Source organism: Lactuca serriola, chromosome 6, assembly GCF_051521515.1.
Source record: "Lactuca serriola cultivar US96UC23 chromosome 6, Lser_US96UC23_V15, whole genome shotgun sequence".
In the NCBI taxonomy this organism is placed as follows: domain Eukaryota; kingdom Viridiplantae; phylum Streptophyta; class Magnoliopsida; order Asterales; family Asteraceae; genus Lactuca; species Lactuca serriola.
In genome coordinates, this window is record NC_136413.1 from 90820434 (window position 1) to 90892522 (window position 72089).

Genomic DNA, 72089 nt, shown 5'->3' on the forward strand with positions numbered 1-72089 from the left:
AAAATAGAATGATATGAATGATTTTAACACGAAAGTAAAATGTTATAACTCACATTAAATTAAAAATGCTACAATTAACATACAAATACTATAATTATCATTGAGATGAAATTAAATGTTATAATCGATATTAACACAAGAGTTACATGTTATATTTCAAAAAGAAAATAAAAGCAAAATGTTATAATCAACATTAACATGAAAGTTGAATGTTAAAATTGAAAAAAAATACCGATATAATTGACATTAAAATAAAAATTGAATGCTATAGTTTTTAAAAAGAAAATGAAAGCAATGCTATAATCAATACTGAAATTAAAGGCCAATGAAAGTTGGATGTGAAAATTGAAAAAAAAAATATGATATAATTTACATTAAAATAAAAGTTGAATGCTAGAATTGACAAAAAAAAAATGAAAGAAATGCTATAATAAACATTGATATTAAAAGCTAATGCTATAACGAAAAAAAAATGAAACTAAAAGGATACAATTAACATTAAAATAAAAGTATAGGGATATAATTTTAAAATATAAACGACAATAGAAATGAAAAAAAATATATTTTCTATTTTTTGCAAATACCCTTAAGTTCTAGACTCCCTCACGTTTCTTCAATAATGACAAGACCTTGATAGAAGCCAAAGCTTAAAAAATGTATTAAAGATAAATAAATATAAGATAATTTACATATATGTCACAATAAATAAAATACAACATATAAGCATATTCAACAAATATATATATATATATATATATATATATATATATATATATATATATATATATATATATATATATATATATATATTCCCTACTATATGAAACATCTAGTAAAGAATAAAATCAAAATCAATTAGACTATTTAGATATTGTACACACCTTATGACAACCGATTAAAAGTACACTTGATAACAAATCAAGAATGAACCACCATAATATATCAATTAAATGCAACCTTATGATAAATAAAGAATGAACTTGTAGTGGCGTTTGAGTTCGACTGCAAATCCAATCTTACTAAGTGACACGATTTATGAAATGTGACATTTATATAAAATCAAGGATCGGACTCAAACGAACAAATATAATCCTATGATTGACCGAATTCAAGAAACATGGCCAACATGTACAATCCTATTAAATGACCAAATTCAAAATAACCATATATCAGTTTAAAAATGACAATTGTTTAACATATTTAGAGACTACTTCATCATATTTTTAACAAAATGACCATATGACAACATGGTTTTATCTTGGAAATAATTGAGACCACATTGTCATATGAATATGATGATAGTTTAAAAATGCAAATATTGACCATTTTTACCTTATTCTTTTGAGCAAAATGACATTCTTCATCCAATGTAGGTCCTACCACCAAATTTTGGATGTAGCATTTTGAATCTTATTCCTTCCAAGTCCTTTAGGGAGTAATTTATCATATTTAGCTTGTTCAGAGATTCATATCGTCATGGGTGTCTATGTGCCAATGTTATGAAACTGATTTTGTTTGAGAGTAGGAGTGACCTCTATAACTTGCAAAACCAAATTGAATGCAATAAAATAAATGACTTCCAGTTGCATCATAGCTAACACAATGCAAATGTTGGTTAAGATCTTGCCAAGACGCTCCATCACCATTGTCATTAGTCATTAACCTCAACCTGCTACACCCATCACTATAATTCTGACTTTTGGGCACACTCCTTGTCTTAGCCTTTCCTACACTTGAAGAAAAAACAAATAATCAAGTACTTTATTCCTTTTACTAATAGGCAATGTAATTCACTTTATACTCATAATAACAATCTACTATCATTTCCTTACCGATACTATACGGGTTGATTAAAAATAATTAAATATGAAAGTGTGAATATGAAACGTTTTTTAAAATAAAATTTCAAAATAAATACGATTGTAATGATGGATAAGTATTTTAACATATACTAATAAAAAAAACTATTGATATAATAATAAACATAAGTAAAAATATGAATTTTTTAGAATTACTTGTTAAACTAATTGATGACCATGTCGTGTTACGTGTGTGACTATATTTCTAAATAACTTGATGTTCAATGCAATGAGATGCTAACACTTATTTGAATAAAAGAAATAATCATAAAAATTCAAACCATAAATCGATAACCCACAGTGTCAAACCGAAAAAACCAATAACCAAACCCAAATAGTAGTATGCAATTACGTAATATCAACATAGTTATATTTTTTTACTAATAATAACAATATACTTTAATTTTTATTTATAATATCTAGCATTGTTGCTTTTTACCTACGTATCATATTCTCACAACAAATTATCCATATAAACATATCCATTCAGGAACAATGTCTCAAAACTATGTTTCTTTTTGCAATTTGAGTTGTTAAACTTAGAAAACATTAAAATTTCATTTGTTTTCATACCATCTGCAATTTTTACATAATACATAAATAATGTTTGTTTATTTAAATGATCTACTATACTTTCCCTGTATAGTCCCATTTCCTAAGTACCAATTGTCGAGCTGGAATACACTCGTGGGATGAATTAAGTCCTATTGTCGAACATATTGTAAAGGAACAAAACAATTATCACATGGAAAAAATGAAAATCTAAAATTCCAATAAGCACTAAAACCGAAAAACAATATTATTTTTGGACTTTATTAAATGCTAAACACAAATGCCAAATTTGTAATTTTGTCTAAATAATACCCAATATTATGCTAAAAGACTAAAAAATACAATGTTATTATAAGGATAAATGAAAGCTACACAGCACCACCATTTCAAAAAAAAAAGAATTAAGACTCATAACATGAATTTGTTAATAGTAGCACCAGACAATGTTATTATAAGAATGTGATAAATCCAATTATACACATATGTAATTTGATAGCAAACATGTTATAGGTGGCCTTATGAACATATATTTTTGCATCGAAACAATGTTCATCACCTCAGAAACATATATAATTGAGTCAAATATAAACAAAACCGTTGAAACATCAAGTTGAATGTACACCAAAAAAAACAGCTATTTCTAGGAAAAAAATTGTAAAATGTTTCATTCCAAAACTCACCAGAATGTTAATTGGCCTTTCCGACCCTTGCAGTGAATCCATGGAATGCGATATTATCCATTTTATGTGCTATTCAATTAAAAATTCCTATAAATTGATCATAAATAATAGATCAGGAGGCAAAAAAGGGAAAAGATATAAAGTGACAAATATGAAAATCTTCAATAAATTAGATCAATTATCGACCCCAGATTGTTTAAAATCAATGGAGTCTGATATTGTCCCCTTCTCGACCATTTAAGAGCAAATCCCCACGACAAAAACTTTTTTTTACATTTAACATGCAACACCCCTAATGAGAGAAATTGCTACTACTAAATCTATGTCTGACATTGTGAAAATAATGTCATCCTTTTCTTACATCTGTAGACTTAACCCGATTAAGATACCACATACATAGCTCTGAATCAGATTTACAGTCATCATCATAATTCTTATAGTTTCCATTTTATGTGCTGCAATCAACTTCTTTGTTTGTTATCAAGCCAAAAGGTCAAATAAAGAAACTATGTTCATATTGTTTTAGTAGATAGGGAAAGTGGAATGTATAATTGGTTATTCGAAGTAGTAAAATTGTAGAATAGCGCTGTTCAAAGTCGTTGAAATTGTGCCACTATAATATAGAAATACAGAAAAAGTTCCTCTATAATAAACATACAATATATGGTTCGAATATAAACAAAATTACAGATTTAGTTTTGCATAATGGTTAAAGTAAAGAAATGGTAAAATAAACAATTTTTTAATGTTATACCATCCAACTTTCCATCATATAGTTTTGTACTTTCAAACTATTTCCAAGAGGGGATTGTAATTTGAGTAGATTATTCAAAGTAGTAAAAAGACATATTAGTTCATGTGCATTATGCAAATGATGTACAAACTGAGGAAAATGTAGGAAAATAAGAATGAGTTCAATGAAACGTTGAGTGACATTTTAGTCTTCAATACTGATGGTTATTTCTGTTCCATTTTTTGAAAAAAATGCAAGCCCATTCAATATTATCAATTCCAAAATTCCAGAAACAAGCTTTATCTATTTTAACCAATACTGATGTATATTACCAATACAAAAACATCAGTCATATACATAGTATTGAATACATAACTTTGTTTGACTACTCCACTACTTAAAATAATCAAATTGATCAACATGATTTTGAAGCCAGTTTTGAATTTCATTTTGAAGACAAGAATTAGGAGGTTAAATTAAACGAACCTAAATAAGAAAATTTGTCCGATGTTGGGCGATTTGAAGCTATGAAGTCCTGGAGATAGATAAAACGGTTTAAATAGTCAAGAATCCCCTGATGTTGTGTGTGTTTGTGATATAAGAAAAATAAAATTGTAAGGGTCAATTTAGGGGTGTTTGGTGATTCTCAATATGCGTATGTGTGTGTTTGCAAAGGGTAAGCTAACAATATGTGCAACATCCCGTTATTTTACTGCTTGAAAAGTCAACCCTAGTTAACCAAAGTCAAACTTGAGTCAACTAAAGTCTTCTTTATTGTTTTCAGTTTTTATTAAGGTTAAAATAATAACCTTGTTTGTTAAAAATCCTAAAATAATTGTGGTTGAAATAAGAAGGAAAAGGCTTAAAACCGAGAACACTTGCACCTTCTTCTCTTCCTTCGATTCGGACCGCAAACGAGGATCGTGAATGCCTTTGGTCAAGAACTAAGGCCGTGAACAGTCCACCGCCTTCGGCCATGAACCGAGGCTGTGAACTTCTCGGGCCGAGAACCCTCGCACATATATACTTCTCAGCTGATTTTTACTTCATTTTCTCACTTTAAAACAAGATTTCAACCCTTTTCTCTCAAGTATCATCCACCAAGAACAACCTCTCTCCTCAAGAACATGCTATACTCATCCCTTCTCATCATATTCAAGTAATAATCACTAATTCTTCACAAGATATAACAGGCATCATTTCTTGATCTTGTTATTATTTCAAGAACACCCTTCAATCTTCTTATACTAGGCTGAAAATCATTTGATTTCACTAGTCTTCATGAAGAACACACGAAGAAAACGAAGAACAGCCACCTGAAAACCTTTGAATTTTATTAGAAACTAGCCTAGGATCATCAAGTGTTCTTCATTTCTTCAAGAACATTGGGTCGTGACCACCGAGGGTCGTGAACAACTCTTGGCTGTGAACACCTATCAGATTCCATTTTAGCTTCTAACACTCCAATTTGTAAGTTATACTTACAAATTAGTCCAGTTTCCAATTATTCCTATGATTGCTTTAGTTAATTTAATGCATATATGTTATACAAATTGCTATATAGGACTTGTTTTGCTACGGGATTTCACTTTTGGAACTAAACATCATATACCAAATCATCATTTGAATCACCTTTCAAAAGGTGGGTTCATACCCCCCGTATTTTCATAGTTTTTACAGTTTTAAGGGAATGGGAGGGGGGTGAATACAAGTCTAACATAATTATTTTGTGTTATTAACAAATGGTTTCAAAACGTCATACAAAATGGATTCCAGTGATTTTCAAATCAAAAGGTTTCAAATTGTGTTAAAATGACATCAAGTCATAGAGAGTATTTCAAAATGTTAAACTCTTAAAAATCTTTTAGAAACTTATATTTTTCCCCAAAAATCATATATATATATATATATATATATATATATATATATATATATATATATATATATATATATATATATATATATGTATATATATATATATATATATATATATATATATATATATATAAGAATTAAAAGGCTTATGACTGATAAGTCGCTTTATTTCCTTTTCCTTGTTTGGATGTGGATTTAGGGTATCGGTTATTTGTTCGAATGTCGTTTAAATTTTAGTTATATATGTTTGTATATGTATATAAATATAATGGTTATTTCATTCAGTTTCAATACCCTTTGTAAGATGTCAAGGAAGGGGTTGCATTCATGAACAATTAGTATCTATACAGAAAGTACATATAAAGTATAATAGGTATAATTTATGATTCAAGAACACTAACTTAAAATTCAAGTATACTAGAGTACACTGTTTTACAAGAACATGGGTTTGCATTGTTTTACAAGAACATGGGTTTTATTCAAAACTAAACAAGGTTATACAACTTACAACTACATTTCAAGTATACTAAACAAGGAACATACTATCAATCATTTATTTTAGAATGATTGGGTTTTCATTACTATTAAACACGTAACGTCTATATGCTTTTTATGAGTCAACATATTCAGGTTGTTTATTTATTTAAGCAACATAATTAAAGCCCTGATATTATAACCAGAATCTCCAGTCGAGGATCAAAACAAGTGTGTATAGATCTATACTGGGATTGACAACCCCACACTCGGGTTGCTAGCTACAGTTGGGCATACATACCTATGAGTGACAATTGTTATCAACAGTTTAAACGCCTTCAAAGCATTTGTTTCCGGCCATCTAGTCATAGTATGGTTATAATAACTATTAAAAAGATATTAACAAGACAGTTAGTGTATAATTAACTAAAACATGAGTACATTTTCAAAGTACTAGTTTTACAACCATACAGTTTACAATAGTATATTACAATTTACAATAACAATTGGTGGAGCCAGGCACACTCACTTTTACAAGTTTTACAAGGGAATACAAATAAAGAACATTGGTTTACAAATAGAACAATTTTATGAGATTAAAACTACTTTTCATATACAGCAGAAAATACATGATTTTCTGGAAACGGTTTCAAATATTCAAAGAACAGAAACATGCTTTCAAAACATACATACTTATGCGCTCACTCAAATTTATGTTGATACTCTCTTTTCAAATTACTTGTATTCTTAGGATCAGTAATAGGTACTCCCCAAGCTTTTGAGAAGACGGAGCTATTTTGAGTCGAGTCTTATATGTTTTGCTATAACTCTTTTGGTGTCAATATACTATGAATGAACACATGTATAAACTTATAACTTTTAATACAATGGTTGTTTGTACTTTGTTTGCTATAATGCATGTGTTGTGATACTACAAATGAAGTCATCTACCCCCGGACGTTTTCGCCGTCTGGTTTGGGGTGTGACAATATGTCATTGCAAAATTAAATCTCATAACTAACAAAAACATCAAAATATTATGTTGATCACTAAAAACCAAAGCCATTGGAACAAAATCTTACAGTGAATAGAAATAAAACCATTTCCAACCTTGAAATCAAGATCAAGAGTGATGATAATGTCTTCAAATCTTGGCATGTTTTAAAATCATAGTACACGATGTCTGGTGCTTGAGGTCTGAAGGCAAAGAACTGAAGATTAAGGTCGACTTGGGCTGTAAGAAGACATAATAGAGAAGAAGCAATCATACATAAAAAAAAAATCAAATACATCATGGAACAAAAACAACAACAACAATAAATGCCAAAAAAACAAAGTTGAATTGTAACATGGGAGAGAAGCTATCAGACCTGAACATGGTGACGAGTCTGAAGATTTCAATCACTCTCTCTATTTTCTTTTCAATTGAACACCTATATGGAGGTGGTGGAGCAGTCGATTCATTCTTGTAACGCCTAAATACAGAGAATGTTTCTTACGATTAGGGTTTACATCAAAAGATATGGAGTGATCACTTCCTGATTTAATGAGATTACGCTTGATGAACGGTTGAAAGTTATATGATTTCCTGATTTTACAGGATTGATTTCAATGTGAATTGAAGAATACACAGAGTTCTAAAACATTTGAGCGGGATCGACTGCATGAGAGCAGTACAGAAATTTCACATAGATGATTTGAGCGGGAAAATTAGATGGGAGAGTGCTTAGCTATTACCATGTGGTAAAAATGGTTTTATTTATTAGATTAGGGGATATGAAATTATGTCATATATTTCCAAATGGAAAGTAGATGTCGATACTTCACAAATCACTTCATAAAAAATATTACGAATCACAAAAAAGATCCATAAACCAAGAAACAGATGTACGAAACTTAGAACCCCACGACCTTTCACTTGTGAAGACCAACATAGACTTTTATTTGTAGCTTAGTGATCAATGTATCTAGCTCCCATGGTCCTCATATATGCAATACCCATTTAGTACTAAATAATAAATTTGTACCATTTAAATAAAAATCCTAAGATTTTGTGTCTTAGGAATCGCCTTGGATTCTAATTAGTATATAGATAAAGAAAATCAATGAAACATATGGTATCATGCAAAATTCGAATATCTTAATATCTAAATTCGAATAAATCAAAGTGAAATTGCTAATAGATAAGAAAATGGAAATTTTGTTTGATAAAAATTTAGTATTCTATAATTGTAGGCTTGAGAAGTTAAAACAAAGTATTAAGAGAAATTTGTTCATGATAAACATCAGGCATAAGAGAAATGAAACAAAATCCTCAGAGATGTTTAAAATTCATTTCAAAATAACCAAATATCTCAAATAAGTAACAAATAATCAATAAAGTAAAATTTTTAGTTGTTTTTATATGTGGAAATAAAATGAAATAATATATTAAATAAAAGTACCAAACAAAGAAGAAAAGTCACCAAAATTGAAAATACAAAGAGGTCTGAAAATACGAAGAGGTCTGAATCTTCATGAATGAACTGTAAAGTTTCGAGATATGTTATTTTTAATAAAATAGAATAAATGAAATGTTATTTATTTTTTCTCGTTAGTTTATAATGTGCTTTGGATAATATATTGAAAATAAACTTTATTAAAATACAATCAAAGTTTTAAATTTCTAAAACCTAACAAGCCAAACTGATTATTAGCACCAGACATGTACCTAATCAGAAATAGTGTTATCTAAATAAGAAAGGTTGTCGAAGTCAAGGGGAATTGAAGTGTACCAAATTAAATCACAATCAAATAGAAAATATTAACTAGGTAAATAAATAAATAAAGAAATAAGTACTTTTAATTAGATCTCAAATTGCTATATACAATGGTAAATTCATATGAAGTGAAATGGAATTTTGATAGATATTCACTGATTCTTAATTTGATTAGACTGGATGGTCAAATCAATAATCCTATTATTCTAAGTTTCCTAGCAACAAGTATTACTCATCTAAACTCAGTATATTCATTCATATTATGTAAAAACTCAATAGATATGTGTTGGAAATGGTGTCCAAATTCATTAAATGTTTTGGTAATAATTTCAATAATAGCATGATCCTTTTGGGTTGGCCTCATGACCTAAATTGCATAAGGAAATGGAGCTTCATAATATATTAATTTATTCAGGAATTAATAATTTAATTAGTAATTATTTTGGTAAATTAATGAAAATCATTTAATAAATTAAAGAGGTTGAATGTTGATTAATGCAAGAGATTAATTTGAACATTCCATAACCTCTTAGAGGCTTTTAGAATAGATGAGTCTAGATCCCTTGGATAGAGATAAAGTCGGTTTGACTCAAATAAGGATAAAGTCTAGAGTTTATATCCATCTAGGATTCTAACATATCCATCTAAGATTATAACAATTACATATAAATAGACTGCTTGGGCAAACCCTAAACCCAATTATTCCTCTCTCAAGAATCGTCCAAGCTCTACTACTCTCACTCTTCGAATATGAAACTCTCATCTCCTCTCCTAGGCTTCTTAGGATTTTGCATAAACCCTAGTTTATGGGTTCATCTTTTTCCTACTTGGTGTTGTGGTTCTGATTCTATTAGAGGGATTCGCTTGTGGATCCTTCATCTTATAACTAAGCTGACAGATACAAGATCACGAAGGAATCAACAAGAGGTTAATAAATATCCTTAAGTTTTTTTATACTACGATTCTATAATAGTAAAACATATATCCTTAGGTTGGATATTCACTTAGGTGTATGTGGATTAAAATTTTCCGCTACCTATGCAATGTATACTTGATGTCAACAATTCCCACCAGTATGATTAGTCTTTAGGTTAATGACAACTTCTAAAATTGTCCAAGTTATAATATTAATCATGAAAATTAACATAACTTCATTATGTATAACCTAGGGAAAACTCTACTAGTTAGATATGTTTATGCCTTAATCGGTCAGAGTCTGATCTCATGATTTTAACTCAAAATAGGATTCAAGATGAAACACCTCAAAAATCACAACCAATTTAAACTTTTCAAAACAACCCATTTACTAATAAAAGTGTTTACAAAGACATTGTTTTCATAAGACTATTTAAATTAGAGTGTCCCAAAATCAACAACATAAAAATCGGGATGTGTACAGTCACACCTTCGCCTTGCCATGGTCCTCTGATGTACCTGAAACCATAAACTAATACTGCAAGCACAAAGCTTAATGAGTTCCCCAAAAATAGTACCAGAATACAATATACATATCATATTCAAATAATCATGATGTGTCCAATCATTTATCGGACTGGAATACCCATGGTTCCACAGCCATCGAGTTGGACTACCCCTGGCCTAATTAGTCATCGGACTAAAATTCCAAATATACAACAGGTCCACTCAGTCATCGGACTGGAATACCAATATACAACGGGTCCACTCAGCCATCAGACTATAATACCCTCGGGTCTATAACCATCGGGCGGGATTAGCCCGGAGCCTAGAGTATGAGTCTCGCTTGCCTATCAAGCCCACAACTCATATACGGCTTGCTCCTGAGCATGCAACATAAGTTTGGCTTGCCCTTGGGGCCTACAGCTTATGTCTGGCTTACTCCAGGGTTTGTTGGTGACTACACAAAGCAGTACCACCTCAACCCAATCATAATATGTTGATGTATACATATAAAAGGACACATAATAATCAACATGCAAACAGGCAGATCTAACATATCACTACCGCATAACAACATCCTATATACCAGGATACAGATCTAACAGATCACTACCGGATAGCAACATACAGTAAACTAGGATATCAATCCAATATGGTAGCCTTGGTGCCCTCAACCCATATGTATAATAAGGAAAGTCACCTCACGGTCTAAAACTAGCTGAACAATTCACTGCTCTAAATACCGGCTCTACAGGTCACCTATTCAACAAATATAGACGAAGGCTTTACTATAGCTCAAAATACCCAAAGTACCCTTATGTCAAACTTGGTTAACCTTGGTCAAAGTCAAAGTCAACGGTCAAAGGTCCAAAGTTCAACAAGTCTTCACAGCGGGTTACGCCCAGCGTAATACTAGAGTATGCCCATCATACACTAATGTTGACCAAAAAGTGGGGCGTTGACCACTTACGCGCAATGTACCACCAGGTACGCCCAACATACATTGCCAAGTCCAATAATTCCATTAACAACTTATTCCCTTAAGCCCTTAGGTCCAAAACTCATATCGAAGACCCAAATGATGTCCATGTCATAAAGTATCCAACTTTATGACTTTGCATGGCTATAAAGTGTCCAATACCAAAAGCCTTACTCCTTAATCCATTAAGACTTATTAGTTCATGCATGAAAGGATAATAATGACCAAGAACCCATTTTTATGACTCAAGCTACTCCAAAACCTCTTAAATACAGCTCATTAAGTCTAGAGTAGACCATACTCAAGAACACCAAGAAAAAGGGACCAAAATGCATGAAACTTAAAAACAACATGAACAAAGAGAAATATTCATCAAGTTTAGATCCTTTTACCACTAAATGATGTCTAAGGGGGAGGTACTTCTGGATTTTAGCTGCCTTTGAGTCCCGAAGATAAGTCCCCCACCTTCACCTTCCTTCAAGGTCACCAAAAGCACATACATAAGGTCAAGATGTCTATACAAGAGGATAGGGTTTGCAAAGGTCGAGATGGGTGATGGAGGTTGGTAAAAGAAAAGGCTTTGAGGCCATAGAGGGGATTAAATAGTGCACAACATCAAACATTAGGATTTTCATCTTAACCGAGTACGCCCAACATAACTACGAGTACACCCAACGTACTCCAAAACAACAACATTTTCTTTTATGGGCCTTATGCCCAGCATACTCTGGGAGTACCCCCCCCCCCCCCCCCCGTGTAGTCATGCAAGGCGGTTTTTCTTCCTTAAGTGCCACATGGGACCAAATTTGAAAACAAAGTCAGTCCAAGGGACTAAAAGTTTAATACTTTAAAATTGATATGTTACAATTACCCCCCACTTAAAACATAATTTATCGTCGAAGTCCGCTGCTGCAACTAACCCAGGGTAGCTGAAATGACCCAAAAATACGACCCAAAAATTTCTTTAAAAACATTACTAAAAACATATTTATAAAACTGTATCACAAGTCATAACATAATTTCTTGGGTATTGGTTAAAAACATAATATCATTATCAGAGTCAAACATTCCCAGGCTAACTGTCTATGGTGTGTGCACTGCAACCTTCCCGAGCTCCTCCTTTGAAAAACTGAGTACCTGAAACCAAAACTGAAAACCGTAAGCACGAAGCTTAGTGAGCTCCCCCAATCTACCACATACCATGCAATAACATATAAAGCACATACTAGGGCCTTGCCCACTCCATCGGACCGAATTCCGAAGCTAACTGACTGGGACCTTGTCCCCTCCATCGGATCGAAGTCCGAAGCTAACTGACTGGGACCTTGTCCCCTCCATCGGACCGAAGTCCGAAGCTAACTGACTGGGACCTTGTCCCCTCCATCGGACCGAAGTCCGAAGCTAATTGACTGGGACCTTGTCCCCTCCATCGGACCGAAGTCCGAAGCTAACTGACTGGGACCTTGTCCCCTCCATCGGACCGAAGTCCGAAGCTAACTGACTGAACACAGCATAGTATAACATAACAACTAGCATCCTCACATATACTGCATACTACATCGGGCTGTTGCCCGGAACACATAACACATAACACATAAATCCAGTCTGAGCCACGAAGGCATCAAACATACTACTACTGCATCGGACCGAAGTCCTGAAGCTACTGCTAACTGAACGGGTCGGCATTATGGCCTTAGACCCGTTCCTACTGGAAGGAAACTCACCTGAGACTGCTGAATTGATGCTGCTAATCCTTTTGACTGCTACTTGACCTCTGACTCCGAACTGCTGCTCAACTAGCTCTTCGAGCTTCAAAAGCCAATATAACACTTAGTCCAACTGACCTCCAAAGGTCACTAGGTCAACTCTGGTCAAGGTCAAAATCCTGGTCAAAGTCAACTTTCCAGGTCAACCCTACTCGCCAAGTCTACCTACTGACTCGCCGAGTTCATACGCTCAGGGTCTTTCTTATTTGCGACCCGACTCGCCGAGTCAGTCTATGACTCGCCGAGTCCAACTAGCTCCAAGTCCTGTCCTGTCCAACTCGCTGAGTCACCACCCGACTCACTGATTCGAGTCCCAACTCGAAGGGTTAGGGTTTCGCGATCTGACTCGCCGAGTTCAAGAACAGACTCGCCGAGTCCAAGACAACCTTCAACAGACTCGCCGAGTTGTTCTTCTAACTCGCCGAGTTCATGCTTAACTTCATCCGACTCGACGAGCTGTTCATCCCACTCGTCGAGTTCCTCCTCATCTTCAAACTACTCGCCGAGTCCACTCGAAGGACTCGCCGAGTCTATTCAGTCCTCAATCCATGCAGTGGCTTTTCGAGCCAAACAGAGCTTCCAACTCATAGATCCATAATTCTAAGGCCTATCCCCCACGTAAAGTGGCAAACTTTACGTGTAGATTAAGAGATCTAGGCTCAAAACACATTCAACTAGGGTTTATGGCAAACATACTTCTTCAACATACCAAGGGCTGATACTTTAGGGAATTCTAGACCAAAACAAGCATGGATCTGAGGTAGCAACCTCAGATCTGGACCTCTAACTCGAAATGGTTACCTATCATGCCAAAAATGTCCAAACTCACACATAAGAATAGATCTAGGTGCAAAGGGAGTCCAAGCAACAACTTATTACCTCCAATTGGTCTGAAATGACTCCTCAATCCCAGATCTACAGTCCCTTCTTGCACCTCCAAGGTCTTTCTTCCTCCTCCAAGCTTTAGTGCACTCTTCAAGGCAAGATCTAGCTCAAAAACGGATATGGCGGCTAGGGTTTGGTGTTCTGGGGTAGAGAGGTAGTAAAGGAACCCTAGGAAAGAGAATGAGACACTTAAATAGGCTCCAAGTCCTGGATTTAGGGTTTTCCTCGATCAGACCCAACTCGTCGAGTCTCTTTGGCCGACTTGCCGAGTCGGTCGCTTACACCTCAACTCGGATCCCGATCGGAATCGTCGAGTCCCTCCATGGACTCGTCGAGTCTCCCCTAAACTTGAGGTTTTCTTTCTTTTCTTGGCTTTCCAAACTTTGGGGTGTTACAACTCTCCCCCACTTAAACTAAACTTCGTCCTCGAAGTTTGCTATGACCAACTGCCTGCGAACTGCCTCCAACTCTCTGTCTGGGAAATCTAACACCGTTTTGTCCATCACTCCAGCCACTCACCATGTCGATCACTACCGTTGGTACATACTTAATCCTTTCCTTTTCCATAATTTCCTCAACGTTACTTCCTCCGACTGAAAATCCTGTTGCCTCTCATCTGCCTACCGGATGCACTGAGACTACCGTTGTTCAACTATTCTGCCAATATCTGAGTTACCGAACTCCCACCGGTCACTACACTCCATCGCAATCTCCTAGTCGCTCCCAGCGACTCCGGAAGATACCTCGACTATCTATAACTGTTCTATCCATTCTGCCATCCATACTGAAACGATGCTGCTGGAACCAGCTTGCTTTTATCCCACCTGATTACTCATCTCCTACTAACTCGAGCCTTCCATCCTGAACGAAAAGCTACCTGCCTAGCTATCCTTACAGATCACTTATACTCGGCAAAAGGCTCAACTGATCCTGCTGAGAGAGACTTGCCATTTCCAAATCAACCAACTATACCGTCAGCACTTGCATTCCAACACAAATACTAATACTGCCCAAAACTCTGAAACTATCCAAACACTAAACTGCCTGCAATACTGAACATGCCTGAAACACTGAGCTGTATGAAACACTGAACTGACTGAAACACTGAGTTCCAACTCAACTATGGAGTCAAAGGACTCCTTACTTAGCCGCTCCCACGACTTCTGAACGAAATCTTTCTCTGGAACTAGTTTCCACTAGTTATCCTGTCGCTGTGGCTCTAACAACCTTCTGATCCAACCGATCGGGTCCATACGTCACATCCTAACATCATCCATTCCATGACTAACAACATGATGGTTCCCAGACTGACGGTAGCCCTTAACATGCCCGAACCCCAACGGTCCACTGCTTCTCTGATCTCATAACTGATGTGACGATCTATAGCCCAAAATTGCTGACTTAGCCATAACTGAACCATTTGGGAAATCCGAAATCTAACCCATGGATTCCCATATCCCCACTGCTGCACCCGAACGGGTGGGAATTACTACGTTCCCGTGTCCAACAACGCGCTCATGCTGCTACCAATCTGATAAAAGCCACGACTACACCCGCGGACTCACAACTCTCAAATACGATCTGGCTGCTAATGAATGCTACGGCTACCCCCCGCAGACTTACAACACTACTACTACTATCTGGCTGCTAGTGAATGCTACGGCTACCCCCGCAGACTTACATCACTCTACTACTATCTGACTGCTAGTGAATGCTACGGCTACCCCCGCAGACTTACAACACTCTACTACTATCTGACTGCTAGTGAATGCTACAGCTACCCCCACAGACTTACAACACTCTACTACTATCTGACTGCTAGTGAATGCTACGGCTACCCCCGCAGACTTACAACACTCTACTACTATCCCAAGGACATCCTGACTATCCCTATTCCCACTAGTGATTCCTCATCCTGATTTCTCAAAACCAGCTCTCGGTCTTTGAATTACTGCATCATCCTCGACATCCTATATCCTTGAATGCTTAGCGCTTCATTGAGGAACTCTTCGGCTTGGTTCCCGAACCAACCGTATACTAATCCAAATATAAGAAGCTATTGTTGGGAAGTTTCCAAACTCCTAACTCCTGAATCCACATAATCCTGCATGCTGACTCTGCCACTGGCTACTAATACGAAGACATCTCTTGCTAACCGTTTCTCCGGATCCTCATTCCGACTCACTTGAGTCCGACAGGTGGTCCTCCAATCCTGGATTCCTAACCAGCTTCTAACCAACTCGATTACATGAACTAACTGTTGGGAAAAGTTCTCGAACTCCCAATTCTGAACTTCTCAATCCATCCATCACTGTGCTACTACCATTTCTTCTCAGAGGCCGCGCACTCATTCGGGGTCTACGTGACTCTTATCCATGTATACCCGGAGGGTTCTCCCCCACTTCAATCCTGCTTACCCCTTGCTGCTTCACACTCAAAAGAGATCCTGGTCTTTACTACCATTCCAAAACATCTACTGGGGAACCCAAGCCCGCCAGGTAGGAATTTAACCAATCCATCCAAAACACTAACCACTCCGGACTAGCGAAACGAACCAAATCTCTCCCAACCATGCTACAGTTACTGCATCCTCCGAAACCTTCTCCATAAGAGCACATCCCCTAACTGCCAACCAATTATCCGAGGTATGCAAATGGCATATAACATAATCACAAGCAAGCCACTCCATAACACAACACTTATACCACAATTGATGCAGAACCATAATAATATAATCATAACATAAGCTGACAGAAAACAAAAGTTACATACCTCCATTACTCAGTGCTGCTCGAATCCCTGCTGAAATTTACCGGAAAACTCGGCCCTGAGCTGTAGGCACCCTTGCCCGGCCTCGACAACTGCTGGCGGTACTTGAAGTCCCAAGGGCAGGAGCTGGCACCTGCCCTGCTGGATACAAACTCGGACAGTGGGCCTTCTTGTGGCCCCTCTGACTGCAATGGAAACATAACAGATCAAGTCCCTGGGCGATGGTAACAACACATTCTCTGCTAAAATGACCGATCTGACCGCACTTGAAACATCCAGCATCGCCACCACTTCTACGCCTACACACACCCATGTGTGTCCTTCCGAACTTCCCGCATTGACTGCGGCTCTGATAGTTCCTCGTCCTCAAATCTGAACCCTTGGGCCTCTTACCCGAACCTGTGGCTACCTGAGTCTCAACCATTTTCCTCTTCCTTTCCGACTCCCTGCCCGACTCTCGCTCCTGCGTTACCCCAACGGCAACGCCTGCTAACTGAACAACAGATGTCTGATCCTGAAGCCTCGCTATCAATCTATCAGTGATCCTCACAACCATGTCGGGCAGATCCTCGCGAATGGCTCGCGAAACTTCCTCAACTATCCAATCATGCAATGGTCTCTCTTGGAGACAGAATGCCCCACTCACCCCTTCCCCCTGATGGCAGGAACTAGAAATGGGATCTCCCTCCCTGATGGATCCCTGAACTCCATAAGATTTGGGACCTAGACGAGCCCCAATCTGTCCTGAAACTAACCCGGCCTTAAAGGCCTCAAGATGACTGTCCATGAGCTCCACAATGGCCTCTCTAACTGAACCGAAAATCACTGGAGTCTGATTAATGATGTTGCGCATAATCTCTACGGAAATGAAATCCCTCATCTGATCATCAAGCTGCCCGGCTCTGAAGACCGAGCCAGACCCCTCCTCGACACCTGAACTGCTAACTGGTATCTCGCGCAATGACACCATGCTGAAAATACAACAATTCTGATCAATTTACACACTACTGCTGTGGAATCTCCCACACACTCTACTAGTTCCATGGTTTTGCCTCGGCCCCTCTTGAATCGAGTACGGATCCTCTGCTTTCAGTAGTATGGGCCCCTACTACCTTCCACATCTATCTGTACTTTCCTCAAGAACTGCCTCGACTCCACCAAGTCACTCTACTGCTACTGATCTCTGCTACAACCTTCCTAGGCTTGCCCTAGGGAACCTCTGACTCTACTCAAACCAGTCCTCAGCTGCTGAAGGCCTCCTTGTAATGCCAATCAGCCACCACCTGAATACCATCACATGTAATGAGGCTCGGATAATCCTTCGAGTAAAAGTCTCGTCCCTACAATGGTTGGACTCAAACGAGAGCTGCGCAGTAGGGTCAAATCCAGCACTCTGAGATTATTCAACCTTGATCACATGTGATGTGACGTATTCACCTAATGGCTAACTCCCATCACTCAGAGTCCCACAAAGCACAAAGCAAGCAGCATTCGGATTAAGGAAACATACTCAAGCAAATCTATCCTCATAACGAAAAACCGCACTAGCATACAATGCTAAGCTCATACTATTAGGCATAACCTACACAGGCTATCCTACTACTTTCTACTTAATACTAGCATGCAATTCTTATCAAGATGAAACACATAAAACAGGCACATAAGGCATCATCCTAGATCCTTAGTCCTATTCTAGCATGCTGTTCTACTGAAGTTGAAACTAAAACTGAAACTGAACTGAAACTGAAGCCGATACTGATAATCATAACATAACTTGTATGGGTAAATTGGGAGTACTTACTTAAGCTCGGCTGATTGCATGCACCACACCCTTTTCTCTTTTCAAAGTTCTTTCTTTCTGAATTCTTTTTACTTTTCTAAAACCGTTTTCTTTCTCAAAACTCTCTTTTTACAAAACCGTCTTTTCATTTTTGAAAACCTTTATACCAATCCCTCAGTTTGAGTCCAGACACGCTCGAGAGCATGTCCAAATCCCTCAAACCAAGGCTCTGATACCAACTTGAAACGACCCAAAAATACGACCCAAAAATTTCTTTAAAAACATTACTAAAAACATATTTATAAAACTGTATCACAAGTCATAACATAATTTCTTGGGTATTGGTTCAAAACATAATATCATTATCAGAGTCAAACATTCCCAGGCTAACTGTCTATGGTGTGTGCACTGCAACCTTCCCGAGCTCCTCCTTTGAAAAACTGAGTACCTGAAACCAAAACTGAAAACCGTAAGCATGAAGCTTAGTGAGCTCCCCCAATCTACCACATACCATGCAATAACATATAAAGCACATACTGGGGCCTTGCCCCCTCCATCGGACCGAAGTCCGAAGCTAACTGAATGGGACCTTGTCCCCTCCATCGGACCGAAGTCCGAAGCTAACTGACTGGGACCTTGTCCCCTCCATCGGACCGAAGTCCGAAGCTAACTGACTGGGACCTTGTCCCCTCCATCGGACCGAAGTCCGAATCTAACTGACTGAACACAGCATAGTATAACATAACAACTAGCATCCTCACATATACTGCATACTACATCGGGCTGTTGCCCGGAACACATAACACATAACACATAAATCCAGTCTGAGCCACGAAGGCATCAAACATACTACTACTGCATCGGACCGAAGTCCTGAAGCTACTGCTAACTGAACGGGTCGGCATTATGGCCTTAGACCCGTTCCTATTGGAAGGAAACTCACCTGAGACTGCTGAACTGATGCTGCTAATCCTTTTGACTGCTACTTGACCTCTGACTCCGAACTGCTGCTCAACTAGCTCTTCGAGCTTCAAAAGCCAATATAACACTTAGTCCAACTGACCTCCAAAGGTCACTAGGTCAACTCTGGTCAAGGTCAAAATCCTGGTCAAAGTCAACTTTCCAGGTCAACCCTACTCGCCAAGTCTACCTACTGACTCGCCGAGTTCATACGCTCAGGGTCTTTCTTATTTGCGACCCGACTCGCCGAGTCAGTCTATGACTCGCCGAGTCCAACTAGCTCCAAGTCCTGTCCTGTCCAACTCGCTGAGTCACCACCCGACTCACTGATTCGAGTCCCAACTCGAAGGGTTAGGGTTTCGCGATCTGACTCGCCGAGTTCAAGAACAGACTCGCCGAGTCCAAGACAACCTTCAACAGACTCGCCGAGTTGTTCTTCCAACTCGCCGAGTTCATGCTTAACTTCATCCGACTCGATGAGCTGTTCATCCCACTCGTCGAGTTCCTCCTCATCTTCAAACTACTCGCCGAGTCCACTCGAAGGACTCGCCGAGTCTATTCAGTCCTCAATCCATGCAGTGGCTTTTCGAGCCAAACAGAGCTTCCAACTCATAGATCCATAATTCTAAGGCCTATCCCCCACGTAAAGTGGCAAACTTTACGTGTAGATTAAGAGATCTAGGCTCAAAACACATTCAACTAGGGTTTATGGCAAACATACTTCTTCAACATACCAAGGGCTGATACTTTAGGGAATTCTAGACCAAAACAAGCATGGATCTGAGGTAGCAACCTCAGATCTGGACCTCTAACTCGAAATGGTTACCTATCATGCCAAAAATGTCCAAACTCACACATAAGAATAGATCTAGGTGCAAAGGGAGTCCAAGCAACAACTTATTACCTCCAATTGGTCTGAAATGACTCCTCAATCCCAGATCTACAGTCCCTTCTTGCACCTCCAAGGTCTTTCTTCCTCCTCCAAGCTTTAGTGCACTCTTCAAGGCAAGATCTAGCTCAAAAACGGATATGGCGGCTAGGGTTTGGTGTTCTGGGGTAGAGAGGTAGTAAAGGAACCCTAGGAAAAAGAATGAGACACTTAAATAGGCTCCAAGTCCTGGATTTAGGGTTTTCCTCGATCAGACCCAACTCGTCGAGTCTCTTTGGCCGACTTGCCGAGTCGGTCGCTTACACCTCAACTCGGATCCCGATCGGAATCGTCGAGTCCCTCCATGGACTCGTCGAGTCTCCCCTAAACTTGAGGTTTTCTTTCTTTTCTTGGCTTTCCAAACTTTGGGGTGTTACAGTAGCGTTCCCACATCTCCACCTCAGATGGTCCTCCCCAAAAGCCGATCCAAACTAAAATTCGGCTCATTCAGGCGACTGCCTTCCCATACTATCCTTAACCCAATCTAACGAAACTCATGTCCCCCGACCAATAGTGGATCCTTGACCCACTAACTTATACCACTGAAGAAAACCATCATAATTCTCCTCAAATTCGGAAATCCAATACTCTGACTGACTCTTAAGCGGCAAAATTGAAATGCAATTATTACGACTTCTCTTTACAATCCGAACCATATGGAACCCTTCCGACCCCAACTTACCTTGTTGATGCTACTAGGAATCAAGACTCCTGGCCATTCACTATTGTTGAACACTTTATTCGAAAACAAGGTGACTCCCAACACAAGCCTCAATTAGATAACCACTGAAAACAAATACATACAACGCCATCATATTCCACAACCTCCTAGCTATAAGATTAAACTTCTAGTAAGAACTATAGAGTTAGGGACTTTCAAAACTACAACTAATGAAACAACTCCACCAATATGCTTCCCGGGACTGGGAACTCATCAGTCCTAAACTTCTGAACCCAAATTCCATGACTGATATTCGCCCATTACCCCTTATCTTTGACTAAGAACACCACCAAACATGCAGAACAAAGTACTCAAAACACACTGATCACAAAATTCACCAAATCCCAAAACTAGTAATTGTACCAAAATCCTTAAATACACCCTTGATTTCCTGACACTTCATTCCAACCCACTACTCTTACGAACAAAGATGATCAATCCTAAAAAAATTCATGTTGTTACGTCCCCTTAATAGCTTAGGTGTGCCTCCACCTGAAAATCACTCGAGATTTTTCGGTGAATTCCTTATACTGGAAACAAAATCCTAATAGATAGCCTACAAGAAGATCAGGTCTACCATATCTACCATTTATTAAGCGGATTTCGGTGCAAAAAATAATATACCATTCAAATAACTTTTTCTGAACACGGAATCCAAACTAGTTTGTCACCAAATCTCTAGACTCCCAAGAACGATGCATTGACATCCAACCATACCAATAAGACTAACGATCTGAGACATAAAGCCTCAACCAAAAGACTATCGGGTCTAAAGATACTCAACCATCAATCTACTGTCTTGCAGAAAACCCATTCAACATTCCTTTCGAAGCTAACCAAACACGACCCAGTCCATACCATTCAATCATATATAATTCCTTGCACATCATAGGCTGCTACCAACGCAAAATTAGACGAAAACATAGTCTTATCCAACCAACGAATAGGATAGGCAGTTGTATTCTTTCTCTAACTCGAGAGCTACAAACCAATTAAGAACCGTACCAATGAATTCAGACCATTTGTTCTCATGTTTATCCTATGCAGTCCATATACAACTCCTCAGGACCACATCTGATGATTTACCACCGGATACATCCCCAAAGGGAAGAACATAACCATCTCTAGATCTACTACATTCCTTCATCCTTATAATCTTACCTAAAATAGTGAAGTGACAGTAGATATAATGGCGATCCTCAACCATTATCAGAAACATCCTAATGAATGACCAAACCAGACCCCACACCATGTTTGAAACTGATCAAATTCTTTGCAGATCATAGTCACACCTGAAAACTAAACAACGCTACTCCAACATCCAAACTTCCAATCACCAGGAACAACTACCAAACTTTGGCCTGCTATGAACCAAAATTCAACACCACAATTGAGGGTAAACACACCCAAGTACCAAAGAAAGATAAAACATATGAAACTTGATGATAGGCTACCATATACATTTGAACTTCGGTTGTCACAACTTGAAACCTTCGGAGAACCTCTGCTTGATGATGAATGAAATGACCAATGATCGAGGATGCATTGACATTAAATCCAATGAACCAAAACCCGCATAGAGCTTAACGTAGCCAACTCTAAACTAATTTCATGATCATCATCTGCCCAAGCTAGACTGTAGATAGCAATCCCTCCAACGAGCTGACAATTCCTTCAACATCCAGTACTCAACCTGAGTGATCCTAGCAGCTCCTCCTCTATTCATTGGCACCCCCAAAAGGAACCAATGGTTGTAAGGATCTCCTTAACCAACTACTTTTTATTAATAGAAAACTCATGTATCACCCAAATACATACATCCGATAACCACTTACTCTACACCCCTGACTTGACCAAATCTTGAATCGAGATTCCGTATACCCGCACCGCGTATCCTTATGAGCCATTCTTCCAACATCAAGAACTTGAACAGATCGATGATCCTCCAAGCAGAATACCTAGTTCTACCCCACTTAAGGTTTAAATTACCAACCACTGGTGTTTCACTCAACAATATCTCAAACCGGCTCAACCAAGTATAACCATCCCTAGCCCTAGAATGTATATCTCACACATAGTGATTTTCCAGTTAAGGACTAAGCAAACCTAAGAGATTCTGAATTTCAGATGAAGCCCTCAGAAAAGTTTCTTATCATAACTACCTTTAACATAAGGATTTCATGCAAATGCATAAGAAAACACAAACTTACTATCCAAAACATGAATTCCTCACCTGCAATCCTGACCATCAATCTGATATATGACCTGCCTATATCCAAAGAAAATAGACCCTTGATCGCATCTCTAAGCATCCATACCACACCAATCCTCATGCATACTCCCATGCTATTATATTGCCGCCAAACATCGTAGCCAACTGGCCTCATGCTGGGATTACATTGTAACTCTGAAAATCACAAGCATGCTTAATCCTTCTTTGAACATAGAAAACTAAAAGGACATAATCCTCAAGATAGATAGCAACATTCCAATCCATCAGGCAACCACTCAGCTTCCAGCTGCAATCCAAAAGCCGATCATAACAATCATTTCCTTCTTAAGTCTTGATACCCAAATGCATGGCCTCGAGCAAAGCCCTCGAGACTTTAAAACTAACAAACTCATATAGGTATGCATTATTCAGCCCAAAATGACATCGCCACTGAGGCCCAAAATAATTACCAGACCCATCCTCATGCCTAAACAACCATAACCAAAAGATCGACAGATACAGAATCCCTTCTACGAATCATGGTATCAAACCATGTTATCTTCCCCGACCAACCCTTAGAATCCCTAAATTATTCTTGATTCAAGTATGGATCATGTGTTTTCAGTATTATGGGCCCAGACTACTTTCCACACCTACCCATACTTACCTCAAGAATTATCCCGGGTCCTCTAAGACACATACTCATAATAATACTCCGAATACCTGCTCAACATCGTAGAAACCACACTAAAATACTTCCTAGGCTCCCCTAGGATTCCCCCACATCCCCTTCCATTAGCTGCTAAAAAACTTCTAGTAATTTTAACTAACCACTTCATGAATACAGTTACATGCAACAAAGCTTAAATAATATTTTGACTAAAGGACTCAACCCTACAACAGTTAGACTCAAATGAAAACTACACATTATGACCAAATCCTTCACTCCAAGATTATTTAACCTTCATAGCATGTAATTTAATGTATTTATTTTATAGTTAACTCACATCAATATGAGTCCCATAATGCATAAAGCAAGCATCATTCGAGCAGTGGAGATGAATGGCACTAAAACATACTAAATCAGGTAGATCCTCATATGAAATCCCCGAATTCTAGGCCCACGCATCTTGGATAAACGTTCATCCAGTCTTCACCCTCTCAAGAGTGGCTAATTATTCCTCCTTAGACCGGATCCTCATACATAAACCTATCCATAAAACTTCCAACAAGAGTGTATTACGAGCACAACATACTTCATAGGGTACCTTAGGATCCATATCTTACACTAGCATCAACTGCCAAACGACCCCCATTGGTTCCAGTTAACTACTGCATGAATACAATCACATGCAACATAACTTAAATAATTTTAAATTAAAAGATTTAACCCTAACATGGTTGGACTCAGACTAGAGTTGCGCAGTAAGACCAAACCTTTTACCTTAAAATTATTTAAACCATGCAACATGTGACTTAACGTATTCAATTAGTAGTTAGTTCACACCCGAAAGAGTCGTACAACAATCAACAAGAAAACTCAATAGGAAATAAGGCATCAAGTATTAGGGAATTTTATCATGCAATTCTTGAAGATCCCTATCCTACAACTATCATGTCGTTTTAACATAACATAATATCAAATAATAATGTGGAAACTTAGGGTATACTTACTGGATCCGACTGATCATAAAAATCGCATTATTCCTTAGTTATATTTTTTTAAAACAATTGTGAAAATCATTTTAAAACCTTCAATTCCTTAGTTTGAGCATGGATTTACACGGATTTTCCTACAATTCGCTCAAACCAAGATTTTGATACCAACTTGAAAATCTCAAAAATCACAACCAATATAAACTTTTCAAAACAAACCATTTAGTAATAAAAGTGTTTACAACACCATTGTTTCCAAAACACTATTTAAAATCAGAGTCTCCTAAGATCAACAACATAAAAATCAAGATGTGTACAGTCACCCCCTTCGCCTTGCCACGGTCCTCTGAAGTACCTAGAACCATAAACTAATACTATATGCATAAAGCATAGTGATTTCCCCTAAAGTACCAACACACAATACACATATCATATACAAACAATCATGCTAGGTGAAATCAGTCATCGGACTGGAATACCCAATGGTCCACAACCATCGTGCTAGATTACCCCTGGCCTAATTAGTCAACGAATTGGATTGCTAAATATACAACATGTCCGTTCAGTCATCGGACTAGAATACCAATATACCACGGGTCGAATCAGTCATCAGATTGTAATACCATCGGGTCCAAAGCCATCGGGCTGGATTACCCCTGAGCCTACAATATGACTCTGGCTTGCCTATTAGGCCCACAGCTCATATATGGTTTGCTCCTGAGCCTACATCATAAGTATGGCTTGCCCTCGGAGCCCACAAATTATATGTGGCTTTCTCCAAGTTTTGTTGGTGACCACACAAAGCAGTACCACCTTAACCCGAACATACTATGTCGACATATACATATAAATGGACACATAACCAATCAACAAGAAAAAAGGCAAGTCTAACAGATCACTACAATATAACAACTATATACCAGGATACAGATATAACAGATCACTATAGCATAGCAACATACGGTAAACCGGATATCAATCTAATGGGTCGACCTTGGTGCCTTCGACCCATAAGTACATTGAGGAAAACTCACCTCATAGTCTGGCGAATAACTAAACAATTCACTGCTTCGAATACAGGCTCTACAGGTTACCTATTCAACAGATAGAGACTAATTCTTAACTATAGCTGAAAATACTTAAATTACCCTTATGTCAAACTTGGTCAACCTTGGTCAAATTCAAATTCAACGGTCAAAGCTCCAAAAGTCAACAAGTCTTCACAGCGGGTTACGCTCGGCGTAATACTAGAGTATGCCCAACGTACTCTGATGTTGACCAGAAAGCGGGGTGTTGGCCGCGTACATGCAACGTACCACCAGGTATGCCTAACATACGCAACCCAGTCCCAAAATTCCATTAAGAGCTTATTCCATTAAGCCCTTAAGTCCAAAACTTATATCCAAATCCAAAATGATGTCCCAAGTCTTTTCAACTTTATGACTTTGCATGGCTATAAAGTGTCCAATACAAAAAACCCTAACTCCTTAATCCATTAAGACTTCTTATTCATGCTTGAAAGGATAATAACTGTGACAACACAAAACTTTCCATTCTGTACAACCATCCACTTCAATAGAAGTCAAAACTGTTTCTACTAACTTTCAAGCTTGTTGGAGTAAGTTTGAGTGTTTTAAAGTTAGTGCTTCCAGAGGATATCAGGAGAGAGGATACACAAGGGTTTATTACGTAACAATAAGTATCCAAAACTTCAAGAGTTGGAATTTACAGTCCAAAAATGGTATTTGGACCAAAAACCCCCGAGACTATATAAGGAAAACTTAGCCATTTTGAATTCATTTGTGACATTTCCAACTAGAGAAAACCCGATTTCTCTCTCAAGGATCTTCACCTGATCACCCCCAATTGTGAGTACTTCAACTTAGAGTGTATATAAGTGTGTTATATGCCTTAATAACATGAAAAATCAAGCCAAAACACCAAGGAAATGGTGTTCACGGCCCAATGATAATTGTGTAAATGTTTGTTATTGAACACAATGATAATTGTGTAAATGTTTGTTATTAAACATCTTTCAAAATGTTACTTATGTTAATTAAGTTGTCAAAACATTTCAAAACTCGTTTAAAGTTATGTTACTTGATAGTTATACAAAACGCCGTTTTTAAAGTAAAAGCATAACTTAGTAGAGAAATGAGTCTTTTCAGTAACAGTCCAAGTAGAGCATTAGTAAACTATTATAGGTATAGTTTAGGAGAATGCTATTCATTACTTCTAGTACAATGAACCACACAAAGAAACAATACCAGAACAGAACGTAGAGTGAAGAGAATCAAACATTTCCAGAACATAACATAACAAATTAAGTTGCTATAGCATGAGAACACATAGACAGGATCCAATTATACCAATGAATCACTTCTACATTAGTGATAGTTATATTGGGTATACATGATCATATAACTTTAATGTGGATTACACGGCTTGCATGGATTTGATTGGGTCGCGTTGGGTTCCCTTAATCTCCTTTCATTGAGAGCGTTTAGTAGGGGTTCTAGCTTTCACATTATGACCGTAATAAGAAAAATATGTTTTTAGGTTATTAGTACATCCGCATGTCATTATAAACGACATCTGTGTACTTACTTTTCCCATTACTTTCATAAAGTGACAATACCACTTGAAAGTTAATCTATTTTTTAGTCAAGATAGTTATAAACTATGGAGAATATACTTTACAATTGACAAAGGAATAGTCGGGTTTAACACAGAATAGAAGATGCCTTGGTAGAAGGCTACGATTAAAGGTTAGGATCATGATGCTAACTTTATGATTCCTTAATGTATACACTATAGGATACATATATGCTAAGTAGATCCCGGCAGCTAATAGGATGTGTGCTCTTCGTTGTATGTCCTGTTCCCGTTGGATGTGGGCTTGCACCGAGGTCATCCAATCTATTATCTACCCAAATCTATATATATTTATACTTAGTATACATTAAGTCATCATAAGGGTACCAGGTATGGATCATTTCATAGGACACAGAGTCAACACACAGTTATTCTAGTACAAAACTTACTTTTCAAAGTCAGTATTTTTGGTATACAAAACTAGCGATTTCCCAGTTAAGGGCTTAATCCATTTTATTAAGCCAGCATGGTTTTAAAGACTTTAAGTGAGTTAACTCTATAACACCTTAGTTTATACACCATGTTTATATATAAGACTAATATCCAATAGATAGTTAAAGGTGTGTCTTCCCCTGACGTCCTGTTCCCGTTGGATGTGGGCTTAGGGCAAATTTCTCCAATTAACTATCTACCCAATATCAAATTATATATAGCAGTATAAACAAAGCTATTATAAAAGTAATCACCGTAGTCAATGTTTTACTATAATAAATATAGGTTTTCTTAAAAGAACTCTCCATTAGATATAAAGGAATCATTACAAATAACTCCATGAGTAACAAGTGAATACACCAATGTTATATATGACAACGATATAACAACCAGTGGAATGTGTGCTATCCGCCTTACTTGTCGTTCCCCGTTGGGTTGTGAGTTTAGGAGAGATGCGCACAATCGATTGTTTATTTACTCTATGTATATATAACTTGTACCCACTTAGTACGCATAGAAAGGCTTGTAGTGTCATTTTACTTAACTTCCATTAAAGTAGGACATATAGGATTTTCTAGAGGAACAGGCGAACTTTTCAAAACAGAACTTACAACTTACATCACTTTTACATATACATTTTCCACATTTTACAGATTACTCACATCACTAAAATCTTATGAACTCACCAGCTTAATTGCTGATCAACTCTTTCAAATAACTTGTATTCTCAGGAGACTATTAGACAGGTGCTCGTGCTGGGATTCAGAAGATGGAGCATTACAGCTTCAAGTCTTGTTTTGTTATTTTTTTATGACTTCTATGTTTTGTGAACACACATATTGTAAACACTTTCTTTCTAAATGAAATGGTTGTTCATTACTTGCTTACCATATTCATATCTCGTGATACTTGACATGACGTCCTCCACCCCCGAACGTTTCCGTCGTTCCGGTTTTGGGGTGTGACAATAACAACTAAGAACCCATTTTTATGACTCAATCTACTACAAAACCTCTAAAAGGACAGATCATGAAGTCTAGAGTAGACCATACTCATGAACACCAAGTAAAAGGAACCAAAATGTGACAAACATAACCACAAAATGAACTAAGAGAAATATTCATCAAGGTAAGTGTTTTTTATCTCCAAATGATGTCTAAGGGGGAGGTACTTCTGTATCTAAGCTCCCTTTGAGTCCCCTAGACGATTCCACCATGTTTCCCTTCCTTCAAGGTCACCAAAAGTACATATACAAGGTCAAAATTTCTACACAAGAGGCTAGGGTTTGCAAAGGTCGATATGAGTGATGGAGGTTGGTGCAAGGAAAGGTTTTGAGGCTATAGAGTGGATTAAATAATGCACAACATCAAACATTAGGGTTTTCATCTGAACCGAGTACTCTCATCGTACACTAGGAGTACGCCTAATGTACTCCAAAACGACAACGTTTTTTTATGGGCCTTATGCCCAGCGTACTCTTGGAGTATGCCCCTCATAGTCATGCAAGGCATTTTTCTTCCTTAAGTGCCACATGGGACCAAATTTGCAAACAAACTCAATGTAAGGGACTAAAAGGTAATTACTTGAAAATCGAGATGTTACACAATATACATACTTCAAATCTAATCTTAGAGCATGCACTAACTTAAATAAACATAACAAAATCAACAATAATACATTTGGTTCTTTAATCGATCATTAACACAATAAATTAAATAACTATCAAAATCCTTTCAACGAATTAAAGTATAATAATAGATCATCTACGTTTAAAAGTAGTTATTTAGACATTGCTAGTAATCAAAACTAAATAAATGAAACAAACTAGAAATTTTAAGATAATGCAATGCAAAATTAGAAAGTTTCACTTGAAACATTTTCACTCTCCCTTCTGATTCGTATCCTTTACTTGTATTTTGTTTTTTGTTTCTATTCTTCATTTCATTCTTTGTTGGACGAAATTAACGCTCTATTTATAGATCTGGTGACTAACTTATTTTGACATGCAAAATATACATCATGTCGCGATCTGCTAATATTAGCAACAATATTTGAAATCTTCATTTATTATGGAATTATACTTAGTTAAATCTTCATCAATCTTTGCTTTGTCTTAAAACTATATAATTTAAATCTAAAATATACATTTATAGCCCCCATTTTAACACATTGTCCTTTATTATACAAAATGCAAATTTATAACAATTAATTACGAATTATCTTTAAAAACATGTAGAAAAGTATACAATATATAACTTAAAAGTATGTATCATTTAGGTCATATCAAAATACCTCACACTTGATCTTTGCTTATCCTTGAACAAATAACTATTAATTAATCAACAATTATTCTAGATAAAGCATAATATATATTTTTATTTATACATAGCTTTTAATTCTCATATATGTGTCTAATCTTAATAACTTTCCTAACTGTAAATACTTATAATCTTAAAAAATGCTTGCCACTTAATATTAACAATTCACACGTTTGCATCACTTCCAATATACCCTTATTAAGAACTTCCCCAACCATTAGTTGCTTTGTATCATGTTCCTATATTTCAGATATTATCCCAAAATAATGTTTCTAATGGAGATACCACTTTCCACATTTCCTTGGAACATAAATTTCTCATTCTATAACTTTATTCCATACCGTAAAAAAATTTAGTAGCTTTACCTTGTGACTTTCTATGAGAGATTTTTGGATGTGTTGTTGCTCCTCCCAAACGCCATTAAAAGAAGTCAATGACTTTCTATACAATACATGTAACGAGAAATCTACCTGTCGATCGTTTACCAAGTGGATAATGGTCATAAAACATCCAGTTTCCTTAATAATTTACTCTCTCAAATTTTAAAGGATAGATATTAACTTCTCCTCTTGAGCTCAACTAAAAACTTTTAATACTACCGCATTTCATACATTTGAAACTTGGAACTTTCATCACTTCTTTTCTATCCAAAATGGAAACTAGACATCAACTTGTATTGGTTAAAATATATTTTAGGTGGGGTATATTTTAGTAAACAATGCAAAATATATAACATCCCTCATACCTGAAAATTTACATTTTTATTTCATAATTTCACTAATGCTAGAAATCCACATATATTATAACGTATCTACTATATATATATATATATATATATATATATATATATATATATATATATATATATATATATCATTTTAATTTCTTTTTCGCATTATTTTTCATAAGTTGAAAATCATATAAAAATTTAAAATTTTTAAAGTTTGAAGGAGAAATCTGATTGATGTTGTATTCAACAAGTTCATAAAAGGTACATTGTAAAGAGAGGTTGAAACACCCTTATACAGAAAAACTAAAGCATGTCAAGTACTAGGAGAACAAATAGTACAACTAAAAAGGTTGATCAACAAGAATCGTACAACTAATAAAAGATATCAAGGTGATCTTGTAACCTATATTTGCAATATATTTGCAACAGACCGAGGAAAAATAAAATTTAGATTGGATGCTCAATTTCCTTGGATAGACTTCTTCATCTAATGCACACAGTGGCGGAGAGAGTAGGGGGGCTGCCGGGTGTTGAGCCCCCATAACATGTCTAATTCTAATAGTATATTAGTCTCATATATTTTTTGTTGGTCTTGCTTTTCTTTTCAGGGTTTCTAAAGCAATTTGAGATGAACCCCGCCTTACTTCTGGCTTTGGTAGAATCCTTGGTTTTTAACATTTCTATTCACATAAATAACAAGATAATTTGTTATTTCAAATTTTCAAAACAAGATCAAAAAATTAAAATTAAAACTTAACCCATAAACCAAAGGAAAAGTATCAAAATTTCAAAATCTATTAAACATGCAAATCCCGACTAGTTTGGAACATTAAAATTTGTATAAAATCCATAAAAGATTAAAAAAAATAATCTTAAAGTTAAGAAACCCTAACAGCCGGCCTTCGTCTCCAAAAGGTTAACCAGTCACGCCTTCAATGGAAATCGCAACTCTGTTTTGAAGGAAAGCATCCCTCTCGATCGTATATGTTCTCATATGTCTGTGCTAAGCCCTTCAAAGTCTTTAAGTTTTCCCCTTCTGAAATCAATGTATGTAATTGTATTATCTAACTATTAAATATTTAGTCTCTCTCTCATCTTTACTTTTTCTTTAAGAATCCATTTGAGTTATTTGATATATAGAGTAGTATAAAAAATAGTGTACGCTGCTAATATACATAGTAGTATACGAAATAGTGTACCCTCTTACATATAAAGTCTCTTACAATTAAAGAGCTTTGTAAATATAAGAAAGACTTTTTCTTTTATATCTATGACCTATGTTAGTGTGTAAAAGAAACTATAGATCCTAGTGCTTGAAACAGTATAGTGATTAACAAAAATAATGAAAAACATGTACTTTATAAACAAAAAATCACAAGAGAAAAAAAAAATCACCGCATACAAAAATAACTCATATTTGAGGAAAATCTAACCCTTATGATAGTCATCTTCAATAAAAAAACTTAAAAAAAATCTTATTATTATTTAAACTTTTAATTATATTATTATTTGTTCGTTCAAATTATTTCTTATTATTTCGTATAAAAAATACGTAACCTTCTATAATGTCATATATATATATATATATATATATATATATATATATATATATATATATATATATATATATATATATATATATATAAAAGTAGGTTCAATGGAAAATGAATAATTAGGGCAACATATGCTGGAACCAATGATCAAGTGACATGTGTCCATTTCTTTATTCATAAGCAATGTACTATGGAAGTTATTTATGTAGTTATTCCAAAGTGATGTGTTGTCATGCTGTCATTGGTTCCAACATGTGTTGTCCTAATTATTTATTTTCCATATAACCCTTCCTTATATATATATATATATATATATATATATATATATATATATATATATATATATATATATATATATATATATATATATATATATATATATATATATATATATATACATATACTGTCAACATCATCACCGAAGTTGCCATGATCTTTTCGGTTTTTCGGGATTGTTTGGGACTTCAAAATAATGTCTTCTGTTTTGCGATTTTTAAGAAACTTAATTGTTTATTTAGATAATTGATATAAAGATATTATCCAAAACAAATTTCTATTTCCTAGGATTATGGAAAGAAAGTATTTTGTTTTTCTTTTTTTCTTTTGGGAGTTGAATTTGATTTTTTTTGTCCTTTGTTCGATATTTGTTCTACTCCTGCCGTATCCGACAACAACTTCATATTCATTTATATATATCAAGACACAGAATATCATTTTCCAGAAATATATTCGAAACCATCCAGACACAAAAAATTCCCTCAACAGCTCTTTGATGTAACAAAATAATATTAAATGAAATTTATTTAACGAAGCGTGTTTTAATAAGTATCTGAAGTTAACCATCTACATAAATATATTATTACAGTAAAGTTTCATGCAATATAATACCAGATACATGCATAACCGAATTAAAGCAAATAAAAGCATGTAAATAGCAACAACACCTTTAAATTTCATCTTCATCTTCGTCTTTCATCTTCATCTTTATCTTCATCTTCATCTTCATCCTTAAGGGATTGCTGCATCAAAAACGCTGTGCCAGTCGTAGCCACACCCGAAGTGATACCTTCAACCGCACTATAACCTGCTTTTCCCAATACTTTTGTTGTAACCATTTTAAATGTTCCAGGTTTCTTCCTTCTCAGACCGCGAGTAACCCTGCTTGGGCCACTGCCATCATCTTTACTTGAACTAACAGCGAATTCTGAGAATTTATGTGATACTATAATTTCCCCCTGTTTCTTACCAGATGGTATGGTCACCTGGTATATGGCTTTACAACACTCACGAGCATCTCCAGCAAGAAGTACTGTAAACGGCACTTGAACTTCTCCTATTTTCCGTTTCGTCAACAGCCCGCGGTGTATAATCTTAAAGCAGAGGATAGACTTTGTGTTGATGGAGATAATATTGAAATGCATGGAACATTCCCATGTAGGATTACAATGGCCTTTTTCTGCAACATGTGTTTCCTGAGGTTTGGATAACTCGCCATCTCCAGCGATCCAAACAGCTGCGTAGGGATTCATGCTGCTAAGGTGTTTGACATTTTTGAGACCCTTTGCGCAGTGGATGACGATCTCCAACTTCGCAGACTCCATTCAATGCAACCACTACAAGAACATTATACTGCCTAGGTACTATATATAACGATTGTCGGATTGGGGGTACGATTGTCGGATCGAGGGAATTCTGGGGGTAGGACTATGTGTCACTCGAGGATTGGAAATCTATTAATTGTGGGACAAACTACGTGAAACGCCCCTGTAGTTTAGGATTGTTTTCACCTTAGGTCTTAACTTTTTTTTTTTAATCCAAAAGTCTTTTTGGTTCAGATTTGTTTTGATTTTAGTCCCTAACAAATAGGGATTGAATTAGGCTCGAATAAGCAATTCGCTTCGGTTTTCGGGTATCTATATGAGGCTTATTCGGTTTTCGAGTTATTCGGTTCGAGTTACCCGAATAAGGGCTTAATTAGGACAAATAGACAAAACACGAATTTGAAAAGTCACGAATTGATCGATGGCGTTTTCTCTCGTTACCCAACAAACCAGGAAAAAATGACGAAGATATCGATCAAAATATCACAAAAACAATCGGCGACTGACTATCTTGAAATCGAAGTTCGAACTGATCTTGCGTCGACTATCGTGAAATCGTCGACCACTGTCGTGACTCAAGAAACCGATTATGCCCTTGATTGATTCACGCAAGGAAAAAAATTGTATACTCATCCTTGTTTTCTAGTTTCTACTGTGATCGAACTCCATTCAAGTCATGGAAAATTGGATTCCAAGTCAAAAAACTCAAGTAAGTATTGTATCTTAATCTACTACCTAATCCTTCAATGTGTTATTATGTATATTACTCATTGAAATTTGAATGTGTTAATCTACTACTCAATCTTTCAGTGTGTTATTATGTATGTTATCAGTTGAAATTTGAATGTGTTATGGCACGTCTTAAAAGTTTACATTTTCTCTATAAGTCCAAGCAATGGGGACTTTGACCTTCAATGAGAGATAATTAAAAGCAACTTTTTTTAGAACCTTGAATGAGAGAATTTAATGGTGAAAGCAAACATATTTGTTCTTTTACTTGTTTCATTCCACATTGATGAATCTATTTAAATGTTAAAAAAACCTATATTGTGATTATGTTATATTAAAATGAGTGTGTTATTGTGCTTTAGATTGATGATGAAAATGTGTTTATTGATAACACTCAAGTTGAGAACAAAGTCGGAATAATTCAAACAAAAAACACGAAGTAAAAGAAATATGTCCAAATGGCGGCTTGTTGGGCCAATTATGATGTATTCTATATTGACAAAGTTAGACATAGCTAATGCAAAAAGTGTGGCACGTTGCTCAAAACTGAATCCGACAGAAACAATACTTCTAGTATGATTAGACATATGGAAAGATGTAGAATGAAACCCCCCCCCCCCCCAAGAAAAAAACTAATAATAATAATAAAATAAAAAATAAACTAGAAAACCAAACCACTTTAAATTTCAAAGAAAAATAAATGAAAACATGAAGAATAATATTGGGACTTGGAAGCATGATGAGAAAAGAATAAAAAAAGATTTGTTAAATTTATTTGTAGTTGGAGAATTACCATTTAAGTTGGTAGATAATGAATCATATTTTGAGTATACAAATGCATTGAATGGGAAATGTAGTTTTGCCATGTAGAACCATAATTTCAAATAGATTCGTCGAATGCTTTCTTGAAGAAAATGCTAAGTTGTATGGAATAAGTTACAATTGTTGACCCTAACTAGTATATCATCTTATTAATTGTCTAGCGGAAAATGCGGGTGTTACACATAACGTATCTATTATTTGTCCGATCATCCCTATTTTTTTCCAGCTTGTAGTTCAAATTTTAAGCTACAATTTACACTATTTAAATGCATTATTTAGTTCTATATTCAATAAGATACAGACCCCTAAACATGGGGTATTGATGCTGAGTTTTATGTTTCAGCATGTTTGCAAACTTTTAGCTAACTTTGAACTATCATAACGTCTTCGTTATTTGTCTGATTAGCCCGATTTTTTTCCAGCTTGTAGTCATAATTTAAACAATAATTTACACTATTTAAATGAATTATTTGGTTATATATTTAATGAGATACAGGCTCCTAAAGAAGATGTATTAAAGTTGTTTAAAAAAAATAATATTTACTTTATTGTAATAGATCCTACATATGTTTGAGATTTTTTGACCCCTGTAAAAGAAGATTTCAACATTTGTAGAGCTATGGTTGGATTTCTCGATAAATTCAAGGTGAAATCCAACATAGTATCGACATCAACCATACCGATGGCACATCGTTTTTTTTTTTTTTTTGATAAATACGTGATGTTTAAAAATACATTAAGGAATGGGTGGTGAGTCCCCAATTTTGTTTGATCGGGAAGGACATCAGTGAAAAATACAATAAGTATTGGGGCGATCTAGAAAAATTAAATGATTTTTTGTATTTTGCGTTCATATTAGATCCACGGTTCAAGTTTGATTTTCTTCAACAAGCCTTTGAGATGTTGATAAGTTGAAGAACACACAAAAAGATCTCATGCTCAACTCGAAAGTCAGTTTGAAGGCTAAGTCCTTAATACCGGTTCTTAAAAAAATATTTGAGAAATTTTTATTTCTACAAATCAAAGTTTGATAATACTGACTCTTCTCAAAGTCAAACACATAATCATGAAGATGTAGTTATGATTGATGACGAGAACGAATTCATGGGTGATTTAAAAGTACAAACGGATTACCCATAGACATCAATGGAAATGGAGTTGACATGATACCTAAACGAGCATTTAGTTAAATACAATAAAGATTTTGATATTCTATGTTGGTGGAAACAAAATGCATCTCGTTATCCTATTATATCTCGTATGGCGAAATGTATAACTTTATTATTTGTATACTTTATTATAATTATATTTTAACACTTTTATGGTTATGTTGATAGATACTTTAGGAGTGCAAATCTCTACTGTGGCGTCAGAAGTGACTTTTAGTACAAGCGGACGGATATTATATCCATATCAAACAAATTTATCCGTAATACAATAGAGGCTATGGTTTGCACCGAATATCGGGTAAGGAAATCAAGAAAGTCAGTTCTGGACAACATTGATGAAATTTTGAAAGACGATGAGGTCGCGAAAGTTTTAGAAGAGGCGATAAACAATTGAGGTGGAAAGGGAAAACAATCAATCAATATTCCTGAATAGTTAATTCATGTTTGACAAATGTTATTTTGGATATGGTTAAAAACTTAAGATTCATATTTTATTTTGGGTGTTGAATGTTTAATTTTTAACTTATATACTTATATATGGATTTTTGGGTGTTTTGGGTGTTCAATATTTAGTGTTTAGTATATTGCTTCATAAAAGATTTTGGTGTTTAGATCTTACATTTTATATCTCAAGAATTGTTAATTCGTGTTTACATTCTTATTACACAAATTCTTTTTTTTTTCACCTTTGAAACAATTATATATACTTTGCATTATTTTTAATTAACAAATTTGTTTCTTTAAAAGATTTGCTATGAAATCATAAACTTAAAAGGTCATATAAAATACAAAGTTTATAATAATATTGTAAATGTTATTTGGGTTATATAATCCTAATACGGCTTATTTGGATCTTTTCGGTTATATTAGATCCTAATCATCTTATACATGTTATTCGGGTTATTCGAGGTCAGAAACCGAACCGAACTGATTAATACATGAACTGAACCAAACCCGTATTGCTTATTTAGTTCATGAACTTACCCTTATTCGATTCTTGGGTTATTCAGGTTCGGGTCAGTTCAGTCTGGTCTAGCCCGAATAACATCCCTACTAACATACGTATAATGACTATATTGCCCTTACTTATCATTTTTTATAAATATTTTTAATACTGAATATTAATAAATTAATTTTTTATTATAAATAAGAGAATTAAATATTCTTCTACTTTTTTTCCTATTATCCTTCTACCCATATAAATTGGTGACAAGTGGATTAAATTATAATTAATTTCACTAAATGTGGCATTAAATGTTACACATGTCAACATTTAATATGGTAGAAGGATGAGTAGGAAGAAAATGTAAGAAGATATTTAATTTTCTATAAATAATGAGGAAGAATTCATTCGGGTACAAGAAGCCAAAGCATTTGTACAACATCCACATTATCACACCTCCTTTTCCCCTCGATATGTCATATCCGACTAATAGCTAGCCTCCCCTCCATCAAATTCAAAGAAATTATGTAACGTCCCAAAAATATCAACAAAATTTTCATTTTTAAATCATCAACTCCATACAACCAACTTTTTAAAACCAATCATATTAAAATGTATTTTTCAAACATCATAGTAATACAATAACAATCGATACGGAAAAGCCATGAGGTGATGTTTTGAAGTCAAGTTAGGCCCTTCCCTTTGAAACTAGAAGTAAATGAGAATGTTTAAACCACAAACCGTAAGCACAAAGCTTAGCAAGTTCCCTAAAATACAACATACCGTACAATGGGCCCAACCCAACAAACCAACAAGCCCATCCCCACATATCAATAAGCCCAACCGAACATGCAAAAGGGCCCAACCCAACATATCAACAAGCCCAACCCAACATATTAACGGGCACAACCCAACATAACATTGGGCCCAGCCTAATACATACAAATGGGCCCCCGCCTAACATACAATACAAAATTCACAAAGATAGCTAGCATCCTACACAGTATAGTGAGAAGACATACCTTGCCGACGAAAATAGTAGCAAACGGCTCTCATAGTAAACGAATGGGTTCGATACACCTCCTACTAAAACCACACAAGGTAAACCCTTAGTGCACCTTCTAAAACTAGAAATTTGACCAAAAGTCAAACTATGCCAAAAATCAATGGTCCAAGTCAAGGTCAGGGTCAAAAATTATCATCGGCACCCCTCCACGCCATGGCCTACCTGTGGCCACGTCGTGATCACAAAAGCCAAAATATTCGGGTTGATCCCCAGTCGCCACGTCGTGGCAACCAGAAGCTCATGTCATAGGAACTAGGTTTAAACAACTTAATGGATTAAGGTGTTTTCCTTAATCCTTAAGTGCTCCAAAGCTCAGATCTGATTTTCCCCAATGTCTTGATGGATGAAGTTTCCAAGTTTATCCATTAATACATCCTAATAAGCAAAGATATTTAAACCTAGGTCCTTAATTGTAACTTAAGGCATAAAGTTAACCATTAAGCACTTAATCTTTAAAATCTCAAGTCTACAATTTCCAGAAGAGTTTCCTACTCCTAAACCGCCATAAAAATTATTGCTTTATGTACATGTATGTCCAACTTATTCATGTCACTTCCTAAACTAGGTCACATTCATGAAAAAATGAGCTCCAACTTATTCATGGGACCAAAAACTCCAAGAATTCTAGATCTACAACATATAACACCAAAAGGACCTCAAGGATCCATAAAGTTGCCAACATTATGGGATCCATTCCTCCAAACTTCCACAACATGAAAAAATGGGACAAAGAACTTTGATCTAGAAACACGCAACCAAAAAGCTTGAATCTTGGACACTTACAAAGGTCCACAATATGAAAAAAAGGGTGATGATGCGATTTCCTTGTTGGATTAACACACTAGAACACCTTCTTCTTCTTCTTCTTCAAGCTACCAAAAGTACCAAAATGAGCCAAGAATCACCAAGAGGGATCACGGTTAAGGTTTCTGAGGTTGAGAGTGATGGACGTTGAGAAGATGACTTAGAATGGGAATTAAGGTGTTTATATATGAGAGAAACTCTAAAAATATTAGGTTTGTGCTACAATGGCTTCCACATCGTGCCTATCCTTTGCCACGTCATGGAACCCACCAAATATGTGTGTTCTATATTAACCTTGTCACGTCATGGGGATCCATGTGCTACGTCGTGTCATGGAGTTTTTCCCAAAAACTCCATCTTTGATCCCGCTAAGTTTCAAGCTAAACCAATCTGGTAAACGTGTGTTACAAATTTCCTCCACTTAAACTAGATTTTGTCATCGAAATCATTTCTTACAACTTACCCTACCACACCAGCCAATCCCAACTAAACCTTCTTGAGACTAAAAAATATTTTAGAAATCATCTCACACATAAGACCACCTTCCGATACTGCTATTGAACCAATCTTAACAGAAGTCGCATGCCTAGACGTAGAAACGAACCTTAACATGTCACCCTTAACCAACAAAGAGAAAGTCAAACTACTCTTCCCAAAATCCAAAAACCTTAAACCATGCCAAACTTCCAGATAGACAAAACCATTCAAACCATATCCGTAATCACTCTAATCCGCAGCTCAAACCAACCAAAACCCCTCTAACCCTGAATTATTTTACTAATAATGGAAACATAATCCCTGATCATTTGTAGATGCCGACTACCTTATACCTTAGTACAAAATCGACTTCCAACACAAGTCACAACCATTGGTGTTATGCCAACATATACATTACACCCTGCTAACAAAATTTCACATATTCGATCTATCCTAGATTTCCCCATTTTTGTGTTGTCCTACTAATAATTGGAATACAGAATTCCCGACAGATGGATAAAGCTGACAACCTCACATAGGGTCGCACCACGAGACCCTAACCAAGGGTCTAACTGAAAAAGGCTATCCTAGCATGACCATGAACATGGCTTCCAAAATATATTTTGCAACCTGGGCAACCAGTAGTCTAACTATAAAAACCATACCCTAAATCGAGGATCGTCCCCTTTCCATACTTAACCTTAGTCCCCGACTACAATCACCACCTAAAAACGCAGAATAAACTCTCAGAACATCCCGATCGTGAATTCCAAAAAATTTTAATACATAATTCATGCCCAAAAGATCTCATATATGCACTTGACTTACTATAGAGTCATCATTCCATAATTGTCCAGAAGACTCTCGACTAGCACCACATGCACTGAGCATAACCTCGAACGTCTGAATGGACCTCTTACCAAAGATAACATAACTAAACGGGCCTCACCCATGGGTCTCATCCCATCTAACATAACCAAACAATCCTCTCCCATGGGACTCACCCAAGCTAACATAGCCAAATGGTCCTCGCCCATAGATCTTACCCAAGCTAACATATGCATACGAGCCTCACCCACAATCGATAGTTACACAAGCCTAAACATCACCATAGCTCTAATAATCCTCATGCCCAACAAGGAGCGATTAAACAAAAATAACGGTTCCTACTCAACCCAAGCGAGTGTTTTTGATCCTCCTATAGTCTAACAATCACTCATGTTATGGTCTATCTCATCCTAGTGAATGCTACGAACCAAATCATAGACTTACAACACTTCCACAACTGCCTACCATCCTAGTTAATGCTACATGCCACCTTACAATCTTGTAACACTTCCACGGGAAGATAGGTCCTCACACAACCCTTGACTTGAACCTAATTATGGAATCAAAATACATCATTGCCAATGCTTCACATCCTCGGACGAGATAACCTAAATCCTTAATATTTGCTTCCCTACTCCCAATGGACCAATGACCATTATTCTTTGTAAAAGATTTGACTCATACAACAACCTAAACTGACAAATCACTTACCCTTGGTTATGATATTCCAAGTTGGCCTGCACATGGAAATATTTCCATTAATCTCAAGTGATTCTCCCCCACTCTGAATCATCTACTCCCTGCCAAGATTATAACCATTCTAATTTCCAAGCCATCTACAATTCACTACTCAAAACCACTACCACCCCAAACTTGCAAGAACTAAAATCCTATGACCAGAAAACCTAATGTATTCACCCAAAATTTGACATATACTTCACTAGACTTGATGAAACATTGAATCATCCAAGACACTTCCTAAAATCCCTGGTTTAACCGATGACAAAGAAAGAATAAACCAACTATCAAAAACGAACAATTAACTAATCCAATGATGCCTTACATTAACACAAAAATAGATAAAGTTTGTATGGGGAGACAAACAAGAAGTTGCTTTCCAAAAGCTGAAGGAAATATTATGTAGTGCACCAATATTATCCCTTTTAGAAGGCACCAAAGGCTTCATCATATATTGTGAGACTTCGCATCAGGGATTGGGATGTTAATTAATAAAAAGAGAGATATTTATAGCTTATGCCATAATACAGCTCAAGGTGCATGAGAACAACTACACCACCCACGACCTAGAGTTGGGAGTGGTAGTCTTCACCTTGAAGATATGGCGTCGTTATCAGTATGGAACAAAGTGTATGATCTATATGAATCACCAGAGTCTTCAGTAGATCTTTGATCAAAAGGAGATCAATATGAGACAAAGAAGATGGTTAGAATTGTTGAACGATTATGAATGTGAGATCCGTTATCACCCAGGAAAAGCCAGTGTGGTGGCTGATGCCTTAAGTCATAAGGAGCAAGTCAAACCTCGCAGAGTTAGGACACTCACCATGATCATCCAGTCCAATCTAATCACACAAATTACGGATGCTCAAATTAAGACTTTCATAGAAGAAAACATAAGTGCAAAGGGTCGGCGAGGAATGGAAAAGCAACTTAAAATTAAGTATAATGGAGCAAGATATTTCATGAACCAAATTTAGGTTCCAAAATTTGGTGATACTAGGAACTAGTCATGAATGAAGCTCATAAGATGAGATATTCCATTCACCCCAGATCAGACAATATGTATTTAGATTTGAAGAAGCTCTATTGGTAGCCAAATATAAAATCAGAGATTGCTACGTATGTGATCAAGTTCCTAACATGATCTAAGGTCAAACTAGAACATCAAAGGCCTTTAGGATTATTACAACAACCAAAAAACCCAAAATAGAAGTGGGAATAGATTTCGATGGACTTCATAACAAAGCTACCAAGAAAATCTAGTGGTTTCGACACTATGTGGGTAGTAGTCGATAGAATGACCAAGTCGTCCCATTATTACCAATAAAAAGACAAATAAAATGGAGAAGCTAACCAGGACGTACCTTTGAGAGATAGTCAGATTACATGCGGTGTCATTATCCATTATCTTAGATAGAGATAGTAGATTCACCTCATAATTATGGTGAAGCCTATTAAAATCTCTTGATACCCGTCTAGACATCAACACATCTTATCATCCTTATACCAATAGTCAAAGCAAAACAACAATCTAGACGTTGGAGGATATCCTCGGAGCTTGTATCAAAGATTTTGGAAGTGCATGGGACACACATCTACCCCTGATCGAGTTCTCATACAATAATAGGTATTGATGGATTAGGTGTCTCAGCCTATAACTATAATTGGTATAAACTTGAATTAATAGTAGCACAATCCTTTTTGGGTTGCCCTCAAACGCGAAAATCTAATAGGATGACTTTCAGAGAGAGGAGATTGATTTATTAATTTATTATTTGGTTAATAAATTAATTAGAAATCAAAAGAAATTATTTGTTAATGTATTATGAAAATAATATATCAATTGGAAATAGTATTATTTAATTAATAATTAATCAAAAATTAATTGGAATTAATTTTAGGATTAATTGGATTAATTAAAAGTTTGAGGACTAAAGGTGACAATGTTCAATAGTTGACGTGGGAATAATAAATACGATCGGTAGATTCTATATTAAATAATGAGACATGAATGACAAGAACAAAGTTCAAAATAGTGCTAAATGCTTAGATTAGAATAGCTCTAGAAGAGTTCAAGGAAGAACTTCTCTATGAGAGCTAGGTAGGGTGACTAAACGCTAACCCTAATAAATAAATGCATGCACTATAAATAGTCTAACCCAAGAAACGAGAAATTGTGAATGGACATGCCCAAACCGCTAAATAAGACTATACCAGCACATATATTTGATACAATAGATTTATAACACAAAAATCTCCCCCTTTGTGTCAAATACCGAAGGAGATTCTTCACTTTTGTCTTTTTTGCACCTTCAACAATTTTGGCATCAAATTCATTAGAGTATTCCTGACAACGAGGTACCACTTGATTATGTCTAAGAAACATTTCTGGTCAGCAGCGGTGTCGGCTTTACAAGCTTCAATCAAACCAAGGATATAGTTCAGAGAAACAGTGGAGTATAAGTTATTGTCACACAAGAAGAACATACTCATCTGAACATTTTGACCATCCTTCCATTGGTACACCACACATCAATTTTGTTTTCAGATTTTACCTAGCTTGAGCTTATGTAAATCCTTTGGTTTCTCTTCAGGATTAATAATAGGCCTTTTCTTCATAACTAAGGATATTTCTATATCCATTTTCGTAATTTATGAATGTAGCAAATTAGCATCCTTTTCAGGTGTGGAACAATTGGCTCATATGTCTTTTCATATTTAGACACAATCAAGAACAATGAAATCCAGTCGTCTGATTCATGCGTGGTAAGTCTGCCCGAGTGAATTCATCTTCGGTACAACTTGCTCCTCGGAATCCTTTAAACTTAATGTTTATGAAGTCTTCAGTCGGAATATGTGCATAAACCTTCAAAGCAATAATATTCTACGAGCTCCAAGTCTTGAACTGAGGTTTGGCATATTTAAGATAGAAAGAGATGAGCATATGATTAACATCATAGTCCGAGAGTGGTGCCTTCTCAATCTTCTCAAAGCATCGAAATAGAAAAGCCTTAGGGGTGATTGGAAAATCAAGTTGAGAATCTGCCATATTACTCAGATCAAAAGAAACCAAAGGCTCCAGCCAATGAATGCTCGGATCATCAATAGCTTCCCTCTGAATTCGGTTCATTGTCCAAGGAGGAAAGAGCAATTTCTGAGTTTCAAGAATGACTTTAGAAATTTTGGCTTCCTTTTCTTGATCTTCTAACTCTTTTCTAATACGTAAAAGATCATCGAGTTCCCTATTGCGCTTCTTTCTCAGAAGATTTTCGCCTTCTAAAAGCTCTTGTTCTTCTTCTTCTTCTTCATCCAATACTTTTTCTTTGCCTTTACTTGATGCAGAAGCTTCATTACCCTTCTAACCATCATTCTTCGGTTCTTGTTCATGATTTTCCTAGGGTTCTTCCTTGTGAGGTTTTTCTATATTTACTTTGTCTCCCCCTAGTTTCAGAAGAGCATCGCTACCCGAAACTGCCTCAATCTGATTCAACATCGCAAAGACTGGCTTAAGTTTTTCACAGAGATGTTGGCAAACTGAGACTACGAGTAAAGAGTCATGAATCTCCACAAGTCTCTACAAGTATTGATTAATCTCATAAACACAACTTTTAACCACTATATATTCAGATTCCAAATAATCAAGATGCTTGTTTGTAGAATGCAGCTTTACTGAAAGAACTTTGGCTTTCTCAATATTTGCAGCCAATTTATCTATGAGATTATTTTCTACAAAAAGGTCTTTTTGAAGCTTTTCAATCTTCGAGACAAAAAATGCATTTGGTGTTTTCTTGCTTGATCTTAGAACAGATAAGGGGAAGAGCTTCCTTTTCAGTCTACTAGGAAGTCCAAAACCCTGCAATGAATTTATTCTTGGCTTTGCTATTTAAGTCAGCAGAGGTTCTGAGCTCAACCATAAATTATGTAAAATCTTGATGTAGTTTTTTAACTTTCCCGGTTTTTCCTGAAACTTTTTTCTCTGAAGCTTGAATTGCCTTGGTCGAGTCTTCAAGGACTTTCGCATTTGCCTTCGTTAGCATCTCAATAGTAGCATGATGTGATTTCATCATGTAAATCATAGTTAGATAAGGATTTGGAAGACTCCAGTAGAGAATCCAACTGATCATTAAGTTGTTTAAATCTCCCTATTGTTATCGAAACTTCATCAATATCATTGGTTTAATGGATGGTGAAAGGTCTAAAAACAAAGTCTGTGAAGTTTTCTTGAACATCCCCAAAGAGAATATCTAGATCGTCTTCACGAAACGAAGAAGTTGTAGAGGTGGCTTGTTCCTTTGTTAAACCAATGTTGGCATCGAACCCAGTATTAGATACGTTGATATGAGTACCTAAAGTGTGTACCTCCTCCGAAACGGACTTGGTGACAGTGACTTTTGGTGTACTTGTGATTGTAGACGTAGGAGGAACAGTGGAATCGGTAAAATAGGTGTAGAAAAAGGAATAGAGATATGTGGTAGAGAAACACCCACAGAAATCTTTGGTGGTAGTGGAGTAATGGTGATCGGAATTGTAGTGGTGGTCGGAGAGGATAGAGGAGTTTTCCTCTTAAAGAAATCATAAAACAGAGTAGAAGAAGTAGGTGGAGTAGATACCTTCGGAATTGGTTCGGTTGGAGTTAGTTCTGAAGTTTCCGTTATGTCTTCTACCTACTTCCAAATAGTAGCATCATCCTGAATGTCAGTATGAGTTCTAGATTCCGAAGCCTCCTGAACAACTGGAGATGGTGATATCAATTCTCATTCTTGCTTTTTAATCTTCTTCAGAGTTTTCACAACTTCGAAAGGGGGAGATTTTGCTTTTTTTTTCCTCCCATCTTCAGTTTGTTTACTTCCCTGGTAGCCTTTCGTAATTCATCTTAAAAGGGGCGAACACCAGATGAAGGTTGCTTGCGATACTCATTCACAATCGCATTATCTGAAGGAACTTTTCCCAACATTGCTTCCTGAATAAAACCTACAAAAGTGAACTTGGTTGGGTTATAAATCATAAAAGTTGAAGTCTGAAGAATCAGAATAGCAGCCATGATTGAATTAGGAACCAGTGGAACCTTGTAGTGGTTTAGGGCTCGTTTGGCTATTATGGACCAAAATCGAGCACATGAGATCTCCACATGGCGATTGGTGGAAGCAGTACTCTGAATAACCTGAGTCCACAAAATGGAACCATAATCAAGATCGATTCCATGGTAATGACTGTAGATAATGGTGTAGAATAGCTTGCTTGCGCAGTCAGATCCAACAACTCGTTCAGAACAACTCTTGAACAGAAGAGTGAAGAGCCCATTCCATATAGGAGGAAGAAAGGGCTTCCTAAACATATACAAAAGAGATTGATTCTGGATCGATGAGTCCTTCGGATCGATGATGGGAGGAAACATCTCAATGAGTGCATAAGTGGAGATTGATTCTGGATTGATGAGTCCTTCGGATGAAGCAAGCCCTAGAATTTTGCAAAAAGGGCTTTATTGATCGAGGTCCTGTTAGTGGCAACCTCATCGATAATGATCCCATCAGCTTAGATGTAGGTGGCAGAAGAATACGCCTTAGAGAGATGGACCAAAGGAAATGATTCTGCCATTGTTAGAGCTTGAGCTAGTGGCGAGAACCTTAAACATTCAATCATTAGCCTTAGAACTTCATGGTAGCGAGAAGAGTTAACATCAAGGATAAGATTTTGACTTGGCTTGATGCTCAGCATGACGACAGATGTTGATTGATCAGCGAATGACGTGGTTTTAGATGATCCTGCCATCGAAGCTTCGAGGAAGATGAAGAACAATAGAGAGAAAAGGGTTTTAATTTGAAATTTGTGTGAGTGGGGAGAGAAAACAAACCGTCGAAAACCCTTAAATACGTCCTATGATGAATGATGATAGAAAACCGCCGATTGATGTTCCATTATCCCGTAAAAGTAGCCTGGAATAGCATGATAACTCATCTTATGTCAGACCCTTGTAACTCACATGCATGATGTCAGGGATTTGAAAAAGATGTGCCTGATTTGAATCCTTATCCCCAATAAATTCTCCATTTCAGCTTTAATTCATTGGGGATTAACAAACAATCTATGAAGACTTGTTCTCTGAAATAAAAGTAAGCATTCGGAATTAGAACCAGCCTTTGAAAAATCAAAAAGATTTTTGTGCAAGGGTGTGCCAAAAAAAAGAAATAAATCAAATTGTATTTATAGGATTCTATGATGTCAAAAAAAAAATTCGACACGAAATTCAGATGGATCCCGGGCAACGGTCTCTTTCTTCTGAGTCAAGAGAGACTCTAAAGTGCTTGTGTGGTATCCCATTGAATTATGATCATCTATTTGTTAAAGAATGGTGAAAGGCTTCTTTTAAGTAGGCGGCAAGGGTGGCTTGAGCTTCAACCAAATTTTGAAACTCAACATAAATCTGAAGATCTGGAGGAATTACTTGTTTGACCAGTGTAGCCATAAGAACAAGTATTCTTTAGATATTCTTTAAGTGGCTGGATATTATGGAAATCTCAAGAAAAAATAAAAATCTGGATCTTCTGGGAAGACACGTCTTAGGTCGAGAACATTTCATTAAGATCACTGAAAAAAGAAAAAAGAGTTTTCACACACTAATGGTACAAACCAAAAAGCTTTTAATCACCAATCCATTGGTGAAAATTCTAGAACATTTAATTGTTCACCGTCAATTCAGAAATGGATTTCGGATTTTGGGTCTCACTCAAAATCATGGTGATAACAATTTCGAGATCATCAACACGGATGTTACATAACCATAAACCTCAGTAGTAATTGTTGAGAGTCTCAAGGGTTACGTATATGAATGAGAAGTTGATGGATAAATTTGATATTGGTTCCGAAAGAAAAATTGTACCTATGCTAAATAATAATGAAAAAACAGTCAACTCTTAAATCAATGTGAGAAGAGTAAGGTAGCTCGATAACTTATGTGAAGTATCAGCCTGATTGTGAAGAAACGATCGAAATGATAGTTTCATTAAGGCTTGAAACATAGAGTCTCTGAGGCTTGGGACAACATGTAGCAGCATGCTTCTAGGGACACTTAGTTAGGACATAGATTTGGAATTATACGTGACCCATCTTTCTGAATTAAGATAATGAAGAATTTGTACTTGAGAAGTGAATGATTATCTTAAAAGTAAAATATTTTTGGTATTTTAGATTTTCTGAAAAAGATAAAACATAAAAAAATATTTTTGCTACTTTTAGATTTTTTTTTTTTTTTTTTGAAAACAAATGAACAAACAGAAATTAAAGAAAAATATTTATGTGATTTTGGATTTTCTAAAAACAATCGAAAAACAAAAAAAATAAAGAAAAATATTTTTGTGATTTTGATTTTCTGAAAACAAATGAAATACTGAAAATAATGAAAAGTATTTTTGTGATTTTGGATTTTCTGAAAATAAATGAAAAACAGAAAATAAAGAAAAATATTAAAGAAAATAAATTCTTAAGCACTAATGAAAAGTAACCTACGAACCATTCCGAAGCTCGGAATCAATCGGAAGATACTTAATATACAAAGGATACATAAGATTCCCAAAAGCCTAATGAACAGTAGATTCCGAACCATTCCGAAGATCGGAACCAATAGGAATTTCGAAGATGAATTCCGAATCATTCTGAAGCTCAGAACCATTCGGAACATGAACAGTAATTTACGGTTATGAAAGGGATTTCAGAATTGAGTCCGCTTCAATCGTGCCCGGTCCTTGTAAAAATTTATTAAATGTCGTTTCAGGTAAGACCTTAGTAAAGATATCAGCTAGTCAATCAGAGGATTTGACAAAGTGTACTTGAACATTTCCATCCTCTATATGATCCTTTATAAAATGATATCTTAGTGCAATATGTTTCGTCTTTGAGTGTTGCACTGGATTATGGCAACTTCTAATTGCTCTTTCTAAATCAAAGTATAGTGGAATTATTTTCATGTTAATCCCATAATCGCTAAGTTGATTCTGAATCCACACCACTTGGGAAGTGCACGATGCAGTTGGAATGTATTCAACTTTTGTAGTAGATAAAGAGACACAAGTGTGCTTCTTCGATTGCCAACTCGCAAGTTTGCCATCCAGAAACTGACATCCCCTAGAAGTGCTTTTATGATCAACTCCACATCCACCGAGATCAGCATTAGAATACGCTTGTAAAAAGAATTCATAATTTGAAGGATACCAAATTCAGAGAGAGGTTGTTATTTTGAGGTATCAGAATATGTTCTTCACAGAAATCATATGTGGTTCACGGGGATTCGCTTGAAACCTGGCACAATAACATACAACAAACATAATATTAGGGTGCCTCAATGTTAGATACATTAAAGATCCAATGATTTGGAGATATAGAGTGATATTAGTTGATGGCTTTTCCACGGATGGTGTAAGCTTCATTCCGAATGCCATTGGAACCTTGACCTTCGAATCATCCACCATACCAAATTTTGATAGCAAGGTCTCCATATATGCTTCTTGGTTGATAAAAATTCCCTCCAAACTCTGTCTAATGTATAAACCAAGGAAAAAGTTAATTGGACCCATTGAACTCATTTCAAATTAAGCTTCTGTCAGTTTTCGAAATCCAACATTTAATTTAGGATTAGTGGATCCGAAAAAGATGTCATCAACATAAATTAGAACGATTATTAAATGGTCAACATCTTGCTTGCAAAAGAAGGTTAGGTCAACCGAACCTTTTTTAAATTTAGATTGTTTTAGGAAATGAGTAAGGGTTTCATACCATGCACGAGGAGCTTGTTTTAGACCATACACTAATTTATCCAATATGTACCAATGATTTGGATATTTTTCATTAACGAAACCTTGTGGTTGTTCCACAAAGACCATTTCCTCAAGATCACCGTTTAGAAATGCACACTTCACATCCTTCTGAAAGACTTCAAAATTTTTGTGAGGTGCATATGCAAGAAAGATCCAAACGGATTCAGGTCTTGCAACTAGTGCGAACATCTATTCGTTGTAACATTCATAAAATTCTCAAAAATTTTAAATGTTTACAATTTATTCAAAAACCATCATTGTTTACAAATTGTTTTCAAAATAAGTTCAACATCAGAGATGATGAGATGAAAATTCTCTTTGATCGTTTAGATCTTACACAGGTTAATCAGAATCATGCAAACAAAATAACAAACAAGAGAATCAATCAACAATGAGCTGAATGATTCAATAGATTCACGCCTCAACAGAGCTCAATGAAGAACTTCTAATGTATAGGCTTTTAGGGTTACAATCAATAGAAAATAATAATCGTTATGAATGATCGACTAAACAGTTACATACCAAGATGCATGAAAGCATCTATAAATACTTAAAACCTAATAATTAAATCACGGATGGACAAGCCCAATCCGGATACAAAATTGGGCCAAGGAACGAGCCCAAGACGCAACACATAACAGACCCAACAATCTCCCCCTTTGCGTCAATTGGGGCGAGACCTTACTTCGGCTTACTTGAACCTGCGGCACCAACTTTCTTCATGGTTTTGAACAAGCAAGGAATGATGGCCAGAAGAGTTTGTGGGAAATGAATATACCAGTGGACCATGTCATTGAAGTATTTCTTATCACTTTCAGAATTTTGCTTGCACCGATTGATGATCCCCAGAATATGCTCCAGATAAGAGGTGGTGTAAAGATGTTTGTTAGCCAAAGCGAACAGACATTTCTGGCCTTCTGCCCTGGTGAACATCATTGAGTTTTGCTTCGGATCAATCCTCCCCATCTGCATTTTATTCAAATCACTTGCAGAGCCGACTGGGGTGATAGTGGGCTTCTTTCTGAGTACACTAGCAACTTCCTGATCCAACTTGGCAACCTCCAAGATGTAACACACCAACATCCTCTTGAAGTGATCTATGATTGACCCATATTCAGTTTCATTGGTGAGGACGATGTTGTACAGGATGATCCAGTCATGAGGATTTAAGTTGGGAAGATCAGCAAGAGAAATGGCATGTTCGGCTTTATCTGACCCCCTCAAGACTTTGAATCTGAAATTTGTTAAGTTACCCTCCCGAAAGGGTTTGAGGACCTGAACGTTGATAATCTTCTGTGCACTCCACGTCTGATACTGAGGCTGAGCAGTCCTCAGATAGAAATCAATAAGTTCCCTATCAACCTTCGGGTGAGGATGAGGGACTTCAGCTATGTGGGAAAATGCATGAAAGATGAATGTCTTTCGGGTCAAGGGCATGTCAAATTGAGAATCAACCGAATTAACCTTGTCCAAGGAGATCACAGGTTCAAGCAAAAGGATGCTAGGGGACTCGATAGCTTCTTTAACAAGCTTTTCAAGAGTCCATGGAGGGAATAGGTTTTTTCGACTTTCAAGGAGATCATGAGCCTCCTTCATCCTCCTTTCATTTGCTTTGGCCTCCCTAGCAATCCGAGCATTCGTATCAAGTTCTTTCTCCCTGGCCTGTTTCTTCAGAATATCAGCAATGGTTTCTTTTTCTTCACTTCCATCAATGTCATCAAGAACCTTTTTTCCTTTGTCTTGGGCACCCGAACCTGATGTAGGACCAATTGTTGGTGGTTCGGTTGCTTTAGGTGGAACTAATGAAGAAACTGGAAGCGGTTGAGATTGAGCTGTGGAAACAGGAGGAGGTTGAGATTGAGCTTTGCCCTTTGAAGCCCTTTCTCCCCCTTGTTTTGGATGGACCACTTGCTCAGGAAGTCCCTCAATTCGGCTAAGCAAGGCAATGGCAGGAGCAAGTTTCTCAACAAGAGTTCGCCTCACCGAGTAGTTGAGAATCGGGTCATGGGCTTCAATTATGTTCGAGAGGGCTCCGTGGACATCCGAAACACAACTCTTGACCACAGCACGCTCTGACCGAAGAGAATCAACCTCCTTCTCTGTTTGGGAAAGTTGATGACTCATGATTTGGAGCTCAGTAGTTTTTCGGGCAAGCTCATCCCTTGAAGAATATTCCGTTGCAAGGTTTTGTTGGAGCTTGTTCAGACAATCCTCAATGGATGACTGGAAGGATTGGCATTCTTCTTTGAGGGTTTGACGAAGACTGGCAAAATGTTGTTTTTCTGTTTCTAAGGAAGTAGCCAGCTTCTCAATAACCGAATTAACCTTTGTTGCATTAGATTCGGCTGCCCCCTGCAAAGACTCTAAAAAGATGTTAGTATCTTGAAATAGTTTTTCGACTTTTTCGGTCGTAGCAGCACAAGCCTTTGTTGATTTGTCAATAGCAGCAGTAGCAAAGTTGATTGAGGCTTCGTGTGCCTTGGTGAAAGTATCGACTATCCCCTTAATGGCAGCTTCCGAGATATGGGACTGAGAGGAGGAGGAAGAAGCGACAAGATTATCAATTTTTTCGTGAAGTTCCTTGATGTGCTTTTTGGTGACAGGAGCATCATCATCATCATCACTTTGAACCTGGTAGGGACTATAGTAAATGGAATCGAAAGTCATATCTTCCCCTCCTAGAAATGTCTCGGTTTCGGCTGAGTGAGTGGGAGATAAAGGCGATGTTGATGGTTCGGTTGTGGGAGTAGGTTCGGGTGCTGAAGTTGGTTCGGGCGTAGGTGTAGGTTCGAGTGCTGAAGTACGATCCCCCGTATCAGATACATTGGTTCGAACTCTAGTAGTTGTTGTTTTAGTGGCTTCAGAGAAAATATGTGGTGGTATAGGAATAGAAGTGGGTGGAATATGAGTAGAGGAAGTTATGGGGGGAATAGAAATAGAAGAGGTTACGATGGGAATGGAAATAGAAATAGTGATAGGTGAAGAAGAGACAGGTTCGGTTGTGACTGGTACCTCATGTAAAGGAGATCGGGGAGGAGAGTCGCCTCGAATCGACTCTTCTGAGTCTGAACCTTCATCCTCTGATTCGCTCGTGGAAGAAGCAAGAACAAGTTTTCGCTTAGGCTGTGTTTTCTTCTTCTTCAGTGGAGGTGATTGGGCTGCTTTTGTTGACTTTCTCTTCTTAGGAGTAGGGCCTTTCGCCCCTTTTGCCACTTTCTTTATTTTCCCCTTTTCTGGTTTCTTGCCCCTGGTAGCAGGTTTGTCTGCGTCATTAATGGACTGAATCATCTCGGCAGTCAGCTCTCTCAGACCCGAAGGAGGAAACTCCTTGTAGGTTTTGAAGATTCGGCTCTCCTTTGATACACCGGCATACATGGACTCTGGAATTGAGCCAACAAAAATGAACTTGGATGGATCAGTGACAATAATCTTGGTGGTGTGAAACACACCAATCGAGGACAGTGGAGAAGTGGCCACAGTGGGGACATGATACTTGTCCATAGCCCATTTAGTGACGAGCGTCCAAAACTTGGCATAAGAGATTTCAGTGTGCCGAGAAGTAGAGCCGAGGCTTTGAATCAACTACTGCCAAAGAACCGAGACATAATCGAGGTTGATCCCATTATACAACCCATAAAGAATGGTCATGAATAGACGACTGGCCCCGTCAGAACCTGCACTCCTCTCAGATAAACCTTTGAATAAGATCGTGAAAAAGCCGTTTCATTGAGGAGGAAGGCATGACTTCTTGAATTTCGTCACGGTTGTAAGGATTTCGGTGTAACCCATGTTGTAAAACATGGAGAGTAGTTGATCCATGGAGATCGAATCAGGGTTAACCCTCGATTCGTCAGGTTCAAACCCTAGAAGCCAGCAAAATCGCTGCTTTGAGATGGAGTTTTGTTGTCAAGGATGTCGAAGTAGATGCGATCAACAGATTTGTTGTAGTGAGCGGTGGAGAAAATCTGAGAGAGACATTCCATAGGCACAATTTCAACCTTGGAGAGTGTGAGAATCAGTGGAGAGTATTTGAGACACTCCACTATGGGATACTTGAAGGCATCATAGGAGATTGGGTTGAGATCGATGACCAAGCTTTGCTGAGGTCTGATTGGGAGAATGGTAGATCGAGAAGATATTTCATGAACTGAGGAGGAATCCGCCATTGTTGAATGCTTCGAAGACGAAGATGAACAGTGGGAGAAAAATCGCCTTTGTTTGCTCTTGGAAATTTGGGTTGCGGTGAAGAGGGAAAACAACCGGGGTTTAACCCTTTATATTGGTTATGGATGTGAGAGAAAAATTCGCTCCCAAATCTTCTCGGAACGCGGAACGGTGCTTGAAGTGATTGAAATGTGACAGTTGGCAACCCCGATGATTACGCATGAGAGAGAAAATTGTTTCCGTTTAGCATGCCTTCCCATCAAATCACTTTTGAAATCTTGAAACCGTTAATCTTCCGGCTGAGTCATCATCTTATCTTTTAAATGAGTTGTCATCAGTAAATAAAAGCAAAGACTTATAAAAACCACAACATTCCCTTGTTGAGTACATCATTAAGAACCGAAGCTACATAAGGGAAAGTAGCTGGTAGAGAACCGAACCAGACGTTTGGAAAATCAAAGATTTTCGTGCATAGAATGTCAAAGATAAATAAATAAAGCTATATCTACGTGGGAATTTGTGATGTCAATATAGACGTGAAACAGTGGATCACGGGCACGAATCTCTTTCTTCAAAGTCAAGAGAGACTGTAAAGTGTCTGTGTGGTTTCCCATGGAATTACAATCAAGCACTTGTTAAGAAGTGTTGAAAGGCATCTTTTGATGAGGCTTAGATGGGTGGCTTTCACTTCAGTTCAGAATTCCGGATCATGACATAAGACCGAAATCGAACGAAGTACCTATGAGACCGATGTGGTCTGTTGAACAAGTAGGTGTGGACTATATTCAGTGACTTGTTGGAAAAGTGTGGTATGAAATCTTTAAAAAAAAATTAAAACTGGATTCTAATGGAAGAAATGTTATGGTATCTAATAATTTCATAAGAATCACACAAAAAAGAAAATTAGAGATTTCATGGTACAACCACTTGGGTGGTTTCGTTAATTCATGGGTGAAAGCTAGAGCAATTTTAATTGTTCACCATCAATGCATTGTGGGTATTGAAATTTGGGTTTCACTTAGCACGTAGTGACACGAAGCTAAGATCATAAACACAGAGATTGTGTAACCATAAACCTTAGTGGTTATATCTGAGAGTCTCAAGGGTTACATGTACGAGCCAAAAGATGATGGAGAAAAATGTTTGAGGTGTTGCAAAGAAACCAAAGTACCTCTTCTATAAAAAGAGTGACCAAGCAGAAAACTCTTAACTCATATGAGAAAAGAGTAAGGTAGCTCATGATTAGAATAAATTTAGCAACCTGATTGGGAAGACGGTGTTTGTATATACCCAATCAGTAAGGCTTTATTCAAAATCAGGTGAGGCTTTGGTCAACGTGCAGCAGCATGCTTCTAGGGACACTTAGCTAGTATAAAGTGTGAGAATGATACCTACCCCATCGGTATTCCAGAAACCGCTATCATAAACAGAAGTAAAGACAAGAAAGAGAATATATATATATATATATATATATATATATATATATATATATATATATATATATATATATATATATATATATATATATGGAATTTTGATATGTTAGAAAAGAGGGACAAAACAAAACAAACAAAAAAAATTTGGATTATTGGAAAACAATTGTACAAAAGTGTACAACCAAAGAGATCACCTTTTTGAGATAAGCGAAAACAAGTTTAGTGGGACCGAACCCGAAATAGATCGAGAGTTCGGTTCTTTTCGGTTCCCGTGTGAACCACGTCCGAAATAGACCGAGCATTCGGTTCATTTCGCTTTCAATTTTTAGTTTTGAGAAGGTGTTTTTGGTACTGAATCCGATTCCATCATACCTAGGCCTTGTAGGATTTTATTGAAACTTGCTTCAGGAAGGGCTTTGGTGAAGATGTCGGCCAGTTGATCAGTGGTTCGAACAAAGTGAATTTCGACGTTTCCATCTTCCACATGACCGTTAATAAAGTGATACCTTAGTGCTATATGCTTGGTCTTGGAATGTTGCACTGGGTTATGATAGATCCTAATTGCACTTTCTGAATCGCAATATAGTGGGATCTTTTTCATATTGAGTCCATAATCTCGGAGTTGGCTTTGGATCCATATCACTTGTGATGTGTAGGAGGCAGCTGCAATGTACTCTGTTTCAGCTGTAGATAGAGAAATACATGTTTGTTTCTTCGATTGCCAGCTAACCAACTTCCCGTCTAGGAATTAACAGCCTCCTGTGGTGCTTTTCCGGTCTAGACCACATCCTCCTAAGTCTGCATCTGAGTAGGCTTGAACAAAGAAGCCTGAGTTTGATGGATACCAGAGACCGAGAGAGGTGGTTCGTTTCAAATACCGGAAGATATTCTTCACTGCCAGCATGTGTGGTTCACGAGGATTTGCTTGAAACCTGGCACAATAGCATATTGAAAACATTATATCAGGCATGCTAGCTGTGAGGTACATTAGGAAACCAATCATTTGGAGATATAGCGCGATGTCGACTGCCGGTTTCTCCAAAGAAGGTGTGAGCTTGGTGCCAAACGCCATAGGGACTTTGACCTTTAAGTCTCCCATCATGCTGAATTTAGCAAAGAGAGTCTTTGTGTATGCTTCCTAGTTGATAAAGATTCCTTTGGGTCCCTGTCTAATATTTAAACCAAGGAAAAAGTTAATTGGACCCATTGAACTCATTTCAAATTTAGTCTCCATCAACTTCCTGAATTCAGCTGTTAGGCTGGGATTCGTGGAGCCGAAGATGATATCATCGACATAGATTTGAACAATCATAAGGTGGTTACCATCCTTTTTACGAAAGAAGGTTTGGTCAACCGAGCCTTGTTTGAATAGACATCTTTAAAAACTTAGTTAATGTTTCATACCACATCCTAGGAGCTTGTTTCAGACCATAAACTTCCTTATCCAAGATGTAGCAGTGATTTGGATGCTTTTCATTTACAAAACCAGGAGGTTGCTCCACGTACACGGTTTCTTCAAGTTCGCCATTCAGAAAGGCACACTTCACATCCATCTGGTAGACCTCAAAGTTCTTGTGTACAGCATAGGCAAGAAATATTCGAACGGATTCCAATCTTGCAACTGGAGCAAATGTCTCTTCGTAATTGATTCCTTCTTCCTGGCAATATCCTTTCACCACTAGCCGAGCCTTATTCCAGATCACATTTCCCTCCTTGTCCAGTTTGTTTCTGAATACCCATTTAAGACCGACAACCGAGGCATCTTTTGGTGTTGGAATAAGTCTCCAGACCTTATTTCTTTCGAACTCATTGAGTTCTTCTTGCATTGCCTGAACCCAATCAGAATGATCGAGAGCAGTATTGACGGTCTTCGGCTCTATTTTGGAGATGAATGAATTAAACATGCAGAATTCTACTTTGGAGAATATAGCAGTTTACTTCGCCTTTAGTTGTGATCGAGCTAGAACCTTTTCTGATGCATCACCCACTATTTGAGATGCGGGATGATCTCTGGTCCATTTGGTGAGAGGAGGATAATTTGTATCATAAGAGGGATCCAATTCAGCATTTACCACTTCTTCCAACTCTGATTGAAAATCATCATCATAAAGCATATTGGAATTCTCCCCCTTGACAGATGATGAAACATGTGGATGTGAACCAAAATATCCTTCTTCTACTGGGCTTTCGGGCTGTTTCGGACTTTCAGTGGTTACAGGACTTTCGGGTCGTTTCGGACTTTCAGTTGCTACAGGACTTTCGGTTCCGTCAAAGATTGGATTCTCCCCCTGGATTTGTGAGTCCTGTTGATCTGAAGAGACTTAATTCTCCCCCTCGACTGAGGTATTGCTCTGAGGAGGTTCATTTCTAACCGGTTCTTCTTCTACCATTTGTTTGGCTGCGTCTTCGATAATCTTCTTAAGGTGATCCACTTTGTTGTCTGCTGCCATAGCTTCGGAATGAATAGCCTTCTAAGGTTCATTAAATAAATCCATGAACTTGTCAAAAAGATTGGCGATTGATGTTGTGATCTGACCGGTTTGAGAGAAAATCTCTCCAATTGTCCCTTCGGTAGACTTCAACTTCTTAACGTAATTGTAATCGAACGTCACATAATAGGTTTCTTCAATACGTTTGGAACGCTTATTCAGAACCCTGTACGCCTTTGAAGTAAGAGAGTGTCCCAGAAAGATGCCTTCATCGGCTTTGACATCGAATTTGTTTCGATGCTCTTTGGAGTTGAAGATGAAGCACCTTGAGCCGAACACACGGAAGAACTTGACATTCGGCTTCCTGTTGTAAAGAATCTCATAGGGGGTGAGAGAGAAATGCTTATTGAGATAAGATCTGTTTTGAGTGTAGCAAGCTCCAGCAATGGCGTCTGCCCAGAAATATAGAGGAAGGGAGGCAAAACTCAGCATGGTTCGGGACGCCTCACACAGGGATCGGTTTTGCCTTTCGACAATTCCGTTCTGTTGAGGTGTATAGGGGGCTGAGAAATTGTGACTGGTGCCTTTTTCTGCTAAAAAATCTTCGAATTCTTTGTTCTTGAATTATAGTCCATTGTCGCTCCTGATGTTTCGAACGAGTTTTCTCAGTTGCATTTCAACCTGCTTGATAAAGATCTTCAGCTTGAGAGTCGCCTAAAATTTGAGCTTTAGAAAGAACACCCAAGTAAACCATGAGAAGTCATCAACAATAACAAGGATGTACTTGTTACCGTCAATGCTCTCGATTGATGATGGACCACATAAGTCGATGTGAAGCAACTCAAGTGGTTCAACAACTTTTGTGTTTATGGTTGTTGGGTGACTTTGGCGACTTTGTTTCCCCATTTCACAAGCAGCACATAAGTGTTCTCGATCAAACTTAAGCAGTGGAAGACCCCGAACATGATCACCGATGACTAGCTTGTTGATGTATTTGAAGTTGAGGTGCGAGAGCCTTCTGTGCCACAACCAGCTTTCGTCTGAATGGGCTTTAGATAATAGAGATATGGCTGGATTCCCTTTGATTGGGTTGAGATACAGAGGGAACATTTCACCTTTTCGTTTTGACTTGAGAATAACCTTGTTGGACCTCTTCTCTATTATCTCTGAACCTTCGTCATCGAACGAAACTTTGAGACCTGTACCTCCCACCAGTTGGGACACACTGATGAGGTTATGCTACAATCCCTCTACATAATCCACCTTCCTGATTGTAAAGTCTCCATTGGTTATCATCCCATAAACCTTTATCGTTCCATAGGAGTTGTTACCAAACTTGACGTTACCACCGTTTTGAAGGGACCGAAACTCCCTTAGCTCTTCCTTTCTTCCTGTCATGTGATGTGAGCAGCCACTGTCTATGTACCATTCTTCGTCGAACTGCTCGTCACTTATAACCTGCAAAAATTAAGCAGATTTAGGAACCCAAAGTTTCTTGGGTCCTCGTGAGCCTTTCACAGAAACAGGAATAGCAAGAGAAGCATCAACAACATAAGTTCGTTTTGTTAATGTTGTTTTATCTTTCCTTTTAATAGTAAACACTTTGATTTTATTGGAGTTAGTTTCAAGTGTTTTGGATTTAGGTTCAGGAGTTTGGACTTTAGCTTGCTTTCGGTCTTCATTTGCTGAGGAAATCTTCCTTTTTCTTTTCAAATCCTTCATCGATTGTGAGCTTGGTGTAGGACGAGAATTAGGCTTAGAAGAAGAATGAGAATGAGAAGAATTAGAAGAATAGAAATTAGAATGAAAATCTTTCCTGACTTGAGGTTTGAAATGATCCTTTCGGTTTTGATCATTTGAGGGACCGAAGGTGGACCTTCGGTTGCTATTTGTTGATGGGCCAAAACTGCCTTTTCGGTTGTTGTGAGTTGCTGGACCGAAACTGGGTCTTCTGCTATAAAAGCTTGATGGACCAAACTTTGGTCTTTGTCTGTCGTTGTTTGGTGGACCGAAACCGAGCTTTCGGTTGCTGTTGCTGTAAGGACCGAACCTATCCATTCGGTTTTGGTCTTTTTGTGGCCCGAAAGTCTTCTTTTGGTCCTTTTGATCCAACCGACCGAAGATCCTTTTATCCTTATTCTCTTCTCCTTTTGGCTTGGAGTTTCTATTAAAGTGAGTATAGTGAGGATTTTGGGAGCGCCAAAATTGCTTTCGCTCTAAGAGATTTTTCTTGTATCTCAGATTCCTCTTGTGCTTTTGATTGTTCATCTGTTTCGGTTGTTTGTGAATATTTGCCTTCTATTTCGGCTTCTGAACAATAGGTTCACTTTTCATGGAAGAGGTTTCGCTTGTTGAGGAGACGTATTCCACTGGAACCTCTTTTGTGCCACTGGTACTGGGTACGTCAAAGTTGGTAGGTTTATTAAGTGGTTCTGCCACATAACTACCTTTGGCCTTCCATGATGTTCGCTCCAACAAACCAACTGTTTCATCTGCATTGTCTATCGGTGCAGACCAGAAAAACTCATCACAACCATCTGCATTATCTTCTTTCACCAATGCAGTGAGTTCGGCTCTCTGATGTTCGGTTACTCCTGTAACCTTATAAACCTGATTGGGAGTGGTTCTTACCTTTTGGTATACAACGGCTTTTTCTTTAAGGATTGGGGACTTATTTTTGGACAAACGAGGGAATTCCACAGAATTTTCAGAAATTAAGTTTTTCTGGTTTTTAGGTTCGCTCCTAATAAACTCTGAACAGTCAACCTCATCCTCTACAAAGATTTCACTCATGTCATCGTCCTCATTAAGTTCAGATGCATTTTCAACATCAATTTTATTTTCTGAACTTAATTTGGTACTCAATGAGTCAAATTTTTGTATGGTTTCGGCTCTGAGTTTCAACCTATCATTTTCGTCCAAAAGGTCTTTAATCTTGTCCTTATGGTCTTGGACTTTATAAACGATTCAATTTTGTCCATTCCAAACATATAAGTGGGACTTACATCATCTGAAGATACAACACTTTCACAGTTGTATGCTTCGGCATCAATTTCATCCTCCTTTAGCTCAAAAAAGGGTAAAATCATGCGATGTATTTTCTGGCCTATTTCACAGTCTAAATGCAGTTGTGTAATGTTAGTATAAAGTCTTTTTGCAATCAAACAAAAAACATTTCTCTGCTTTAACAATTTAAGATTGTCTCTTTGCAAATAGATATTTTCATCCCTAGACCTAACCAGCTCCAACTCCTTCTGCTCAATCCACATTCTTCGCTCCTCACTCTTGGATGACACCCTGCTCATTTGGTCAGTTAGATTAGAATTCGTGACTCGTGTTTGAGTTAAACAACTATCTAGATTTGAAATTCTTGAATTCAAGTTATTTAATTCTTTTTCATATGATGTTTGTGGGATTTTAAACGAAACAAAAATGGATTGTACCTTCTTGATCAATTCATCAAGTTCACTGATCTGCACACTGAAAGGCTTCGCTGTAAAGCACACATCCTCTCGCTCCTTAGCCACTTCGTTTCCACCATCGGTGTTGTATCCCCTCATCTGGGATACATCTGTCACCATCAAACATCTTCCACTAGCGTTACCACTCTTCGCCACATAAGCCTTTCCATGAGTAGGCTTTCTCACTTCATCATTTTCTGAGTCGGTCGACCACACCTGTACGCCACCGAACTCATCATCATCTACCGAACCCTGCACAATTAGAGCATTCATAAAGGGATTAGTAGCAGCTTTCTTCCTTTTAATCTCCTCCAGTCTTTTTAGGAGACTTGCTTCTTCATCCTTCTCATCATCTATCTCTGCCATTTTCTTCAACACGCAATCTTTTTGCGAAGTGATTTTTCCCTCCACAGTAAAAACAGCTGACACCAGAATCAGCTTCACCTTTCGCTTCTTTCTTTGGTTCTTCAACCTTCGGCTCCTCTTTCGCCTTTTCAGAGCTAGCTTCCTTGCCAATTTCGGTTCTTGTTGGTAGGAAACTTCTTCTTGATGAACCTCCTGGGATTTGACACCATCATAGCATAGTCTTCAGATGTCAGATCGTAGTCTCCCAAATTCAGATCTTCTTCTTCTGCTGTTGCGCTCTTACCTTTAGACAGAAGGGCCAAAGACCCAAAGTTTGAAACCACGCTCTTCTCTTATAGCACAATCTTTTCCTAGGATTTTAGAATCCCCACAAGTTTCGCGAAAGAATATGATTTAAACCGCTCATGTGCTTTAACCGTTGACACAACCGCCCTCCATTCGGGTCTTAAGCTATTTAAGAAAGTGACCTTCAGCTTTCTTTCTATGTCATGTTTGATCATCTTACTGAGAAGATGATTGAACCAATCGAACGTTTGTGAAACAACCTCCTCTGGCTTCTGCTTGAACTCTCCAAATTCTGAGAGAAGTAGGGTCTGAATCAAGTGCTCCAGATCTTCATCTATGGATTATAGTTCTCGTAGCCGATCCCAGATTTCCTTTTTTGTACCACATGAACTTACTAACCGAAACCTGTCGGATTGAAGGGCGAATAGAATTAGTCTCAATGCATTAATGTTGCATTGGAACTTTTCCTTTTCATCCTGAGCGACATCCTTCACATCTTTTAAAAGATCATTGTACTCCTTCTGAGTTTTAATGATTCTTGAAGTGCTTGAATGAGCGAATGGGCCATCTGTGATTGCTTCCCATATCAGATACCCATTATCTTCCGATCCAATAACGTAATCTTCAAAATGGTGCGTCCACACTTCATAGTTTTGAACATAGAGGATTGGGATCTTGGTTGTTGATCCAATGTTGTTAGAGATGTTGATGGGATTGGATTGAGAATCGTCCATGCTTGATCGTTTAACCTGTTATAAGATCAGACTTTGTAATATGTAATATTAGGACAAGATTAATAATTAATGAGATACGTCAATTAAGGAGTGACGGCTCAATAAATATCAATGAATGCGGAATGAACCCTAATCACTTCTTTCACAGAAGAGATGTGTATGAATTACACAGCCTCCTGCTCTTATACCAATTGATGAGATGAAAATTCTCTTTGATCGTTTAGATCTTACACAGGTTCATCAGAATCATGCAAACAAAATAACAAACAAGAGAATGAATCAACAATGAGCTGAATGATTCAATAGATTCACGCCTCAGCAGAGCTCGATGAAGAACTTCCGCTGTAGAGGCTTTTAGGGTTACAATCGATAGAAAATAATAATCATTATGAATGATCGCCTAAACAGCTACGTACCAAGATGCATGCAAGCATCTAAATACTTAAACCCTAATAATTAAATCACGGATGGACAAGCCCAATCCGGATACAAAACTGGGCCAAGGAACGAGCCCAAGACGCAACACATAACAGACCCAACAAGAGAAATCCGAAAATTGTGAAATAAAAATTGAGGATGTGCATGATCACGCCTTCGCCTTCCTGCGATCCTCTGAAGTACCTGGAACATAATCCAAACTATAAGAACAAAGCTTAGTGAGTTCCCCGAAAATACCAATACATAGCAAATAGCACAAATATAATAACAACATGCAATGGGTCCACACCTAACATACTGGATTACCCCTGAGCCCACAACATAAGTCTGGCTTGCTCCCCGACCCTCAGTACGAGTTTGGCATGCCCTACTTGGCCCTCAGGTCCTATTTGGAATGCTCATGAGCCCTCAGTATCAGTCTGGCATGCCCTTCCTAGCCCTCAGCTTATATCTGCTGTGCTCCAGGGTTTGTTGGCTATAACACGGAGCAGTATAACCTCAACCCAACCCATACCATATGTGGACATATAACAAATAATATCATATTCAGATAACAGCCAGTATCACAGGTAGTCATATAGATCTATCAAACTACTATATCAAAACTAGAATGCATATCTACTCCACGCTCAGCATACAATATCAGCTTATCAAACCAATGGGCCGGATTTGGTGCCTTTAACCCAAAAGTATAGTGAGGAAGACTCACCTCACAAGTAGTCCAGAACAAATAAGGTCGGACTCCGAATCTCAACTCTAGACTCAAACGCAAAGGTCCAAAGTGTGCCAAATTGAAAATAAGAGCTTTCCTTGCTAGATCCTTGCTTCCTTCTTCCAACTTTCTTCTTCTTTTGCTCCAAAATACCACACTAGCTCACAAAAGAGAGCGAAGAATGATTAGGGTTCACAAGGGTCGATATGGGGGTTTAGAGGTTGATAAAAGATCAACCCAAGGGACTTAAGGGGATTATATAGGGTGCAAAATACTAAAATTTAGGGTTTCTCATCTAGCCGCTAACACACGGAGTTTCCCTTTACCAACACGACGTGTTGGTCCATAAAAGTACGCGGCCCAAAGTCCTTCAACACGTTATGGTGAGGCTTCCACCACGCAATGTTCCAATCGACATACATACTTAGAAGAATAATTCTCATACTTGGAAGTTGGGATGTTACAACTCTCCTTCACTTAGATTAGGATTTGTCCTTGAAGTTTGTTACGGTGAACAAATCCGGATAATGCTCCTGCATCTCAGCCTCTGACTCCTAGGTACACTCAGAGCCCCTCCGGTGCTGCCACCATACCTTTACCAAAGGTACTTCCTTGCTACGCAAAATCTTTACCTTCCTTTCTAGAATAGCTACCGGCCTCTCGATAGAGTTCAAGCGCTCATCAACCAGAATATCATCCAATGATACCACTGAATCCTCATCCAATACGCACTTTCACATATGCGAAACGTGGAAAGTGCTATGAATTAGACTGAGATCCTCCGGAAGATCCAATCTATAACTAACCTTGCCAACCCTAGAAATAACCTGGAATGGCCCAATATACCAGGACCCAATTTCCCCCTCTTCGTGAAGCGAATTACACCTTTGCAAGGTAAGAATTTCAATAGCACCATGTCACTAACCTGGAAATATAATTGACAACGCAAAAGAGCTCAGAACCAAATTTGATGAGGACAACCACCAACCTAGAAGTCAAAAAGACCGGGGTAAAAGACCATGATAAGCGGCCAGAGATACTAACCATCATCGGGCCTCGCTCATGCAGCAACTACCAAAGCCAACAAGCCGGCGCGATGGTATACAATCAAAACGTGCTTAACATAGCCTTCTCAATGAGTGATCCCAGGCCAGAACATTGGGATCCGAATGACCCATTATACATCATAGCGTTCATTGATCCGAAATGTGTTAAGCATGTATACATTGTAAACAGAAGCAGGGTCAATGTAATCTATGAGCGCTACCTTTGGCGGTTGCCAATCGAATGGAAAAAGTACCTCCAATCACCACAATAGGATCCAATAGTTGGCTTTACTAGTCATGGCATCTGTCCAGCAGGTACAATCATGCTCCCTTTCACACTAGTCAGTCACAATGGAACAGAACAGATAATGCGAGTACTCAAGTTTTGGGTCGTTGACTGTCCAGCAGAACATAATATCCCACTAGGACAACCTGTACTTTACCAGCTACAAGCAATCCCATCCACCCTCCACGGCATCCTCAAGTTCAGTATAAGATTCGGGTCGGCAACGACCATAGCAACAAGGCCAGATAACGAATGTAGTACCCAACAAGAAACAAAGCAAGAAACCAAATCACATCAAAACGAAAGTTTTCAGAAAAATGAAAAATGTCAAAAGAGATCAGCGAAGGCACAAATGATGGTCAACAAGTCAAGGAAAAGGCACAGAGACGCATTCACGTGACTCACAACATCTCTTTCACAGAAAGAAGCAAACACTGATCCAATGATGGTTCAGAACCTGAGGAAAAATTGCAAGATAGCGGAATACCTACTCGCGGGCAAGCGCGTCAGTCCAGCCCGCAATCAGTGGCCAAGCCACTCCTAGGTGAAAAATGATTCGAGAATCGAATCAACTCTTCACCAGTCTTGGAGATGAAAAAAAAACCCTTTGAAATAAATAAGCTAGATACTAGTAATAACACACAGAGTAACGGAGCGTCAATCACTCTAGCACACAAGCTCCACTATAGAAGAGAACCGAACAGGACCTCTAATAACAACAAGAAATCCTCAAACAACCATGCGAAAAATAAGATCAGTTGACGCACGCAGAAAAGGGAAAGTGACATTCTCACCCAGTCAAGGGGAGACAATCCCTAAGGTCAAAGCTCATACATGGCCAAGGAAAAGAGCAAGTGTAAGTAGAGAATGGAAAATGAAATTCGACTCCTTCACACCTAGTCGAAAATCACTAAAGCAGACATCACCCATATTAAAGAAAAGCAATAGCAACAACATCACACCAGTTCCAAAAGAATAACCTTCAATAGGGCGGGTTACACCTTGGATGCACCATATGGTTCGGAAAGTGGTGATGGGAGAACTTCACACCAATACCCAGCAGGGGAACAAGAAACAAACCCCAAGTTAACAAGGAACACTTGGATGAAATGAAAAAAGGACATGCAGTTATGACTGGCCAGCCACAACATAGTGCCCAAACTAAAATAAAGCAAAGACTAACAAAAAAAGGGGAGAGTATGGTCAAAATACCCATAGGATAACCATACTCCCTGTGCCAGCATGGAGGCCAGGTCCTCGCCCTGACACTTAGACATTTATAGTCTAATGTTTCATATTTTTCTTTTTAGTAATCAATGTAATTTTTGCTTTGAAAGAGCTTTCTAGAATTTTGTTTAACCAATTGAAAAAAAAACTAACTAAAAGGGTTGTGCATATTTCCCAAGTAGCAACAACGGTTGATCACCTTTGCTACTTAAGCAAAATCTATGCAAGGATGCAACCATAGGTCTCAAAGAATCATAATCTTTACCAAAAACTTTCCAATAACATCTCAGCGCTGAGAATGTATAAATTTTAATTGATGGCATGAAAAAAGGTGTCTTAAAAAGATTCATAACATTTCCCCTAAAAATCAGACAATAAAAGACCTTGAGGTGACGACCTCGGCCAAAACATAGGTAACCAAACCTCAGAGTATAGCCAAGAACATAGGCTAATATCTCACGAGTTACGTGAAAAACTCGACTAAGCCTACTGGTCGATAATCGTTGAAAGCATATAAGCTAAAAGTAGTGGATACAAAACGTTTGAAACACACACTAAGCTAATAAGAGAAAACCCTAGCACAAGGGAATATGTAGAAAAAATTACCGTAGAAATGTCAAATAACACTAGTCTAAAGATATCACTGGTTAATTCCAAATATTGAAAAAACATTCATATACAAAGTACAAAGAAAAGTACACAGTTCTTAGTCGTTGACAACCAATATCTTTCATTGCATATACAATACAAGGGAGTGAGGATACATTACAGAATGAACAAAAATGGACAAACAAAAATCAGCCACTAGAGTCCGAGGAAGAACTTCCTGGACCTGTCCTACGACAGAGTGGAGAAAGTTGTCATAATCCAACTCCCCTAGACAAAAGTGGCCTACAAAATCCGTCTTAAAAAGGGTAGAAAGAGGAATATCTACATCTTCGGCTCTTCTCAAGACACAGCCAGGATCCATGGCGTGACATTCACTAGAAGTTGTGGGAGACGGACTAACTATTTACCCTTTTCAAGTCCAAGTGCCTCTCGCGCTTTTTTTACGCCTTGGATCCCACTAGCAAATTCTGCACTCTCTATAACCTTATCGATTACTCAGACCACCCCCTTTTCCAACATTCGTTGCAATTGCCTTGGGCAACAGCGCCGTCAACCTGGGCACGGGCCAGTTGACGTTGGCATCTGACTAACTCACTCGCCAGAACACCCTTCTCTCAAGTTAGAGAACTCACTTGATTTTAGATTCGCTATGCTTGGTCTTCCAGAATGTCCACATGATCTTCCAAAGTGGCCTTCTTACAAGCCATAATGCAATTTTGCCCATGATCTTCCAAAGTGGCCTTCACGCAGGCCACAATGCAATTTTTCCCGGATAGTATTCGACGTTTTGCCACTGAATCACGGATTTCCTCCCTTAAGTTAACAACATCTTGCAAAGTTTTGAACCACGCTTCATTTATGCCAAAGAGGCAAACTCGATTAGTGGCAGCAAGAATAAGGGTAGAAGTTTGATCAGTGGCATATACAAGGTCACCGGCCATGTGTGCGCCCAATTGGGCTGCAAGCAACTTCATTGTGGCCAATGGATGAGCACTGCTACTCTACTCCTGGGCGGCGTTGTCTTCCAAAAGTAAGGAATCTTTAGTAACCACCCATCTTGGAACACAAGCCTCGGAAGCCAAGGGATGGGATGCATTTCTCACTTCATCAACCATGTAAGGTTTGTTCGATGGGGAAGAACCTCCTGACATGCCCAATATATCTCCAAGCATAGAACAGGCACCAGAATCTAATGAGAACGAGCCAGTAAACGGAGAAGGCAATGTCTTTAAAGAACTGGGCACCACCACTGTCTCTTTCTTCCCGGGCACAAAAAAACCTATCACCAAGAACATACCCAATATCACCAAGAAGCTTAGGCACGAACATCATGTTGCGAATCTTACGAGGACAGAGGCTGAAGTCATCAGATTTGGTCTCCTCATCCGGCGACAGCACCACACACACACTTCGTTTTTTCAGGATAGGAGTAGTACCTTTTCCTGGTTGACCCACCACAACATCATCAGTAGAAGCAAAGGCCAGAAATCGGGCTAGGAAAATGAACCCAACAACTGGTTGAGAAGGCGAGGCAGGTCCGCAAGAACCAACATTTCCTCTTTTCGTCGAGAGCAAACCAGCGAGATCCCGCATACATTTTTCAAATACGGGAAGGGGGAGAGTCTCCACTAGTTCAACCTCCTGATGACAAAGTTTACCCCGATAGTGACTACGCAGGGCCATCTCGAAGGAAATTGGCTTCGGCACCTGCAAACACAAACACCAAGCATGAGAACTAAAAAACCAATAAAATACTTTGTTCTTTTAATAAAAAATGGGGGAGAAGGAGATGAGTAAATACCACATCTCACAATGAATAATTTTGCCATCTTCCCACGCACCCTCTAAGCAGCACTCATGTCGGCTGCAACAAGGATGAAATCTTTCTAGTTCTCCCCGATGGCAGTATTGTTTCCCAGCCGTTTGCCAAGAGTTAGGTTATCCCCGAATAGTTTGGGTAGACAGTCGGGAAAGTCTCGGGTTTTATGGAACCCGTGCCTCACAGGGATTCGTTAACCCAAAGCCAGTGCCTCTGCTAATTTTTTTTGGATTATCTTGCTCAGAGATCAACTGGTGAATGACCCGCCTATTCGCTAATGTGCGGACACTAGAGTTCATAGATGCACAAATGAAGTAATTGAAAACCCAAAAAGTAGGTATACAACCCAGAGATCGATAGATCCGTTCGAAGCCTACGATCTTATTGACAGCACTTAGGGTTAATTCATCAACGGAAAAGCCGTAATGATGCACGATCATATTGAAAAACTAAAACGTTGGCAAGTGTAACCCCGCTTCGAATAGAGTAACAGTGAACTTTCCCTCAAGGGCAGTTATAGATCGATAATCCCTTCGCCAGAATTATCATGTCGTGCTCCGGTAAGAAACCAAATTGTTCTTGCAGTAGTCAAAATTCCTCTATGGTAGATACTCTATTGCAATGGTCCATCGTCAAGTACAGATTAATGATAAAAAAGAAAATTTCAAAAAATGTATGATTCATTACAATAAAAGCAAGGAAAGGAGGCAAAGGTGAAAGCTCTTGAGTAAAAGGGGGATATTAAAGGCAAAAATGGCGTCACAAACCGTCTCATGACGGATCTGACGCACATCAACGGTGCAGTCTAAAGTCTATCGAATGCCAAAGATAATATCAGACATACATGTGTTGTAATATAGGCTCGAACGACAAATCTACCAAGCCAACGCATATGCCTACACACCTAAGGGACTTGTTAACGTATCCCTCAGAAAAATGTTAAAGAAGAAAAGTCAAACTAGTGCCAAGCCTGACCTACCTATATTTTGGTCATATCCAGGCCAAGGCCAAGTTTGGGCCTCTGCCTGCATGGACCCGCTAGTATGGTGGTTAAGGAGCATAATTGTGCCTTATCCTCTCCTCCCCATGAGAAATGCCCCAACAAACATGGAGACAATCATAGGCCTCCACTTTCCCATCTAGCGATAGCCACGATCATCATTATTGTTGGGTTTTGAGCACTACAACACTTTTTAAGTACACATGCAACCCTAGATGCTTTGAATCTATGTTTTCTCTAATTATACATGAAATTTGATTTTCCAAAGCATACATCCTAACTAGCATACAATTTTGACAATTGAACAATACAACTAGGTAGATAACTTAACTCTTAGTAGTACTTGTAGTTCTTGGCCTTCAAAAGCTTTAGCACCTCAAGTGTGAGGCCTCTAATGGTTCACAAACACCAAATGCAAGAGGAGGCTTGAGAGAATAAGTTACTTGGCACAAAATCAATATCAAACTCAAAGAATGATGGTGTAACCAATTTTGGTCATGAGGGGTTCCTTTTATAGTGCTAGGGTTACATATTTGCAAACCCTAATGACCTTTCATATTACTTAGGCTCCATGGGTTAAACCTCCATGGACTATCCATTGATTCTCTCATTGGTTTAGCTGATCCTAAATAACCATGGATCATTGGCCCACACTATAAGAATCATTTATTTAGAATCAATCCCCATATATTTAATTACTCTCTTTTGATCACAAAATTAATTCCAAACTAATTCTTGATCAATACTAATTAAATAATATGATTTCTCAATTATTATAGTATACTTATATTATATTAATAAATCAAAAATAGCCTTATTCTCAAAAGTTTATCCTATCACATTGCACTGATGAAGGCAACCCAAAGGGACCATGCTACAATTGGGTCAAGTACATCTCGGTTATAGCTATAGGCTTAGACACCAAAATCCAACAGTCTGCCACTTGGATAAGTCTAATAACTATAACCGCAAATGCAACTTCAGGATCTGATTAGCAATCACAAGCTTTCAAAAGCCGATGTCGAACTCTGACCCAGTCAGTGACTCATCCATTAGATAAGGGATTATATATTCCTCTGTTCTCAAGATATCCATGCGTACAAACACATGGAACATACTCATACTTATTGTCTAGCAATTTGTTTCCTAATTTCTGATTTGTCTGATATAGAACATAATTGAACACATCAATTTAGTTCTGACCGGGCCGGGCACATAAGTCAAAATAGAATCATCGAGGGGCCCAATATATCGCTTTTAATCCTCTTAGGATAAAAGGAACAGATAAACTTCGACATTATATTCTTGTACTAACTTAAATCATGAACAACGATACATTTTATAACATCAAGTTATTGATGTGTTTTTGTATCATCAATGCATACCCAACTCGTA

General features: G+C 37.6%; 1 protein-coding gene across 1 annotated transcript; it reads right to left on the bottom strand.

Moving 5' to 3' along the window:
* Positions 1-33530: 33530 nt before the first annotated feature.
* On the bottom strand, positions 33531-34296 carry LOC145060000 (protein SRC2-like). Its single transcript, XM_079007745.1, has 2 exons — positions 33762-34296; positions 33531-33538 (listed from the first exon to the last, which is right to left on the bottom strand). Exons 1-2 carry the CDS (start codon positions 34294-34296, stop codon positions 33531-33533), a joined length of 543 nt encoding a protein of 180 aa, XP_078863871.1.
* Between the last annotated feature and the right edge of the window lie 37793 nt (positions 34297-72089).

Bases quoted from the DNA above. Each gene is read 5' to 3' on its own strand.
- LOC145060000 (XM_079007745.1), bottom strand. From the start codon at position 34,296: ATGGAGTCTGCGAAGTTGGAGATCGTCATCCACTGCGCAAAGGGTCTC.